We start from the raw sequence: 72,089 nt of genomic DNA, 5'->3' as shown, positions 1-72,089 counted from the left end.
GGAATCATTTAACCATTAAATAAACCCAATAGGACTGTTCTGTCCCCAATAAGGGGTAATTATATCTTAGTTGGGATCAAGTACAGGTACTGTTTTATTATTACAGAGAAAAGGGAATCATTTAACCATAAAATAAACCCAATAGGACTGTTCTGTCCCCAATAAGGGGTAATTATATCTTAGTTGGGATCAATTACAAGGTACTGTTTTATTATTACAGAGAATAAGGAAATCAGTTTTAAAATCCTGAATTATTTCATTAAAATGGAGTCTATGGGAGACATGTTTTCCGTAATTTGGAGCTTTCTGGATAACGGGTTTCCGGATAAGGGGTCCCATACCTGTAAAACTCTCATTACTGAAGGTATCAATATAAACATCATCAATTATATGAAATGATATAATAATAAAAACACAAACAAAAAAAAACATAAATAATGATGCGACATTCTATGAAGGGAATTGCGGCTATGCAGATATCCCCACCGTATTTAGCCTTAACAAAAACAAGAGAGCATTTGATCTTCTCCATCTTCTCCGACAATCATTTCTGCCGAGAATGGGATAAGGCATCACTTTCAGTCAACACTTGGCAGGCGTAACGACCAAACCTAATTAAAACCTTTAAAAGCCTTATAACAAAATTAGCCCACGTCCAAGTTTATTCTTTTTTTTAGGGCCATAAAATAATTACCTTTGAAAATGCAGTTTTAAGTCCACAAATTAATATTCCAACGGTGCCAAAGTAAACCTGTTAAAATGAGATAAGCAGATTCAATGATGTTTGCTTTCTTTTGATTTTGTCTCTTCGGGTCCGTTTGGCAGTTCTCCTGTCCAGTATTTGAGCCGTATTCTCACTGTATTGAATTCACTTACCCAAAATATGGCCACTTGCTAATAAACCCTACAACTTGGGGGGCAATTTTTCATTTTCAAGTAATTTTTGAGTCAAATTGGCCATCTCCATAGACTCCATTATAAAGAAATAACTCATTTTTTTTTAAATTATTTCCTTTTTCTCTGTAATAATAAAACAGTACCTGTACTTGATCCCAACTAAGATATAATTACCCCTTATTGGGGGCAGAACAGTCCTATTGGGTTTATTTAATGGTTAAATGATTCCCTTTTCTCTGTAATAATAAAACAGTACCTGTACTTGATCCCAACTAAGATATAATTACCCCTTATTGGGGGCAGAAAAGCCCTATTGGGTTTATTTAATGGTTAATTAATTCCCTTTTCTCTGTAATAATAAAACAGTACCTGTACTTGATCCCAACTAAGATATAATTACCCCTTATTGGGGGCAGAACAGCCCTATTGGGTTTATTTAATGGTTAAATGATTCCCTTTTCTCTGTAATAATAAAACAGTACCTGTACTTGATCCCAACTAAGATATAATTACCCCTTATTGGGGGCAGAACAGCCCTATTGGGTTTATTTAATGGTTAAATGATTCCCTTTTCTCTGTAATAATAAAACAGTACCTGTACTTGATCCCAACTAAGATATAATTACCCCTTATTGGGGCAGAACAGCCCTATTGGGTTTATTTAATGGTTAAATGATTCCCTTTTCTCTGTAATAATAAAACAGTACCTGTACTTGATCCCAACTAAGATATAATTACCCCTTATTGGGGGCAAAACAAGCCTATTGGATTTATTCAATATTTAAATGATTTTTAGCAGACTTGAGTTATGGAGATCCAAATTAGGGAAAGATCCCTTATCTGGAAAACCCCAGGTCCTGAGCATTCTGGATAAAAGGTCCCATACCTGTATATTGCAAAGTTGCTTGAAATCATGTTTACTTTTTGAACAGCTTAAGTTGTGTTTGGGTGGAGTTCCTCTTAAAATGTGGAATTGTGATTTTTGCTGCAAAAAAATTTCCTACTGCTTCTTGCTACCATTTGAGCCTTCTATTAATGAGATAATTGCCAGTGGCAATATAAAGGTTATATTATCCTTTCTGCAGAATTGCTGTGCCCCATTGTATTAGCCAGTTCAGTTTCTATACTTGAACCAGAACCAAATTCAGTTGAAACCGAGCCCTGGACTAGTTCCGTAGTGACGTAAAAGAACTAAACACACAATTCGATAACTCACACATTGTATTTCCAGTGTTTTATTGCCTTGGCTTCCATTATTTCTCCACAGTAAAAGCCCTGGGTTCAAGTGGTTGCTGAACACCCACAGCCTGGCTGGCCCTGCGTAAGAAAATAAAGCTAATGATGTGAGATTAGTGGTTACTCGGCGGTAGGCATTTTTTTTTGTTGTTTGCTTGTTTTTCTCAGCTAAAGAATTGTAAAAACAAATTAAGGTCAATTTCTATCCAAAATATAAGTAGTTAGGTTCCTTTCTAAGGATTTATCATCATGTCAGAAAAATTCCGTTTAATAGAAACGACAAAACGGCTGTAGGGCTGGGCCCCAAAGGGGGTGCGTTTATATTTGCAGCTTTGGAAATTCCCAGAAATTGTAGATATAATCTTGTTTTTATATATTCATAACCTTGTTGTGAGCTAAGAGAAGCGGAACAAATGTTGGACTGATAGAGAAGGCTCAAACACAAGTAGCCTGAAAACATCTATTATTTATTATTATATTAACATCTATGATTTATTGTGCCGGCTACAAATCTCTGTCTAGCAAACCTGTGTCTCCTCTATGAACATGGCTTGGTGTTCTCTATAAAACCTCAACTGGTACATAAAACTAGGGATGCACTGAACCCAGTTTTTTGGGGTTCGGCTGGACCCCTAAATCCGTGTTAAAGGAGAAGGAAAGGTAAAAACTGAGTAAGCTTTATCAGAAAGGTCTATGTAAATACAGCCATAAGCACTTACAGAAACACTGCACTTTTGACAGAGTCCTCTGTCAAAAGATTTGTTGTCTTTGTTTTCTTGTGCCAGAGACACACAGCTCTCTCCTCTCACCCCTCTCCTGCTCCCCCCTCCATCAAGAATACTAAGAACTCACCCCCCCCTTAGGAATGTGTATCTGAGCCAATCAGCAGGAAGCTTCCTCACAGTCTTACAAACTGAGCATGTACACTGGTCTCGGTGCAGGAGCGAGGCATTATGGGAACTTTCTTTACACAGCTCAGCGTTTTTTCTTCCTGTTTGGCATCTGATCATCTGAACGGGAGAAATATGGGGAGACTTAAGGTCACTATTGAGAGAACTGAAGGTATGCCTGCAGCTTGAGATTAACTCTTTATTAGCCTTTCCTTCTCTTTTAAGGGATTCGGCCGAATAAGGTCGGCTAAAACCGAAACCTGCCGAATAAGGTCGAATCCTGGCCAAATACCGAATTAAATCCTGGATTCGGTACATAAAACCTATAGGGGCGGATTTATTATGCTGTATAAAAACGGCAGTAAAATTGGCCACACATTGCTAGGCTTAGCAGCGTAAATCAGCGTAATTTTTTTACATATTTCTTCTGCCGTAACTTGCATAAAATTTTGGCATTTGGACAGCAAATTTTTCCATTTATTTTATACAGCTTTTTACATCTTCTCAGCAAATTTTATTTTACACTGCATAATTAATAGGCCCCTTAATGTATAGTCCTTTTGGTCTTGCCCAGTGATCCCCAACCAGTGGCTCAGGGGCAACATGTTGCTCGCCAACCCCTTGGGTGTTGCTCTCAGTGCCCCCAAACCAGGGAGTTATTTTTGAATTCCTGACTTGGGGGCAAGTTTTGGTTGAATAAAAACAAGATTTCCTACCAAATAAAACCCCTGTAAGCTGATAGGGTGCATAGAGGCTGCCTAATAGCCAATCACAGCCCTTATTTGGCTCCTCCATGAACTTTTATGGTGCTTGTGTTGCTCTCCAAGACTTTTTACATTTGACTGTGGCTCACAAGTAAGAAAGTTTGGGGATCCCTGCTCTAGCCTATAGATTGGGTATTGGAGCCTTAACAAAATACATTTTTTTTTTCAGTTTAATTAGCCACATCCCACCCAAGATGCACCCGGGCTTCTTGGAAACAAACCAATTACAAAGTAAAATTGAATGTGGAATATTAGCACATAATATAGGTATAGATATCCCCATAGGTGTTCAGATACCTGAAATGTGTTCAACTTAAACACCATAATGGACTTCCCCAACATCAGCTATCCTATGGCAAGCTTTTATGTCTGATAGTATAACCTAGAGTAGGAACGCTATGCAGGCAATTGTTTTGTTCAGTTCAAGGAAGTCATTGTTGACCAGTGAATTGGCCAGTGATGAGGTCTTTAAAGATTAACAAGAGGGCAATTCACTGGACCCCAGGCTGGCACCTTCCTTTGTTAAAAATGACACTGGCCCAGGGCACATTGTATATAACGACCGCCATGTTTAATCCATTTACCACGCATTCCTCGTGCAGCCCAGTAGGGTGGGTAACATAATTAGATCTGCCTATTTTATTAGTTTAATGCCTCCTAGAGCTATTCTTGGCCAGCTAAACATTCCTATATGATAATTCAATAATTTAAAGTAATGTGAGGTCTTTGTGTTTTAAGTGTCATTCTACATACAATATTCAACAGCCTTTAAATCGATATCACTCAAATCGAGGGTTTTAGTGAGTCACGTGACAGTACAACCAAACCTTTATTTTCCATGTTTATGCATGTAAAGTAAAACTAATATTGTATAAGGACGTAAGTGTGTGTATAAACACATGTAGCACATACACTAAAGCACGTATGCTCTGCATCAGCAGTTTCCAACGTGACATTGTGAAATAGGTTACGGCAGTGATCCCCAACCAGTGGCTCAGGGGCAACATGTTTCTCCCCAACCCCTTGGGTGTTGCTCTCAGTGCCCCCAAACCAGGGAGTTATTTTTGAATTCCTGACTTGGGGGCAAGTTTTGGTTGAATAAAAACAAGATTTCCTACCAAATAAAGCCCCTGTAAGCTGATAGGGTGCATAGAGGCCCCTAATAGCCAATCACAGCCCTTATTTGGCTCCTCCATGAACTTTTATGGTGCTTGTGTTGCTCCCCAAGTCTTTTTACATTTGACTGGACCCCTGGCTTGCGGCATACCCAGACATACCCACTAATAAATGGAACTGCCACTGAATCCTGTGACCGGTATAAAAGCCTGAACAATTTGGGAATCATTCTCTGTGGTTACTTTGGCTGCAGACTAGTGTGGCCACGGGGTCACCCCATGCACCTGACTACACTCACACTCTCCAACCTCTCAGCAGTTTGTTCTACAGACGTTGGACATTCCGTGGCTTTGCTTGCGTTTGCCTAGAACGGAGGGGGGAGCGTCGGTGTACAACATGCACAGATGTGAGACAGAGTTGTGTGGTTGGGTGATTTGGTTGAAATGTGTTATTCCTCTGAATGAAAATGAAAATTACAAAATGACAGATATGCATCGGACTTAAAATATATCTTGGAACACATTTTTAAACCAACAAGTCAGACATTCTAGTTTGTCAAAACCAATTTACGAGAAATAGGGCCCAAAGTGCATTTGTTATTTTTGGTTGTGTTCTGCTTATTGGAAACGTTCCATTGCTGACATTAGATGTTATTATAATTTCAGAGCACCCCATTAACCTGGTTTAAAATATCAGTTCCAAGCACAAGGTCCAAGTGAAACAATTGGTCACAGCGCAGCCAATCACACACCCACAGGCACAGATATACTTGACTTACGTTACATAGCAATTTGTTTTGTACTGTATTGAAAAGTACTAGTCATTTTAAACATCTCAATAATAGGTTTCCTTGGGGGGAAAAGGCAGATTTAATGAGATGAACATGTACATTACATGTCAGAGTTGAAAATTCAATTGTCTAGGAGCAAGAAACCTCTTACACATTAGGGGCCATTTACTAACCAAATCACAGTGTGCATAGCACAATTTTGGATGCAATCGCTATATTATTCTCCCACAATGCAGTGTTTACCCGTAATTTTAATAAAGTCATTATGGGTGCCACAATGGGGAGTTAAGGGGCCATACACAGGCAGATTTTAGCTCCCGATGCTTTAGACCAATTTGGCAGCTTATCTGCCCGTGTATGGGAATGAATGGCGGTCCTGCCCGAATGATGTCTGACCTGAAATTGGGCAGATATTGATCAGGCTGGTTTGATCTTTCCATCGGATCGCGGACCGCATTTGCTCGTTGATGCAGTCCCTGAACCGATGGCGCCTATACCCACCGTTTTAATTCGATCGTTTGCCCATAGGGCCAAACGTGTGAATTAGCCCAATATCGTCCACCCGTAGGTGGGCATAGAAGATCTATTCGCTTGGCGAGGTCGCCTTTACAGCTGAAATAGATCAGAGAAAATGAAAAAATTTGAAGTCTGCCATAATTTCTGTGGTGAGCAAGTCTTTATTTTAGGTCCAATGCCACCCTAGGCAGCAGCCCTAAATGAACCCCCTAGTTGGTGGAAGTTATGTCACATGCAGCGTAATGTCATCTCCGGCCACATGTGATGTCACGTTGTGGCCGCTTTCTATCGGTGGCTAGGGAAATTTTTAATTTTTTTTTTCTAAAAAAAACCCCATTTATTATATGGGCAAGTGAAGGCCGCTCCCCAAAAGCTGGTGCCCTAGGCACAGGTGCCGATATATATATACCCCTCCTGGTTGTGAGGTTTGGGTTTCTCCAGAACTGGGCTGATTTCTCAGTCGGCTACAGGCTCTTTGCCAGGGATGGGCTGCACCTCAATGATGATGGGGCAGCTGCTTTGGGGGAAAAGATGGCTAGAGGGTTGGAGGAGATTTTAAACTAGGAGTGGGGGGGGAGGGTGCAGAGGGAAATTCTGTGGTAGACAGGATAGATGAGGTAGTGGGCATAGTAAGGGAAAATGGGGGAGGAGACTTGCTTCGGGATACTGATAATGGCAGGGAGGCCCATAAGTTGTTTACACGTCATTCTCACGCCGGAACCAGTATTAAATGTATGTTTACCAATGCAAGGAGTCTGACTGGTAAAATGGGAGAGCTGGAGGTACTGGCGTTGGAGTGGAAATATGATGTGATTGGAGTTGCTGAAACTTGGTTGAATGAGTCTCATGACTGGGCAGTTAATATTGGGGGGTATACATTGTTTCGGAGGGACAGGGGCAATAGAAAAGGAGGAGGAGTGTGTCTGTTCATTAAGCAGGAATTAAAAGCAAATATTAGGGAGGAAGTGATGGGGTTAACAGAGGGAGCTGAATCCTTATGGGTTGAGCTTCTCACAGATAGTAAGGAATCTACCAAACTAATTGTAGGGGTATGCTATAGACCCCCTAATGTAAGTGAGGAGGAGGAGGCCCAGCTCCTGTTGCAAATAGAAAAGGCTGCTAGTTTGGGGCAAGTGATAATAATGGGGGATTTTAATTACCCTGATATTGACTGGGGCAATAGTACTGCCAGGACAGTAACTGGGAACAAGTTTATAAACTTGCTGTATGACAACTTTATGTCACAAGTTGTTGAGGAGCCAACCAGGAACCATGCTATACTAGATCTAGTGATCTCTAATGACCCAGAACGTATAGCAAATGTGCAAGTGGTTGAACCCCTGGGTAATAGTGACCATAATGTTATTTCATTTAATGTTTGGTGCAGGAAACAAATTTACACGGGGGCAACAAAGACACTGAATTTTAGGAAGGCAAATTTTAGCTCCTTAAGGGCAGCGCTTCAGGGCATAGATTGGGGCATTATGTTTTCTGATAAAAACACAGAGCAGAAATGGTTGTCATTTAAAATGATATTAAATCATTACTGTTCTCAATTTATTCCATTAATAAGAAAAAGTAGAAGTGTTAAGAATCACCCTATGTGGCTTAACTCTGAGGTAAAGAAGTTAATAGGGGAAAAAAAGGAAAGCTTTTAAGAAATGTCTATGAAGATTCTCATTCATCCAGGTCATGATATACAGTATCTAGTAGAATTAAGTCTTAGAAATTAAGAAATATAAGTCAGAGGGGACAGTAGCTGCGTTTAATGATTATAAACACTATAACAAGTGTTGTAAAACAGCAATCCGGAAGGCAAAGATAGAAAATGAGGAGCGCATCGCGGCCGAGGCCAAGACTAACCCCAAAAAGTTTTTTAAGTATATTAATAGTAAAAAGATGCAGGTTGAGGGTGTGGCCCCATTGAGTTATAATAACAATATGGTTACAGCGGATACAGAAAAGGCAGATGTGCTTAACCAGTTCTTTTCTTCTGTGTATACAGTAGAGGAGCCAGTGGGCCAAGTCCCACCCAATAGCTGCACTGTTGCCTCAGCTCCAACTACACAGTGGTTGGCACAGGATATGGTGCTTAAAGGGTTACACACAATAAATGTACACAAGGCACCTGGGCCAGATGGAATACACCCTCGGGTACTGAGAGAGCTAGGGGCAGAATTGCAGTGGCCCTTGTTTCTGATATTCTCAGACTCTCTTTCATCAGGTATGGTACCTAGGGATTGGAAGAAGGCGAATGTCATTCCCATATTTAAAAAGGGAGTAAGATCTCAGCCTGGCAATTATAGGCCTGTAAGTTTGACATCCGTGGTGGGCAAGTTATTTGAAGGCTTGTTAAGGGATCACATACAAAATTATGTAGTGGAGAATGCCATTATGAGCAGTAATCAGCATGGCTTTATGAAGGACAGGTCATGTCAGACCAATTTAATTGCTTTTTATGATGAGGTAAGTAAGAAGCTGGACAGTGGGGATGCAGTAGATATCATCTATTTGGATTTTGCGAAAGCATTTGATACCGTTCCCCACAAACGACTGCTTTCTAAGCTAAGGTCTATTGGTCTTAGTGAAGCCGTTTGCACATGGATAGAAAACTGGCTACAGGATCGGGTACAGAGGGTGGTTGTTAATGGTACATTCTCTACTTGGAATAAGGTTCTCAGTGGGGTCCCTCAGGGTTCTGTACTGGGTCCACTTTTGTTTAATTTGTTCATAAATGACTTAGGGGAGGGTATTATGAGTAATGTATCAGTGTTTGCAGATGACACAAAACTCTGCAGACCAGTCAATTCTATCCAGGATGTGACATCCCTGCAGCAGGATCTTGACCAACTGGCAATCTGGGCAGCTAAGTGGCAGATGAGATTTAATGTGGATAAATGTAAGGTCATGCACCTGGGATGTAAAAACATGCAAGCCCCGTATACCCTTAATGGGACTGCACTAGGCAAATCCATAATGGAGAAGGACCTTGGAGTCCTTGTAGATAATAAACTTGGCTGTAGCAAGCAATGCCAGGCAGCAGCTGCAAGGGCAAACAAGGTTTTGAGCTGTGTTAAAAGGGGTATAGATTCACGGGAGGAGGGGGTTATTCTTCCCCTTTACAGAGCGCTGGTAAGGCCCCATCTAGAATATGCTGTTCAGTTTTGGTCTCCAGTGCTCAAACGGGACATTACTGAGTTAGAGAGGGTCCAGAGAAGGGCAACTAAGCTGGTAAAGGGTATGGGAAGTTTCAGTTATGAAGAAAGACTGGCCAAGTTGGGTCTGTTTACACTGGAGAAGAGGCGCTTAAGAGGTGACATGATAACTATGTATAAATATATAAAGGGATCATATAATAACCTTTCTAATGTTTTATTTACCAGTAGGTCCTTCCAACGGACACGAGGGCACCCACTCCGTTTAGAAGAAGGGAGGTTCCATTTAAACATTCGGAAAGGATTTTTTACAGTGAGAGCTGTGAAGTTGTGGAATTCCCTCCCCGAATCAGTCGTGCTGGCTGATACATTATATAGCTTTAAGAAGGGGCTGGATGGATTCTTAGCAAGTGAGGGAATACAGGGTTATGGGAGATAGCTCTCAGTACAAGTGAGGGAATACAGGGGTATGGGAGATAGCTCTCAGTACAAGTGAGGGAATACAGGGGTAGGGGAGATAGCTCTCAGTACAAGTGAGGGAATACAGGGTATGGGAGATAGCTCTCAGTACAAGTGAGGGAATACAGGGGTATGGGAGATAGCTCTCAGTACAAGTGAGGGAATACAGGGGTAGGGGAGATAGCTCTCAGTACAAGTGAGGGAATACAGGGGTAGGGGAGATAGCTCTCAGTACAAGTGAGGGAATACAGGGGTAGGGGAGATAGCTCTCAGTACAAGTGAGGGAATACAGGGGTAGGGGAGATAGCTCTCAGTACAAGTGAGGGAATACAGGGGTATGGGAGATAGCTCTCAGTACAAGTGAGGGAATACAGGGGTAGGGGAGATAGCTCTCAGTACAAGTGAGGGAATACAGGGTTATGGGAGATAGCTCTCAGTACAAGTGAGGGAATACAGGGTTATGGGAGATAGCTCTTAGTACTAGTTGATCCAGGGACTGGTCCGATTGCCATCTTGGAGTCAGGAAGGAATTTTTTCCCCTCTGCGGCAAATTAGAGAGGCTTCAGATGGGGTTTTTTGCCTTCCTCTGGATCAACTAGTAGTTAGGCAGGTTATATATAGACATTATGGTTGAACTTGATGGACGTATGTCTTTTTTCAACCCAACTTACTATGTTACTATGTTACTATGTGCACACCTAATTCTTTTGGTGAAAGCATGCAGCAGCGACTGACACAGGCCACTATGGGAACCTAGGAGCTTCTGCCTGGTTTGGAGGCGGCGGCAGTTCCAGGAAAGGAGGAAGGCAGTGGAGCCGAGCGCCAGGAAAAGCAGCGAATGCGTGTTGACGCAAGTATCTTTTATAAATGGGATTTTTTGCACAACTGACTGTGGCCAAGCCAAGTCAGTTTCATTGCAGTATTTGAGACCATTGCCTCTACACCAAGTTGCAACTAAAATATTTGCACTTGCAAAAGAAATCTCTGGTTTTCTACTTTATGTACAATACATAACATGGGAGATCATTTTTCATGTTCTAGAGAGCAGTTGATGGGTTCGTATGCATAAAAAAAGTCCAAATACAGAGAAAGTCATCTATATACCATATAGAATTCAGATCATCTTGAGTCACTGTCTAACCAAAATCTAGTATTAAATGGTATATTGGTACTGGTATAATATGGGCGTTCCACTGAAATAGTCTTTGCTTCTTGAAGGCTCCTTGAAGGCCAATCCTTTGGTCAGGACCAATATATATATATATATATGTATGTATGTATATCTTTATTTATAAAGCGCTACTTATACAGTTGCAACAAGTTAAGAGTCAAAGACACAAGAGGATGGAGGTCCCTGCCCCGTAGAGCTTACAATCTATATGGGAGGGTAACTTACAGACACAAATAGGCAAATATAAGTGCTGTAGGTCACAGTGGGTGACACTACAATATAAGTGCCAGTTCCCAGATCAGGTGCTGGGTGAGTGCTCCAAAAGGGAGTCTTTTAGTTTGGTTTTAAAAAGACTGAGGGCGGATTCTCTCCGGAGGAAATCAGGGAGGGCATTCCCAATGTAGGGGGCAGCAAAGCAGAAAGGGTTAAGGGAGGAAACAGTACTAGTAGTGGGGGGCACAACCAAGCGGTTGCTCTGCGAGGAACGAAGAAGTCGGCCAGGAACGTACGGAGAAGAGATGTAGTGAGGAGCTGAGGAATGGAGAGTGTATATACTGTATGTGTATAAGCCAATCAGCCAGTCCCAAAACAATCTAGGATGGTATACATGTGTTTATCACAAATCTCACCCTAACTGAACTTCAAGCTGCGCCTTCTGATGCCCCAAGGATAAAAATAGAATATTTTCCAAATTCCCAAATTCTTCTTCTAAATTCCAATGGCATTTGATCTGAGTCCCTCCCTACCCTATTCATGTCCTCTGGATTTGCCATGAATAGAACTTTTTCTTTTCTGATGTTACTGGTGTTTCTGGTCAAAGAACCAAACCCGTTAATCTCCAACCAAACACTGGGTGTGGTTTTACTAATGAACCCTTTAAATCTAGGCGGATTAGTTCGGCTTTGCCTCTAAACGTATGGTCACCTAAGCAGGCTTGTCAAAATAATGACTGGAACCACCAACCTATCATAGGAAGAGTTGAACTGAATATCCTGGGAGGGAGTTATGAATGAGTTGATTCTTTAACAGGCTGAGTTCATCTTAGGATGTTGCCGACTGGGGATTTAAATCTGCAGCAGGGCAGGAAATCTTTTAGACTACCTCCCTATGCCCAGCATGAGGTTACATAAGGCAGAGCCAGTGCAATTAGCTTTAGTTGTGCCTTGGATGTAAATATGTAAAGGAATCAGGAAGAACATGGGCCGGGCACCTATTACGATGGATGTCAGAAGTTTATTTCACGAGCAGAACTGTTAATCCGAAATAGGAACAGGTGCGGTCTCATAGCAATGAAAAGTAGCCTTCCGGATACTTTGGGTGTTGAACTCTCAAATTCCTACTAAAAATAGTATTTTTTTTAAAGAACAGCGTGAAACTTTAGACCGAAGAAAAATAATCAAGTGTATTGCAATTAAAATAAAGGCAAGATATTGTTGGATAGATGTATTAAAACGTGAAAAGCCTTCTGCACATTACAGTCTCTCCATCGGAAAGGCCAGATGGGAATAATAAGATTTAGTACCAGCGAAACATCTGGTAGCAAATGGCGTGTCGCAATACCCTAGACTGAAACTTAAGTTGTAATAACGGTGCCCTGTTATATATTGGGATCCGCATACTTATTAGTGCATATAAAGTTCAGCGTAGGATTGGTAACCTCAGACAAACTAAACAGGTCTTTTTGGTATTCTTGGAACATACAAGTGTAAGTAACGAGAAGCTACTGTATGCGTGCCAAAAAAGTCAAGCTTAATTAGCTTTCTTTCCATTCCTCTACTGGCTAAACTACAGGTTACAGAATACAGTGCATAGTAAGGGAAGCTGCCATCATAAATACAGCCAATGCCAAATGAGAACTATATAGCGACATAAATAATTTTCACGAGCATGAAAAATATATGGGGAATGTCAAACTTAATATCCAAGGCATTGTAGATAAACATATTTAATTTGAAATACATTTCCATCATGCAAAATCTCTAGGTCCTGCATAGGATCAACTGTAGAAAATGGTACATAGAGAATGTGAGTGTATTGATTATCTGCAGAACATTGTTATGTCATAATAACCTATTGAAATGGACAAATCTCGGGCTTATAAACCAATAATGGTATCAAATGTGGCCTTACATGGACTCTCATGGAGCAGCTGTATCTCCCTTTCTGACCTCAAGATTACATGGACCACAGAGGATATTTATGGAACTATAGGAAGATACCTACAAAAATGACATTTTCATGTATTTGTGACCTTGTTATAAGCTATAGGGGCCCAACCAAATGTTATACAAGTGTAGCTAACATCACATATTCATGTACCCAGCCCATAAAGGAGAAGGAAAGGTGGGGGGTGCCAAAATGTTACCTGATACCTTGGGCTGGTGCCCCTGCCAGGAGAAAACTGCACTGGCTTGGGGTACCTGAATGCAAGCGATCCTTCCTTTCATCTTCTTTCTTCACAGTAATAAAGTCAGTCTTTTTGTTCAGCTTTTTACTCTACTGTGTATGCGCAAGCAATGTGAAGACAGAAGAAGGAAGAGAATCACAAACCCACAGCTACCCTGGGCCCAGGGTATCAGTTAAGTGATTACAATCACTGGGGGTGCCTAACATTTTGGCTCTCCCCCAGTAATCATACCGTTCCTTCTCCTTTAAAATAGTATGATAAGCCAACCTTTTTCCAAATGTAAGAAGAAAGATTTGCTTCTAATATTGAAGAAATATTGAGAACATTTCCCCAAAAAAACTCACTTTGCTAGCAAAATGTATATTATCTGCATTGTCAGACATTGGCTAATGCTATAGATGGGTCTAAAAGAATGATGGCCACCATGTACCAAAGCCTCAAAGACGTGTGTCCGTGATGTCAGCAGTAACATACAGAGGACAATTCTAGTTTTTCTCCTCACAGTGGTTTGGGTCTGGCGCTTTATTTCAATGACTTTTTCCCCTTGTTTGTGTTCCCTGCTAACCTGTTAAGATCCAGGTGCAGACAATAGCCCAATAAGGGGCTCTTTATGCCTCTTTCCTCCAATTCCCTGAGCTGGGTTATTAAGCCCATCTGCTTTGACCAAGCCTCGAGTTCCTGTGTTCTAGACAGGAATGTCTAGAACACAGGAATGTCTGATGTCCCATGTTCCTATAATTATTGTTTCTGCGAGGCTGTTCCTGCCCAATCCCATATTCTACCTTCCTGGGTTTGAACCTTGGCCTGATACTAGGACTTTGTTTGCCACCTGCCCTGACCTTGTGTCTGTTTTTGGACTGTTTTCTGTCTACCCCTTCTTCTTTTTTTGCTGGGCTTTGTTTTTTAGTTTTTTTGTATTAAATCTTTTGTTAGGACATGCAGTTGTCAAGTCTCTGTAATGTTACACAAAACATTGGCTCCTAGTGGCTGGTTCAGTTACCCTTTATGACAAACGGTTAGCCACGTTTGTTATGGCTACAATTAAGGATTAGTTGTCCTACACTGGCAACAAAGCCTTTGTATTGCTTTCAAGATAGCAGATTTATTATAGAAGTAACTCCTTAAAATGTAAAAAGAAAAACTACTGAATATAAAAAAGTATTTCACCTAAAATAAAGAAAATCCATAAGAGCATTTGTTAGAACATTGTGTATTACTGAATAAAGAGTCACTTTGATCTCAGAATAGTTTTCATCCTTCTTGGAATACTGTCCGTCTAAGGTGTGTGTGGTAGGATACTGACCATTCTTCAAGACAAAAAGCCTTTGGTTCTTTGAAGGATGAAGGAGGTAGAAATCTACTTTGTACTGTGCTCCAGACATTTTTCTATTGCTGCCACTGTGATTCTTTTTGCTGATACGGTCTAACTTTGGCTTAAGTGGCAAAGTCCTTAAAAATGATTTTAGAACACCAAGGTTCAACTAAGGTTGGAGGTGAAGGTACTTCTATAAGAGATATTGTCTATGCTACATGCTAAGTTATGGAGACAGCAGAAGCTTAGGGCTGATTTTTCCATTCTACAGGCTTTCTTCCAGGAACAGGCTACACCGCCATGATGATGGTACAGCTGTTTTGGGGTAGAAGATGGCTAAATAACTGGAGGAGATTTTGAATTTTGAAGGCATGGTAAGGTTGGCAGGAAAGATGAGAAATTCTGTTTAAGGAGCTCAACTGAGGTTCTGGGAATAGTAGGGGTGGCATTGAACCATGAAAGTATGAAGGACCACCCTATCCAGCTTATGTCAAAACCAGAAAACACTGTTTCACTTCACTTAAAAACTGAGATATTTTGGTTACAGGGGCTCTGAAAAAGCAAATGTGCTTAACCTATTCCTCGGTGTACATAACAGAGAAGTCAGAGTTACAGAATCAACTCTGTAAAGGTGCTTATGGCTCAGCATAAACAAGTTGCCAGAGGCCGACACAGTAAATGTTACAGCACAGTTAATATGAATGAAGGGCCTCATTACACCCTCAAGACCTACTTAGTTCAACTTTAGCCAGGTCACTTACATTTTTCAGATGCCATTTCATCTGGCATGGTACCGATGATTGCAGGAAAGCTGATCTAATTCCAGCATTTAAAATGGATTACAATCTTATCCTGGCAATTATAGGCCTGTAAATTTGACATCTGTTGAAGGTTTGTTAAAAGAGATCTAAAGTCAATTATAAATATGTAAGTATAGGTTCCTAGCACTAAATTAAAAAAACATAGTCATTTATGTCTGTTAATCATTCTGTACCTGCTTTGAGGTACATCTACAGCTTTCCCGGAGCTTCCTTGTTCTCTATCCCCCTTGAAGGTCAACAGCTGCCGACTGTTTTGCCCAGAGTGGCACCAAGTGCTGAACTCGTATATCTGTCTGGTTTAGACCCAACACGTTGAAGCCCAGGCTCTCTAGAGACCTGTAATCTGCTTTAGCTGAAAGCAGCATAGTTGGAACCAAGAGTGGAAATGTTAACATCTACCATCCTTGAAGATTGTGGTCCCACAGTCAAACGTCATAAGCGCCGACCGTCCTCTCTAACCCCTCACTCCAATGTGACTAGCAGCAGTGCACTTGGCTGAAATGAAGTGGGTGGGACCTGCCTTACCAGGACCCATGAATAACCTTGATGACCATTTTATTAATTTTTTTATATTAATTTGGTATGGAGATCCAAATTACAGAAAGACCCCTTATCCGGAATACCCTTGGTCCCAAGCATTCTGGATAACAGGTCCTATAACTGTATTAAGTAGCTACTTCAAACAGAACATCCTTTCATTTGGTGTCTCCATTATCTTGTCCATCTGAGTAGGTGTATGTGGAAATACTGAAGACAATATAGAGTTTTAATATTAGGTTAAAACATCAAAACAAATAATGGTCCCATAGTTCTTATTTAAAGAGTTTGTTCCTGAAACTCCTCAAAGGCGATTTATTACCTAAAATACTACAAAGAGTATATTACAAAGGAACCCGTTGTACTTTGGAACAGAGAACCCTATTTCCTATGGCACAACTGCAATGCCATTTATTTCTATAAGGCTTATTATAAAAATAAATAACTTGCAAGCTGGACTTTATTACTCTGTTAAAGTAACAACATCCAAACACGTTGGTGGAATGAAAAAGACCACAGTTTTATTGGTAAGTATTTATTTAAACAAAAGGATAAAGGGAAAAACCTAGCCAGCCTTTATTTCCCATGCCGCCTATATTAGTATTATACTTTTTATAACAAAACATACCCTCCTTTTTTTTTTCCTTTGGGTGGGCAGGTATGAAGAACACCTTAAGGGCTCTGGCACACGGGGGAGATAAGTCGCCCGCGATAAAACTCCCTGTTCGCGGGCGACTAATCTCCCCCGTGTGCCAGAGCCCTAAGCCTGTTCCTTTGGAGAAAAGGAGTCACGATTTCCCAGAGGAGACGTTGGAGTACAAGGAAGATGGGAGCCTTAAGGTGGGATAACTTGGGGTATAACCAGAAATGGCAGAACCAAGCTGAAGGGACATGATATCAATGTGCAAGGCTTTAATCAAGGCTATTAGCAAAAATGGAATAGGTGCGGAACCAAATATAAACAAAATATACAGGGCAGAAAGTGTAGAAACCAGCAGGCAGACTCGTAGACCAGAAGTCAAACTGGGAATCCAATGAACAGGAAAAGGAGGGGCCAGGAACGAAGGAACAAGGCTGGGGTCACGGAACAGAACCTCAGTAGGCAGGTAACAAGGACTGGAACAGGATACCAGAGGCCAGATCACACAATGACGCTCAATGACCAAGCACAGAGCATTGATCAGAAAAAGGCTTTGAAAGGGTCATGATTACAGGATGGAAAACACATGAGGATAATGAGGTGGGCGGAGGAAAGGGGGAGAAAGGCTCTTTGCCGAAACGTTGGGGTAATTCTCATCTTTGGGAAGTGTATCTGCTTACTTGTGTGTCTCCTTTTTGCCTATGCACATTTTGTGGTATGTATTACCCTATAATTTTATGTGTTATGTTCTGTAATTTTTGTAACTAAATTTGATTATTTTTTTAATACTACCACTGTGCTTGTGTTTTCTGTGTGCAAACCCTTGTCCTATTTAAAATTACACAGGAAAGGGAGAAGACAACATAAATGCAAGAAGAAAGTGACAGGGGCATAGCCCTAAGCACCTCCAGTGGCTCAGAAGGTAAATGCACCCCAGCAAAAACACACAAACCAGAGTTCAAGTCCTGGCTGATTAAAGGTAGGAACTCTGTTACCTGCTCCCTTTTATAATCACCTTTCAGTGTCACCTGACCTTACCTGTATGCCTTCAGCCTATCACCTAACTGGTCTACCTACACAAATCCCTAATAACCCCTAAGAATTATCCAGAACCTGCTGTATAGGAATCCCATTGATCCAATCATAATCTTCATATAATTATGGATTGAATTTAAATTAGAAACAGATACATAAATTGTCACACAACATCATAAACTATATAATAAAGGTAATCCTGCTGAAATAAATGCTTCCTCTAAAGCAGGGATCCCCAACCTTTTATACCCATAAGCCACATTCCAATGGAAAAAGTGTTGGGGAGCAACACAAGCATGGAAAAAGTTCCTGGGGGTGCCAATAAGAGCTATAATTGGCTATTTGGTAGCCCCTATGTGTACTGGCAGCCTACAGAAGGATCTGTTTGGCTTCACACTGGGTTTTTATGCAATCAACACTTACCCCCAAGCCATCAGGTTTAAGCTGCCGAGAACCAATGAGTCCTATGGAGACTTAGAATAGTAGAGAAATAGTGACAGCCTGTCCTTGACACATTTTCAAGGGGAAGCTAAACGCATTATTGTTTTCTATTTCACACAGTTTCAAGTGAAACTTTAACACATTATTGTTTTCCAAGAATGAAGGCCAATGCTCCTAAAATGGTCGCTGGAGCACTTCCTGTTTACGAAAAATAAAGAGGATTCATGGAAATGAACATCCGTTTACATTTCTTCATTTCATAAAAATAAATCAAAATCCAAAACTTTCGTATAAACTAAAAATATTTCGACTTATAAATTATCATGACTATTAATAAATACATCACTAATTGAATTTTAAAAACAAAAAAATCAGATTTTTAGAAAATCTGCCCCCTATGGTACAACTATATAAACTGAAGTACAAATTGTATACAGATCACATCTAGGGATGCACCAGATCCACTTTTTTAGGATTCAGCCGAACCCTGAATCCTCTGTAAAAGATTTAGGTTACATAAGGGTTAAACGTTCGTTTTCTAACTTCTTTCTAACTTCTCTTACTTCCGTGTTTACATGAGAAAAGTCAAATGATTTTTAGGATTCGGATCGACCAGGAGCGTGGATTTGCCCGAATCCAAATCCTGCTGAAAAAGGCAGAATCTTGGATTTTGTGCATTCCTAATCACATTAGAATACAGATGGAGCATGAAGCTTTAACAGGGATCCAAAGTTAGTAGAAAATGCTGAATAAACCCATGCAAAATCCAAATTTTAACATTTTATTTTAAAAGCTCCAATGTGCGGACAAGAAGTCACAGAGCAGCAAACAGCAGAGAGATGTGTCCAGATATTTCAGCACAACTCCCTCCCAAGGCGGATTCCCATTATACCATACGGCACGCTGTGTATTAACACCATCTGCTGAAACATTTGGGATCTTGAAACACATATTTTTTTTCCAGGGGTGCAAAGGTATATTTAATAGGCATCAAAGGGAAAATAACCCATGGTATTTCTTATCCACTTTAATACAATTTACTGCCATCCTAGAATTTCCACTCCAGTCACTTTGTATCAAGAGGAATATTAAACGTACCTCACACTTTCATTGAAACCGTGGAAAGGGCAGACACATATTGAAATCCGATATGCGGCCTGGAGACCCAGACGATGTTTTATAATAATATCTTTATAAAGGGAGCACTTAGGAAACAACACATTGGAGTCTAACAAAATGTAGATATTCCTGAACAGCCGTAGCGTGGGTTCAGCTGAGCTCAACCTCGGGAAAGCTAGGGATGTTATTTAGGCACCATGGTACAGCAAAGTGAAACAGTTGGTTTAACCCTAGCTCCATGTGTTCAGTTTTGTTTAGTTAAAGGGGAACTGTTACCCCTGTTCTCCTGCTGATCTGGCTGAATACTTTGTTAAAAAAAAAAACCAGTAGTCAACTGCCCTCAGCCTGCATCCTCCAAAACCCACAGTTCCCTGCACATAAGATGTCAATAAGAAACATCACAGTGCATGCTGCCTGTTAACTGTGGAGAAGTTGTTATAATTTGTAACATCAATGTTTTAGTCCCTTCTCCCTGCCAGGATTTCTAATGATATAAAAAGAGAAGAACTGTTTTGTAGTTTCAGCATATAAAAATGGTATTTATTCCTACTTTTGAAGGAACAGATTACAGTGCTAGTTATATTTGGGGTTTCTGTGTTGTGTGGGGCTCTTTAACATATTTTGGTTTGGAGGAGTTCCCCTTTAGAATGTCACAGTACTGATAAGTTAAGGATTTTGGGGAAAAAGTAACTATTGAACCTACAACTCTAATTACTGTGGAAATATGACACTCAAAATATCCTTACAGCTTTTAAGTGCCGAAGTTCTTTGTTACAAAAGCTTGCTTGGGGAAAAATGACAGAAATTGGCAAGCTTTTTCTGCCCATAACCCAGTGTGAGTTAGCTAACTTACAGTGTTTCCTTTATGGTGGCTTCAGCAATCATAAATCAGGTCCTTAATTTATATGCTATTCAGCAGGAGCAGAATAATTGTGTGGGTCCAGAACAGTAATACCCTAAAAATCCAGATGAATGCTCCACTTTGCACCTTATTCCAAAATGGCGCAGTAGGTGCAACATGATGCTGAGCGTTATTATTTGCATGGAACATATATTTCAGTTTCCATTTAATATTTTCCATAATAAATGTAATCTTGCCATTGACTATAAGGGGGGTTCTGAACACTTTACTGTTTTAACATTAAAAGCAATGGAAAGGGGATGATCTTTGCCACCGCAGCTTGGCAGGTAAGGTTAAAATACTTGCCATGGACCTGAATGGCAATCACCAGTGCACCCATGGGTAGGGTCATTATCACTCATGGAAATGTTCACGGACGGATTTCCGAGCTGTAATTGCCTAAAATGTGAGCACGCAGGTAAGGTCCAGGCATTTAAAGATTAGGTCAAGGGTAATTGTGAACATTTGCAAGCTGACCACCTTAGGGCAGTTGGCAAAAGGTAGTAGAAGCTGCCACCATGGCCCTCTGGATGCTGATGCCTTTGCCATCATTTTCTATTGCCATGGAGTTAGTGCAGTGGATCCATGTTCAGTGCAGGTCTTTGGTCATTCTCTTGTAGCACCTTTATAAATGATCCCTTTCATTCAAAACAGGGTGGCACCTGGAAATCCAAAATGGCAGCATACAAAAATGAAACCATATGGTTTAACCGCAAAAACAATATGCATACATATACAAAATGATGTAAATTAATAGAGTTTATTTTAGTTTTGCAGACATTAAACAGGACAGAAACGCTTTATGTATAATATAATAAATATGTTCCATACACAGTGTGACAAATACAGTATTGCTCCGGGAATGGCCTGTGTTTTGGGCAAAGTCATTTACTGTGTTAATAGGGGAAGAGTCTCATCTTAGTTTTTTTCTTCCTTCAAACATATGCCTAGAGAACTGTTCCACGCCTGCAGCTGGACCCTGCCAGGTACATGTGCATTCCATTTCCTTTGTATAAACCATATTTCATCTAGTGCTTATAAAGCTCTGAAGGGTTCTGTTAGACTGGTGTTTCATCTGGCATTTTAACAAGAGATGCAGTTTTGATCGGAGCCTGGCACAATGGCTTCTCCCCCTGTTGTTACACGGGTGGGTGATGTAGTGCGGAGTTGAGACCAGAGCAGACAAGCCAAATGCATGCAAACACAGCTTAGCTGCATCTGGTACAGGTTGAACATTGTCATCTGCCTAGACCAGTGGTTAAACGGTTGGGTTGGCCCTCCTGGGAGGGGTATAAAGCAGTATCAGAGGAGGGCTTAGACTGAAGGCCAGTTAGAGTGAGATTTGGTGAGAATGTCCATTTGCTGTCCTTGATACACCTAAAGCTACAGTGTCCAGATCAATTGGCTAATCTAGATAGTTCTTGAGCTATGTCAGTATGACTGATACACCAATGTATTATCTCTATAACATTGTTATTAGTAAAAGGGATTCTGTCTTGGAAAACTTTTTTTTTTTTTTTTTAGAGAATGCATCGGTTTATAGCACTTTTCAAAACAAGGAAACAGATTTTTTTTCATATTAAATTTTGAAATTTGATTTGGGGCTAGAAGTTTTTAGTTTACCAGGGGCCCTCAGCCATGTGACTTGTTCTCTGATAAATTCAGTCTCTCTTTGTTGCTGAGCTGCAAGTTTCAGTGTTTGCAACACCTCCTTTACCCCCCCCCATCCAGCAGCCGATCAAGAGAGCAATGGGAAGGGAGCAGCATAACGGCTCCCTGCCACCCTGTATTACTAAAAATGCTTCCACACCTAGTGGTAGATAAAAGAATAACACTCAATAGTAGAAATCCAAGTCATCCCGCCATGACTCCTCAAGTTACATTAGGAGAAGGAGTAGGAGAAACAATAGCTTATCTGAAAATTGTGTAGTGCTGGCTTCATCTGAAAGCTCAGAATCGGTCACAATGGCACCTACACACCAATATAAGAGCTAAACATTTGAAATGGTAGAAGGAATTAGTTGCAATGCACACAGTGTAATTCAGTAATAAAAACTATGCCATATCAATGATGACAGAATCCCTTTAAGGAGGGCTTTTACCAAAGTTGGACCTCCAAGTGTGGCTTGAGTAGAATAGCCTGACTACCACCTCAGGAGGAGAGGTATTATACTCCAGACCAACGCCAACATCCAAGTTATTAGCACTTTATGGATTTCTTGACTAACAATATAACTCTATTTAAACAACGATAGAGGCAGGGCACATAGTCCAGCTTTTTTAATAAATACCTCAGGCTTGTGCACGCTACCAGACTATAAATGGACTTTAACTTAAATAAAAATAACCAAAAACAATCTGCATTTTTCCTTTAAGACATTAAAACAGTTTGACTTTAGTTTTTTAAGGTAGGCAGAGATAACCCTTTCCATACCCGTGTAGGTGCAGCTACTGAAGCGGTCTTTTATTCATTGTGCATAGTGATAGGAAGCCACACACACAAGTACTTTCTGAGGGTTAATCTGGTTGGCAACAGGGCCAAAGCAGTGCACAAACTATTCACATCTTAAAAAATTGATCATCAAGGGAATTAATGAGACTTGCTGATGGTGTAGTAATCCATTGTGTTATTAGGACTGTGTGATCTGCAAGGTTTCCAACATATCTTCAACTGCCTTTAAAGATGTCTGTGTATCAGTCATGGTGCGACCTGCAAGCTAAGGGGGAAACAAGTGTGTGTTATTGCCAAGATACATAGTTATTAGATACCAAACAGTCAAAGGCTTTATCTCTTCACAAAAAGCCTATGCAAGGAAGTTTCAACATTAGCACAGCAAGAGCTACATTACTCCATAACTCCCTTCTAAGTGCCCATACACGGGCCAATTCTAGCTGCTGTTATCAGTCCCTTAGACAGATTCAGCAGCTAATCGGCCATGTATGGGCACTAACTACGGGCCTGCCCGACCGACATCTGGCCTGAAATCAGCCAGATATCGATCGGGCAGGTTTCATTTTTAGTCGTAACTGACGGACGCCTATACCCGTCATTCTAATTCGATCGTTTGGCCCCAGGGCCAAAAGACTGAAATAGCCCGATATTGCCCACCCAGAGGTGAGGATATCGGGAGAAGATCGACCTCGCCAAGCGAGCGGATCTTAGCATGTATGGCCACCTTAAGCCAAGTGGCCATGAACTATTTATTACTGAGGTTTAGCACTGGCTTTATATGTTTGAAAAACAAAAAAAATATTAAAATACAAAACATATACACTTCTAAAATTTTCTGATGACCATTAAGCATACAGGAAGCCCATCCAATATAATGTGTCAAAGTTATCCTTCCTAACAGAGAACTGTAAAATGTATCATTTTTTTCATTGAAAAATGCTTTACACCAATAAGGGTATTGTAAGTTTCCAGTTGGGGGGGGGGGGTGAAGAATATTCTGTACAAAAACAAACAAAAGGAAAAATAGGTTGAGCATGAAACGTGTCAGGTAAATAGTTTTTAATAGTCAAAGCTATAAATAGTAAAATACAGTAAATAATTTTCTGATGTAAAATGTGAATTCAAGGTTTTCAAATTTTAATTTTTTTTTTAAAAGACATGAGTAGAATGCAAATGAGTTTTTTTTTTTACATGGCTTTAGTTGATCAAGTTTTTGAGATTCAAACTCTTCTTCTTTGTTCAAATTAAAAAATAAAAAAAAACCCTCAAATTTTGATGTGTCTAGACATGAGGGTTGATTCACTAAAGGTTGATAAGTGCTATTGCATGCTTTTTTGCGCTAAAATTTACGCTGGAAAAAAAACATGCGATTTGCTAAAGTATTATCACCTGTGTTAAGTCGCATATCGCGTGCGTTAAATAGTGCGCAACCGAATGCGTTAATTTTACCGCTATTGCGTTAATTAGCGAGCAGAAATAATACTAACGCATGATTCACAAACACTTAGACGCGCTAAATATCGCATTTGTCTGTGCGAAAATTAACCCCTACTTGGGGCAGGCGGTAATTATAGAAAAGTACAGTTCATGAGCTTTTGGCAACACAATATGGACTTTGCAGTGGGATTTATTCAAGTCTGTGTTGGCCCCAGAGTGATGCAGCCGCCAGTAGTAGTTTTACGAATGGAATGGTGTGTATGGCTAATATGGCGTGCATTGCGTCGATTACCCCATGAAAATAGTCTTTGCGACTTAAATAACGCAAACAGCATCGCGTCTAAATTAACGCAAGTATCCTTTTAGTGAATCGTGAGTTAAGACACGAAAAATTAGACTCGAAAAGATTTTTAGCGCATGCTATAAATAGCGCTCATTTTAACGCACCTTAGTGAATCTGCCCTATGAAAGAAGAAAATAAGGGCAATGGCGCACAGTAAGAATTGTGGCCCATGGTAATCTATGTTGCTGCGGGTGACAAATCGCCCAAAAATGCCTTGCCACTGAGCAACATTTTGTTTTTATTTTATTTAAATATTCTTCTCTCCCACTTTTCTTGTGCAAAGAGATTTCAAACTATTCCCTTTTCAACACAAATCTTTTATTTTGATAAAACTTAAACGTTTTCATTCAATTATAGGAAATCTGTAGTTGAATGAAAATATCTTATAATCTGTTTTCAATAAGCCCCTTTGAATTTTTGTTTATTTTTCAAACAGTTTTGCTCTTTAGTGCCAAGTAATAAAAATAAAGCGCAGGTTATAGCCGAAGTCAGCAGAAATAAAAGAAAATGTAAAGTTCCGGCTTGTGACAGTGTGTAAAAGACAACTTTTCCCACTTAAAGTCTGAGACTGTTACACACGGCTTTAGTTTGGATAGCACAAGGAAAGATTAACAATCATGTACCCCATTAAACTAAGATTTCATTTCCACTCTCAAGTAGTTAGCCAGGAAGAAATTAAGCCCAGCCAATTATATATTCCTATAATTATACCTTAAGCCACTTCTATTAGTGGACCTCGAGCCTTTGAATAGAAAGCTGCTGACTGCTCCATGCTGATTTCAAAATTAATTTTCTAACAGCACTGACAGCCTCCATCACTCATCGGCCCGATTATAGCAAATATATTAAGTAGTTAAATTGCCGTTTTTGTCAGTGAAAGGCGCATTCTCAATATACTAGCAGTTAACGGTGTTTTTCTCAAGAGAGTACTGTCGTAATTTGCTCCGAGTCAGGGAAACTATTTCTTAACTAAATGTGAGCATTTAAACACTTAATAAATTTCCTATATAATGGGATATTCTCTGCTATCTGAATATTAGGTCTTTGATTTATGGCTGTTCTCCGAAGCTGGGTTCATTTAGCAAGCTCCGTATGATGTGTGGGGAAGGATTATGTGATCAAGAACAGTTCCACCCAGGCAGGGACAAGCTTCTCTCATGCTCTTAACCTGCAACTGACCCTATGCTAACTATATGGATCAATCAGCTGCAGGCAACTATTTCTGAAGTCCAAACTCGCATTATTCTTATGACGAGTACTATAAACGTATAAAGAGTGATTTTTATAGCTGAGCAAAAAAACAGACTAACAAAGTACTTGTGTGTTAGGGATTGGTCAAGAAAATATCAAAACTCTCTTGGTGAAAACAAGGATTTTAGCCATGAAGCAGTGTTGGAGCCTTAGCTTAGGTGATACTAGTGCTCCTACGTTAAATAGGTGCTCATCGAAGGAAAGGTTAGATGGGGCAGCATGGTTTAGATCCCCCCTGAAACTAGGCCCAGGTTACATATCAACTTCAAATAATGATAAGTGTTCAAGGTACATCTTTAATATGCCCCCCCCAATAAAAGCACTCCCTTCACATTGCTTTGCTTGGAGGCTCCATAAATTATAAATGAACGCGCCATAAGGTACAGCTCGTATAGTCGACGTATATTGTAATAAAAAGAACTACATGAAATGCATTAACTGTTGGCTTTAAGAGTCTGTGTTTGTTTGGCCTCAACTGTGTAACAATTTATAGGATCACATGATTGCCACAAGTATTCCAATATGTAAAACACACAACTTGTGCTAATAACCCAGAGTGAGCCTATAAACAAGAAAAAAAAAAAAGGAGGAAAAAAACCCATGAAATGTTCCCAAGAAATATCTGTGACCCCAAAACTACAGATTGCAGAGAAAAAGGAAATCGGTTTTAACAATGAGAATTATTTGAATTAAATGGAATCTATGGGAGATGGCCTTCCCCTAATTCTGGATAACGGGTTTCAGGATAATGTATGCCATATCTGTACAGGTATGGGATCCCTTATCCAGAAACCCATTATCCAGAAAGCTCCGAATTACAAAAAGCCTGTCTCCCATAGTTTCCATTTTAAAATAATACAGAATTTTAGAACTGATTTCCTTTTTCTCTGTAATAATAAAACAGTACCTGTACTTGATCCCAACTAAGATATAATTACCCCTTATTGGGGGCAGAACAGCCCTATTGGGTTTATTTAATGGTTAAATGATTCCCTTTTCTCTGTAATAATAAAACAGTACCTGTACTTGATCCCAACTAAGATATAATTACCCCTTATTGGGGGCAGAACAGCCCTATTGGGTTTATTTAATGGTTAAATGATTCCCTTTTCTCTGTAATAATAAAACAGTACTTGTACTTGATCCCAACTAAGATATAATTACCCCTTATTGGGGGCAGAACAGTCCTATTGGGTTTATTTAATGGTTAAATGATTCCCTTTTCTCTGTAATAATAAAACAGTACCTGTACTTGATCCCAACTAAGATATAATTACCCCTTATTGGGGGCAGAACAATCCTATTGGGTTTATTTAATGGTTAAATGATTCCTTTTCTCTGTAATAATAAAATAGTACCTGTACTTGATCCCAACTAAGATATAATTACAGAAAGACTTGGTGGCTTACCAATCTTATGATCATAATTTTGTAACTAAAAACCCCTGTTTCTTGTCAATATACTGTATGCACTAGCATGAAACCAATAGACAATTTACTTATGAAACAGGGGACCAGGGAATGTGCATTGATCAATCCCTTTTGTCTTTCTGTATGTTTGTAGTTAATTTGGTCAGATCAGTTGCACTTCCATTGTTTTTGTATACTTTATTTAGCCTTGGAGTGCTCCCACAACCTCTTTTTGTGTATTTAAGATATAATTACCCCTTATTGGGGACAGAACAATCCTATTGGGTTTATTTCATGTGTTATTGATTTTTTTAGTAGACTTAACATATGGAGATCCAAATTATGGAAAGACCCCATATCGGAATACCCTTGGTCCCAAGCATTCTGGATAACAGGTCCTATACCTGTACTACATATGCACTACAGTTTGGGTTCATTTCATTGGCAATGTAGTATCTTGTTTAACCCTCTAATTGCCACCAACATATAATTACTTTGCCTGCTAAAAATTTAGAGTAGCAGTGATGTACATTTATGCATTTCATTCAAATGAAAGGGTCAAATTGGTTGCTAGGTAATGAGCAGGACTAGAGTGGTGCAGGTCACTTGCAGTTAAAGGGTTAAATAACAATAACTATATGGTTTAGCTGTGCATTTCCTGCCAATCTCCGGCCCTATTAAACCAGTACAGCCCTCATTGGGTGCCTACAGTTAGTTCCCATTAGCCATGCAGGATGTAAATGAAATGCATGTAGTATTTTAGGCACTGACGCACTTAATACGCTCCACCCCCTAGAAAAAAAAAAGAAATAGGCATCACCTGTAACAAATTTAGTTGAACATATTTTTCTCCACTGACTACTTTAAAAGTAATCCACCCTATGAAAATTCCCATAACTACCCGCCATGATAAAACCCTTTGTACAGTGGCACGGATTACTCGTTATTTCCACGTTCCTAGCTGATAAAATGAAGCTACGCCTGGCCTGAGGGAGAACAGAATGCCTTTTCTTCTGCCTCTCCCCTTCCATTCCCAGGCAAACAGGAATAGTCCTAATCTGATGCTTTGGGAGTTCCAATTCCTCCAAGAGAAAAGCTTTGATGCAAAAATGCAAGGTTTAATGCTTGGGAATCTCACGATAAAATCACTGAAGCTTTTGGAGAAACAAGGTCACATTTCTGCGCTCTGAATAAACAATATAAAGATAACGCACAAATATTAAAGTTGGAAGCGTCCCACCGATGTAATGCTCAGTGTAATATTCACATGGAGGGGGCTAGCAACCGGATTAGCCAAACTGCTCTTTCCAATAACAGGCAGAGCCCAGGCCTTTAGGACTGGTGCCACCAATGGAGCCTAAAAGCAAATAAACTTGACTAAGAGTATATTTTTAATCCAGTACAGGTATGGGACCTGTTATCCAGAATGCTCGGGACCTGGGGTTTTTCTGGATAAGGGATCTTTCCGTAAATTGGATCTCCATACTTAAAGGAGAAGGAAAGGCTAAGTCACTTGGGGGTGCCAAAATGTTAGGCACCCCCAAGTGACTTAGATCGCCTACCTTGTACCCTGGGCTGGTGCCCCTGTTAGGAGAAAAAAGCACCAGCCTGGGGTACCTGCAGGAAGCGCTTCCTCCTTCCTTTCTCTTCTCCCGGCGTAATCCGTCGGCCGGCGCATGCGCAGTAGAGTGAAAAGCCGACTTTAACATTTAAGTTCGGCTTTTCACTCTACTGTGCACGCAAGCGAAAAGGAAGGAGGAAACGATCGCTGCTACCCCGGGCTGGTGCTGTTCTCTCCGTACAGGGGCACCAGCCTGGGGTAAGAGGTAAGCAATCTAAGTCACTTGGGGGTGCCTAACATTTTGGCACCCCCAAGTGACTTAGCCTTTCCTTCTCCTTTAAGTATGGAGATCCAATTTACGGAAAGATCCCTTACCCAGAAAACCCTTGGTCCCGAGCATTCTGGATAACAGGTCCTATACCTGTACTACATATGCACTACGGTTTGGGCTTATTTCATTGGCAATGCTGTATCTTGTTTAACCCTCCAATTGCCACCAACATATAATTACTTTGCCAGCTAAAAAGTTAGAGTAGCAGTGATGTACATTTATGCATTTCATTCAAATGCATAAGGGGGACTAGTGGGACTAGAGTGGTACAGGTCACTTGCAGTTAAAGGGTTAAATAACAATAACTATATGGTTTAGCTGTGCATTTCCTGCCAAAATGCAAATTACTCCTTAATATCACTGTGGCCCCTATACATCAAGAGAATATGAAACAAATGATAAATATTGATAAATTGACAGAAAAAATATCACAAAACATTCCACAACACTCCTCGCGTAAAGGATTCACAGAGGAAAATCTAGAAGAATTGACCATTTCCAACAAAGGTTCAATAAGACGATGGGCACAGATTCTTTCACACAGAAAGCCTTATTTACCTACGCATTTGTATTTCTCATTATAAAAGGCTGCACTCAGTGATACTCTGTAAAAGAATAACCTCTCTATAGAATCTCATTGACACAGTGACCTTTACTGGTCAATTCACCTTGAAAAGTTCTAGAATTTCTTGCATGTTCTCACAATGCGTACTTACGTGTACATATATGGCGCAGAAATAGGTATATTCCAGTAAATAACATCAGTGTAAAGTAGGAAAATATGTAAGTGGTTTGGAGCCATGAGTAGTCCCTTTGTACAGGTACAGATGTGGAATGGTTCATGGTTTCACCTAGCGCAAACAAAGTCTACAAGGCTTCAATTATAAACATGGATCAGTTATATTAAAACTCATCCCAAAGATATTTTAACTGGAAAAAGAACTTAGCTAAGTATCACATTAATACACTCTCTGAGCATTACTCAAATGGCCTTGGCAGTGCCAAAATTCTTCTGCCTGTGGATACGCCAAAACAAATACTTCGCTAAAATAATGTTGGGTAATGCTTACTTCTTAAAAGGTCTTCATCAAATAACAAGGGAAAATACATCACAAATAATTCCAAAGTGCCCAAATTAATTAAGAAAATATGATAATGAGTATATATATATATATATATATATATATATATATATATATATTTATATATATATATATATTAATGGAACAATTAGATAATACTGCATGGAACACAAATATACTATATAAGTAAAGCTTTTGTATTTCGCAATGGATGTTGCAATTTTAACTACCGTCAGGGAAACAGCAGCATAACAACTACTGCTTCTCCGAAAGATAACGAGACACATGGCAAGATAAAGGCAAACAACGACAAGCAAATGTTCTCTAACATTGGGTTAATCAGCGAGTTACTTCTCCACCATAATCAGAAAAGGACCAAAATACCAGACAAAACCTTAAAATGTTACTGCAAACAACAACCGGATGCCAAAAACCTTTGTGCTCATATAGTAGTTGAGGAGGAACAAAAGATATGTCCATCGTGTCCATCAGCTGCAATCTCCCAAAAAGCCCATGTACAGTACACACATCTAGATCTTCTATCTAGATCAGGGGTCCCCAACCTTTCTTACTTGTGAGCCACAGTCAAATGTAAAAAGACTTGGAGAGCAACACAAGCACCATAAAAGTTCATGGAGGTGCCAAATAAGGGCTAATATTGGCAATTTGGGGCCTCTATGCACACTATCAACTAACAGGGGCTTTATTTGGTAGTAAATCTTGTTTTTATTCAACCAAAACTTGCCCCCAAGTCAGGAATTCCCCTGACTTGCCCCCAAGTCAGAGGGGCACTGAGAGCAACATCCAAGGGGTTGATGAGCAACATGTTGCCCCCGAGCCACTGGTTGGGGATCACTGATCTAGATGCTTCTGAGGAAGTGGTGAGAGGCCATGAAACACGTTAAGCGTAGGGTCCACTGTTGTACATGCATTTCTACTTTTTTTTTTAAATGATTGGATAAATAAGTGTATCAATGTGTCATCAATAAAACACTTCTTTTTCTTTTCTTGTAGCAGTTTGGCAAATAGACTCGCATTAGAAGACTTTATCGGGTGTATTAGGTTGTTTTGACAAAAAGACATGTTTCCTATGGCAAACCCTCATTCAGCCTACCAGCCAATAAATGGGTGGCACAGTGGTGCACTGGTAAGCATTGCTGCCTTGCCGTGCTGGAGTTCAGGGTCGGATACCGATTAGGTCACTATATATATGGGCTTCCCCACACTTGCTCACTTACTCCTGATGATATTGACCCTAGTGTTTATGAATTTAAGAGACACTTCAGACTGTAAGCAGCGACTGATGTACAATCTCTTTAAAGCCCTCTGTAATAAATACTCATAGGACACCATGCTCTTTGGATAAAAATATTATGTCATGTAAGTGAATCAGTACAACACATGAGCTTCATTTTAACCCTTGACAAGCACAGAATGACCTACTTGTACAGTTCTCACAGAATACAGTTGCCCTTTATTTGCTATATCTTCTTCTAAAAACAAAATCAACAATATAAAAACAGGTTTTTGTCAACTTGTAGCATTTCTGCATCTAAATATGTTGTTAGACAGCCACACCAAAAATGCAAGTATGGAAGGTGTATCAGGGCCTAATAAACTTCCAGCAGTACAAAGTGCACACACAGCGGTTACTATTCATATCTATACATACCTGATAAGCTTTTTTTATTTGGCTAGTGGCCCATGTTGCATATTTTACATTATCCTTCTTCATTTTTGCACTTGCTTTGGGATTGGAAGCAATATGGACGGATGACTAGAAAGGAACAAACATAGATATGGTAAGCAAATAATGAAAAGCATATGCATAAAAGAGTTACAAGTATTAATGGCAGAGGTGATTAGCACAGATGGGAAGCAAACCCACCATTTAATCAGCCATTACAGATTTCAGCACGTTACAGAAATTGGCTCTTTCCGAGTTCTTAACTCAAGAATCCCCCAAGTTTAGCATTTACATGGCTAACATTTTGTGCTGCAGGCACACTTAGTACAAGAATTGTAATTATTAATGTCCAGCCGGAGAATGCCAGGAACTTCTAATAACATGAGGCAGAAATGAAAACTATGGAGCACAAACCCAAAAATGATAGAATTGTAAGTAAACTGGAACATCAGGATCTAATCAGAAAGCCACAAGAAAGTCTGATTTAAGAAGCTTTAGCAGGTTTTACTAACAACATTGACTTTGAAATCTATTAATCGTTGTGTGAATTTTTTCAGGCCTTGTTCTCCAGAGTCCTCTAAGCCAAAGCTAAATAAAGCTATGATAGCCACCATATGCCTCATTAACTTGTTATAAGTGCCATGAAATTGCTTATAAAGGAGAACAGAACCATAAAAAAGTATTTTTTTTTTATCTCACATGAAGAATGCTGCAGAACCTTATTGTTTCATATGCTACAGAAATGCACCGGTTTCAAATACTAAATGTGAAAGGGGTTGTTCAACTTTAAATTAACTTGATTTAGACGGTTTTGTTTTTTTTATGGTTTTTCACTTTGGCTTAGCAGCTCTACTTTTGTTATTTCAGCAGCTATCTGGTTGCTAGGGTCTTGTTTTTCCTAGCAACCAGGCAGTGGTTTGAACAAGAGACTGAAATATTAGTATGAATAGACATGAATACGTAGATAAATAAGGCTATTGTTACCATTATCATGTCTTATTTATCAACCTATTCACTTACTAATATTCCAGTCTCTCATTCAAACCACTGCCTTAAGGTTATTGTTGCTGTTACCATGTCTTAAGGGTAACCCACTGTTTAAAGACAAGGCTCCTTCATATACTTAAAAAGCTCATAAACCATTCTCCTGTGTCTTTGCATTAAGAATGGAGTCTCCTTTCAGTGTACAGCTTCCAAAATGTGCATGTGTGAATGGCCCTAGCACAGCTACCCAGCATGGCCCTGTGTGATATCACTGGAGGGCAAAGCTGAACTGGTGTTTCCCGGGACAGTTTTCCTGGCAGATGGTGGCATTCCTGTGGGTAAGCCCTGAAACCTCACTGCAGTGACAGGCTAGCAATACACACAGGGAGCTCAGTATTCTGGGATTTGAAATCCCTCTGCTGTCCACAGAATCTGTGCACCACCCACCAAGGAAAGCAGAGGGTAAGGGGGGGGGGGGGGGGGGGGGGGGGGTGGTGGAAAATGACTGTCATACTAAAAATAAGATTTATCTATACACTATTCTGTACATTAAACCTTGTTTCAGTAGAATGTGTGCTACAATAATAACCCCCTTTCTTGTAAAACTTAAAAAACTGTATTTTTAATTCTTAAAAAGGGGAAAATATACCACTAGCAAGTAATATGTTCCATCTTTTTTGCTTTTATGCTGCGGCACGTTTATATACTGCCCTATTAGTCTCACTGATAAAGTATTTTAAGATTAAGAACTAACAAAGAAATGTGATCTGTATGAGCTAAAAAGGTGCTTAAGGTCAATGGCAATAAAACCTAGCATTCAGCAGCAGAAGCTTTCATCCTGTCTATTATCCTTGACTATTTTTGCCTTATTAGTTGAGCCAACAAGATCATAAATTAAGCTTTTTTTTTTTTTTTTTTTTTTAACTATGTCCAATAATTACGAACATGAAACGATTTCTTAAGAAACAGCACCAAAGTCTTGCTGCAACCCTTTTTCGCTCCCTTTTCATCGAACTGGACAGCCCAACTTGATGGGTCCACTGTTATTTCATGTTACATTTAATGATCACACTCCTTGTGGTTTCTCAACGGTTGGAGTATTGGAGCAAGGGGTCTCTACCTCAGTCATTTGAGCCATGAATGTAACCAATAAATGCAGCATGTAATCATGTTACTGGGGGGTCATCTAGTAACACTGGGCAAATTTGCACCTGGGCAACCAATGCGATTTTAGCAGTCACTGTTTGACGTGCAGTTGGCTGAAAAAAAATCGCAGACTGGCTGCTATGGGTTACTGCCCAGGTACAAATTAGCCCAGTATAGGTATGGGATCACTTATCCGGAAACCCGAAAGCTCTGAATTACGGAATGCCCGTCTCCCATGGGCTCCATTTTAATCAAATTATTCAGAATTTTAAAACTTATTTCCTTTTTCTCTGTAGTAATAAACAAGTATATTATAATTGATCCCAACTAAGATATAAATAATCCTTATTGGATGCAAAACCAGTCTATTGGGTTTAATTAATGTTTTATTGATTTTTTAGTAGACTTAAGGTATGGAGATCCAAATTATGGAAAGACCCCTTATCCGGAATACCCTTGGTCCCGAGCATTCTGGGTAATAGGTCCTATACTTGTACTTATAAATGACCCTCACTGTGTAATACAAAATGAGCCTTCCCTTCTTTAGAAAGGGTTTACACATCTCATGTTACAAAGATATATCTTAATAAAGATAATACATTTGACACCAAACCAGTGGTGTAAAAGCCAATTCCTGAAAGTTATCTTCCATCCATTTCTGTAGCTATTGTAAAATAAAGAAACATACTATGTAAAGTCCAAACAATGCTCTCATGTTGTGGTTGTTGAGTTTCAGAGCCTGGGAAAAATACTTTCTAGAAAGTTCCAGATTTTCAAGCCCTCCTTGGGTATATTTGACCTAGAAGAAGAAACAAAGATGTATGGGGGAATTAGCATATAGAAAATCAAATAACTAAATGAAAACAAGATAATGGGGCATATTGCTTTACATTACTGTTAATGGGGAGTGCAATGAGCAATAACTGACCTAAAAGGTCACATCTGTAATCTGTGGCAATAATCATTCCAATGTGCCATAAACCAAGCAATGCCCATTCACCGTAATAGGAAGTGATCGGATGCAATTCTGGGCAATTTGCGCAAAGAAAAAATACTGAACGTACCATGTCTGCACTACTCAAAGTGAGATGTCTACAGGGGAGTGAAAATGATGGCACTGATCCCCAATCAGTAACAAGCAATTTATTGCTCACTGGCCCCCTGTAAGGCTGCTTACAAAACCCTAATGACATCTGCTCCTATTTCAAATTGTTGGCTGTCATTAATTCTCTGCAGGAACATAAAAGTGTCAAATACATGAAGACACTATATTTTGACCTTTAAAATAAAGAAGGAAAACAGGCATCAAAATACACAATTGCAACTATTTAGCCAAGCACTAAAGTTATTTTGCACCACCTTTAAAGAGTTGGGTTTTAACCAGTGTATATAAGACCAAAAGACTCATTAACGACTGCAAGTGCAGTAAATAAGGGCAATTTTGAGCGCAATCGCCATTTTTTTCCTCACAATGCAGGTTTATTTCCCCAAAATTCCAGCACTGTTGCAGTCACCAGGGGAAGGTGCATCTGGTGCAGTTGTGCCTGCTTTGTTAGGATTAGCTCATCCGGTCGGTGTCATTTTGGGCATTTGAGATGTGGTTGACAACTTCTTTTGGCATAACTGAGCTGTGGCGATTGTAGGAAACCTGGAGCTACTGACTGGTAAAAGTTGCGTCAATAGGCGCAATTTGGCCCTGGGGCCAAACAATCAAATTATAATGGCGGCAATGGGGCAGTCGGTTCGGGGACCGCATCAACGAGCCAATGCAGTCCCCGATCCGACTGAATCTTTTAACCTGGTCGACCGATATCTGGCCAATTTCAGGCCAGATATTGGTCGGGCAGGCCCCTCGTTTCTGCCCCTACACAGGCCGATAAGCTGCCGAATCGGCCTAAGGGACCGATATCGGCAGCTATAATCGGCCCTTGCCTTTCACTCTGCCATAGGAATTTACTCAAAGAAATGGCCATTGAAGAAAAGCCCATTTTACCTGCAGCTCTGTTAATAGCTAATGGTGCAGCTCAGTGAAAATTTGCCCTGTAGATACAGTAGAATGCAGGTCGACATTTATAAGGCCTGTGCTGTAAATGTATTCAATTATATTACCAGAGCATACACAGCCAGGGCATTTAAGAAGAGAAAATCTTAGAACCTGTATATTCAGCCTACTATGAATTTTCACTGTACTCTGGAAATATCAAGGTCTGGAATAATAAATATGAAGTATTCAAAATAATTTAGGTCACCCTATTAAAGCATTTAATTTAAATTAGCATCTCTTTTGCCGTTTACTGAACATCTGGCAAGGTATTATGAATGACTTGGAATCAGCCTAGACACACAGAGGCTTCATGGATTAAAAGGACATTTCGTACTAGTGTTCGGCAGATAGGTTAAACCACATTCCCTGAACAGTCCGTGTACTCACTTCAGCAAACTGCTGGTAATAGAAGTGGTTGTGTGGATTAGTCAGTATGAGTTCTTCCAAACAAAAAGCAGCTTTGGCATAGCTAAAGGGAAAGAAAGCAGAAGTGTTAAATGCTTGTTCCTAGAACTGTAAGAACAACGCTACACTGAATTTAAACGCATCAATTCAATCCATAAACAAAGACCAAGTAATAACATATAACAAAAGAAAACATATATTCAATTTACGATACTTACATATAATCCACTTATTTTGAGCTTTTCTAATTACTGCACTTAGCACAGGGGATTGACAATTACTATTTGCTACATCTGGGTGCTGCCTATAAGCAAATTACAGGAATTGTTTCAGTTGCCCCTTTAACATTTCTCAGCCCTACTTATTAAGGGCTGGGGTCTAAGTTTGAAAAATAGGGTGTTGGGGGGGGGGGGGGATCACCAAACCTAGTGCATTGGGGCACAGAATTCTTAAAACTACAATCCCAGGGCTGCACGTTGGACATGCCAGTTTACCATACATTCTCAATGAACAGGGAGGAAGGAAACAATGATATAATTTAGGAAGGGCAGTATAAGGAAAGGATGATAAAACGGCGCGCCTCTGCTTTTAGAAGGACGATGGAATTAATGCAGTGATCTTACTAAAAGTGCCCCAAAGCTTGTGCTTAATCCTTTCACACTGGGATTTCCTCCTGTCACTAAAGCAATAAAACAACTAACAAAAACATTAAATATACAATAAGCATGTTCCTATTCCATTCAGAATTCCTGATTGCCCCTGGCTTTGCACCCTGGCAACAAAGAGTCCTGTCTGGATTAAACAAAACCCCCCAACCTTTGTCTGCTTGGGGATAGAAATCCTTTTTTAGGATAATTGAAGTTTCGTTTCGAATATGTAATCCTCTGTGATCAATTTGTTTAGAAAGCAAAACAAAAATCCTCCCAAACAAGCCCAACCCTTATGGTAATAAGTGAATAAATACATTTATAGAAAAATTCATAATGGAATCATTGATGGAAATATATTTTGCCAACTCAACTGACCCACGGGCAATGGGCTTGGAGCGTAGATAGCACAAGAAGCGCCATTGTGGAACAGCGCTTTAATAACTTACTCAAGTTCATTGATGTAAAGCTCTGCAAGTTCGTGCCAAGCTTCTTGGTCACCAACAAATCTGAAAGAATAAGGGGAAAGTACTTGAGGAGAAGAACAAGGTGGGGTGGGAAAGAATATGGGAAAGTGAACAGCTTGGAGGCAAAGGGCTAAATCAAATGCAAATTCCATTTTAATTAAAAATATATATATCAGAATGGGGAACACAAAATCCCCTTGTAAAAACACTCACTGCTCCAAATACTCATTCAGCTCTCGGATGGCCTCCGCGTTTCTACCCTGAGCTTTCCGAATGGCAATCTTTCGCTTTCTCGCTGCCTGTAGGGTGACATTAATAGAGGATTAGTTTCTCTTAATTCCCCATGGCTTTTTTTCTAAAGAAGGTAATTTGACTGTGCAAATTATTATCTCAATGCCAGAGGAATTCCATTGCGTGGCCACTGTTTGAATTGAGAATACAAACACACCCTATGGTGTCCCATGGAAGCCATGCAAAATACCCTGTACAATGACACTACGTAGGCCTTTCTTTCTCTGTATGCATCACTTCATCCAAAGAGGCTGAGTGTTGTAATTACACACCAGCAGGGGATGCTAATCCCCAAACCCCATTCAAAGTTGCATCTCTGCTTCCTGTCATTCCATAATCTCTGGATGTGTGTCAGGGAAAGCCGCAAGTGGTGATTTCGGGACTCAAGAGCTAAAGGCCTCATCACAATTACCATGCTTGGCTAAACTTGCTATGTAAACCAATGTTGATTTCTACAATGGAAACTTGTCTTTCTCCATTTAAAATAGGATATTTTTACCCAGATTTCCTATTTTAGTGATTTCATACATAGAATATGATGCTGTTTGCTGTTTTGGTTTCTCTGACTAAAAGAAAGCAGATACTCTACTCAGTTCCAGAACCCCTCCAGTTGCTATACGTAAGCATAGTCACCCACCTAACATGACCCCTTTCTATATGGGAATACATTTATGTGTAATTTATCATTCCCGCACAGTGCATACAGGATAGGGTTGAATTATAACTGTGCTGAATCTGTTCCATGATAACATATTAATACCAGTCATTGACCAGCAAACTTTCCATCCCTGGGCATTACATACACTCAGTGAGCTTTGCTTTCCTTCATGACCACAGCATACTTCGGAAAGGACAGGTATCTTAAATATTTGAAAAGGGCAGGTATCTTAAATATGATCTCCAGCTTAGCCTGTGCTATCACGGCCTTTGTTGCTTTGCAGGGTAAAAGAGGATGGTATAAACTTGACTGGTATAAACAAACCTGTGACTGCCCAGAAAGCCATGACCCATTAGTAACATATACCATTACATAAATGTAACTTTATTATATTATTTTTTAGAATATAATCATACCTGGTGTATCCCTGCCAATGTATTTCAAAGAGACTCTTAGTCAAACAAAAAAGGTAAAGTACCTATTTAATAACATGACAAGCTCTAAAATTGGCTTTATTATTAATAGTTCTTAAATTATTTGCCTTCCTCTTGTGACCAGCTTTCAAATAGGGGTCACTGACCCAAGCAACCAAAAAACTATTGCTATGTGAGGCTACAATTTTATTGTTACTTTTTATCAGGGTCAGACTGGGGGGTGCAGGGCCCACCGGGACTCAGTGGCCCCTGCACCCCTAATGGCTGCCTTCACACATGCCCCCCCGCAGGAGCCCCCAACACCCTTCAACCCCCACCCCTGAGCACGCATAGTTGAAGCGCCCCGGGGTGAGAGGTTCGGGTCTGGGCTGCCGGGGCCCATTTTTTCCCTGGTGCCCCGGCGGCCCAGTCCGACTCTGCTTTTTATTACTTATCTTTCTATTCAGGCCCAGTCCTTTTCATATTCCCATCTCTCCCTACAACAACTGCCTGGTTGCTAAGGAAAACAAGACCCTAGCACCAGAACTGCTGAACAAAAATCTATAATTATAAAACCGCAAATAATAAAAAATCTAAATCAACTGCAAATTGTCTCAGAATATCACTCATATTTGCATTATAATAAAAGTAAATTTTAGGGTGAACAGCCCCTTTAAGTGTCTTGAATTAAAAGCCTTGAACATCTGACAAATTTTTTTCCACAGTATTGCTGATTTTTCACAAATTTAAATATGAAAACTAAATATGGTGTTTTTCTGAGGAATTTAATATTCACCTAAATGCAAAAATAACAGATTTAGCACATCCATAAAAATTGGGCACAATCACTAGGCTTGTTGAGATGGAGTGAAAAGAGCCAACATGTTCCTAGAGCCAAGCACACTGCAGCTCAGATTACTCCCGGCTCATCCTCAGCACTGTAAGGGTTAACCACCTGTATACAAACGAGGAAGTGTTAGAAGAATTGAGCCAAAGCGAGGCTATTTGGCTGCCTTTCGGTCCCCTCGTTTTCACTCTATACTGTCATCTAAGCAAGTCCATGTGTCAGCACACGTATAAGAAAAAGTGATAGTCTGTAATATCTGCCAAAGTAAACTCAGCGAAAGTCCTGCTTAAGATCCAGAGCCTATTTTCTCCTCACAGCAGCCACATGTGCATATGGAAATAATTAGCAGGTAGATGATATATAAACAATTTCAATACCTGACAATTTATCAAACGTTTCTGTTTAGATTTCTCCTAGAAAACATTAAACCTTGCCAAGCCCGGCTCTGATTATCCTTGGGTGAAAACTGGGATAGAAAGCCAAGAGCTTCCTCCAGGGCGATTTTTTTTTTAATGTTTTTAAATCAACATTTGTCAAGAAGGGAAAACACACTTGTCAGAAAAATAAAGACATTATAAAAAAAAAAAAAATAGAAAAGAAAAGTGTTTTAAAGGGCAGCTAAAACATGAATTCCTGTATGTGTGAGCTTGCTATATACACCAAACCTATACTGCAGTGATTGTCACTGTTCCAGGTGCTTCTGGATGCCCCACCTGTGTTGCCACCAAGGGCAATGAGAGGCAGAAGGTAAGGGGGCACTGATGCGATATGCATGTAGAGAGAGGTCAAGGTATAAGTGATACAAAGCCACCCTTTGTCCAATAAATGCTAACAACCTCCTACTAAGTCTAGAAAACATATAGTAAAGCTTCCCTCCATGTCTCACTAATAGCACAACTAATCTTTATATTGTCTTTTAAGACTTCACCACAGTTCCCCAATGCTATCACATGCCGATACACCTCTGTTACCCCTAGACTATACCTACACAGTAGGTGGAGTAAGAACCATCCGTAAAATTCAACCTAAAGAATTTAATATTACATTAAAGCCAATCCAGTATACCAGTGATATGAGTGCATATTGTTATCTGAATGCAATACTTTCTATGTATGCTGTCCCTGAGCTAATATTGCCTTCCATTCTGTTTCACACAAGGTTGCTTACTATATACCTTGTCCCTGTATACAACAACTAGTTTCTCAGTTTCTCATAGGATAGAATGCTTATAGCTGGAGCAGTGATCCCAACCAGTGGGTCAGGGGCAACATGTTTCTCACCAACCCCTTGGATGTTGCTCTCAGTGCCCCCAAACCAGGGAGTTATTTTTGAATTCCTGACTTTGTGGCAAGTCTTAGTTGAATACAAACAAAATTTCCTACCAAATAAAGCCCCCTGTAAGCTGATAGTGTGCATAATAGCCAATCTTAGCGCTTATTTGGGCTAGAGAGTAAAGAGTACTAAACTAATCAGGTGCTTATATCTATTAAGTATCATTTACAGAAGAAACTTAAGTGACATGTCTAAATTAAGTTGTGGACTAATAATTATTACTATAATATTTCACATGCAGGCAAAACTGTGAGTCCAAGATAATAAAATAATTAAAAGAAGCACATTTCCCAGAGGGAGCGCTAGCATGGACTGAACCAATATTTTGCTGGCCAAGAATATGCTCAGACTGCTTCGCTCAAATTACCTACTACAGGCACAATCTTCTACTTACTGTGTTAGTTGGATCATCTTGTAATATTCTGTCATATATCTGGAGCGCATCATCGTACCTGTTCCAAAAAAGGAAAGAGAAAACCACTTTTGGAAAATGAGTTCCAGAAAAATCACATTTGCTGAAACAATCCTTGCATTTCAGCACGAAGAGAGTTCTTTTCTGCTTAGCAAAGAAACTTTCTATGAGCTATACAGGGTTACCATGTGGGCAAACAGTTGACATCATTTGGTTCTATCTATATCCCGTACCTCTGAATAAGAAAAGGGCAGCAAGTCGATAGAGTGTGTGCTGGGTGCAGCCTTTCACTGAGTTGAACCATTAGGAGTCAAAAATACACACATTTTTAAATTTGTTATGTTGGGAGGTGTGGGAGACTTGAGGTATGCTTTGGTAACCCAAAAGTCCTGCAAGGGGCTCACAAAGCTTTCTAATTGTACTGTGCATTTAGCAAGGAAAGCTTGGACGTTATGCATGTCCCTTCAGTAGTTTCTGTACTGCAGCTAAATATAAATGAATACATAATAATAGTAAAGACTGTAGCTATAGTTGCATGGCCCTATGTATTTAATGCTATGACAAAGTAATCTCAGTCAAATTACAGTACAGTGTAGGGCAATTTCCTAAAGCTGGCCATACATGTACCGATAAAATCTTTTTGGACCATGTGTGGTCTCACAATTATTTCCCCCGATAATTCTCGCACCATTGTGATTGGTCGCTTAAGGTGGCCATACATGCCAAGATCCGCTCTTCTCTTGATATCCCCACCTACAGGTGGTCTATATCGAGCTAATTCCATTGAACAGCGGGTATAGGCGTTCGCCGGTTTGGGGACCGCATCAACGAGCCGATGCGGTCCCCGATCCAAATGATTTTTAAACCTGAAGGTCGATATCTAGCCGATATCTTGGCCAGATGACTGACAGATGACAAAAGAATATAAATATATGACTGCTGCTGGCTTTCTTTTAATGGCACTACTTAGTGGTATGGAAAATGCTGCAATCCTGTTTTGTTGCTGCTTATAGGAGCAAGCATTACACAGGAATCAGCAGCATCATGTATAATCCAAACAGGCATATGGAACCGGCCAAACAGAACTTTCAGCTCAAATAACTAAAGGTGTAACTCACAACAGATGCAGCCTCGAGAGTATGACATGTCTGGTTTACAAGATGCACCATATAATTATTATATTCACACATAATTTATCTCACAGACAATAAATTTTAGAAGACATACACATATACATAGTAATCCCTTCTAACACTTCTAGAACAGTTGCCTAGGAGTCTAATATGATTACCTCTCCATAGCTTCAAATCTCAGGCCAGTTAGCCTTTTCACCCTGTGGCTCCCAGGAAACTGCCTTCTTAGTTCCTGAAGACAAGACTTAAAGTAAAAAACAAACAGAAAGAATTATCTGAGAGAAAATTTCATTTTCATCATCATCATAAACAGAGTAAATGTCAATATCAGAAGGGATTCTCTAGCCAAAAAGAATATTATAGAATTTTTTAATCCCAGGTTTAGTATTGCTCAATTGCTATCTCCGCTGTCCTAGGTTCAATCCCCGCAAGGAATGTGTCGATTCTTCCCATATCTGCATAGGTTTCCTCCCACACTCCAAAAACACATGGGCAGGTTAACTGGCTTCTGATAAAATTGACCATAGTGTGTGTGTATGTAATATGGACCTTAGATGAGTGCTTGGGGCTTGAACAAATGGCCGGGTGGGGTCTCAGTTTAAAGCCCAGTTAGGCTGATTGCCCACGGGTATATGAGTCGCCCGCAGTTAAATCTTGTATACTGTGGGTGACTGTGATCACCAGTAAAATGGCATCCGTGCCGCTTCGTTTTCCGAAGTCACAAAGTTTTTTTCTGCAGGAAACTTTGTACGACTCTGGAAACAAATCATATGCCTTTCCACTGGCAATTCCCTTTGTAGCTGGTGGAAAGGTTTTTAGGGAAGATTAGTCGCCCACGGTAGCCATGATTAACCGTGGGTGACTAATCTCCTAGTGGGCCATTGCCCCTAGGGTGAGATTTTAAGAGAATGTCTATTTGCTCCTTAGATACACTTGACAGCCCAAGTGTAAAGCTCAGTTATAGTATGATACGGAGTACAAATCACTAATACACCAATGCTAAGGGGAATCCTGAAAAAAAGCGGCTTGAACCAAAAAAGCCCAGCAACTACTGCTTTAGGCTGTAAGCTCTGCATGGCAGGGACTGATGTGAATGATGTATAGTCTCTACAGTGCTGTTGAAAATAGATGTACTGTATAAAAAAAACGATGACAATAATAAACTTACTGATCCCAGCTCTCTTATAAATAATGGGATCTACTCCCAGTGAAGTGTACCTGTCTGCTTTGCCCTACAACCGACAACATAGGGAGAGGAAACGCACTACACTAGTTCCAAACATCATCACTTCAGTGAATACACAGATAAAGCTGATCCAGACATATGCTCCAATAATCCACTCCTTATGGATTCACAAACCCACAAGATAACCAAACATACATGTTTCATTAGGAATCGCAACATGCCTAATGTGATTTAAAAAATGACGCCAAGTTTGTATGGCAAATTTGGAGGGGTTAAAATAAGAGGGATTTAGTTCCCATTTAATGAGCATCTGCTAACATGTAACTGCTGCCAGAGTTTTTATTTCTCAGAAAACCTGATTATTCAGTAGGGGTTTCACACCCTTCCATTTCATGATGCGTTCTTGATTTTTCAGAAACAGAAGTTTGGATTAACTTTCACTAAAGCTGATCTATAATAGCCTTGGACGCAGAACAGAAAAATACTGGTATGTGTGATTCTGAATCAAGAGTAAAACTCTAATAAATGTGCATGACCCAGCTATACACAGTTGAACAAATACTCCTGCACATGCCGTATGAGCAGGAATGTTGTTAAGAACACTGGCAATGCTTTAATTTATATCAGAGTAAATCACATAATAGATCACAGCCTCGCTATTCCTTAGGCTTAAGCCACACAGGAATGATTCTTGGCCTGAGGATAAATGTAGGTCCGAAATCAGTCCTTATGTGACTACACAGAGGCTGGGTGCAGGCGCACACACAGCAGATTTCAGCACCAAAATGCTTAAGTATGAATTTCAGTGCCGAAATATGCTGTGAACTTTTTATTGCGTATACAGTTTATATCATGCTCCTCTCCCTAACCTCAGGTAACTGACTGTAGCCCCTCATCACATGTTCTGAATCAGAAAAATCAAGAGGGGGACCCAAAATTGGCATCTACAAAGGCACAGATATTCACTGTTGGGGGGGGGGAATGTGGTGGCCTTGGGCTAGCATATAAACCCAAAACACAAGGTTCAGTATTCTAGACTAATTCTTTGTTGATATTTCTTTCTCCTAAAAAGCACGTTGTGCACAGTAGGGGGGGTAACAAAGCTGAAAACATACCATTGCTATGTCATCTCTTCCACAGTCCAGGGCTGCAATCATCACTTGTTCATAAATTATCCAAACTGCTCAGAGAAACAACAAAAAAGTGTAATTGAACAAAAAATAAAAAGTAATCATGCAGCTTTATGTTTCCTATTAACTTACAGCAGGATAATATATTCAAATTCTTATACAAGATTCACTGTTATATATATTTGTTAGCTTTCTTTTGACAGCCTCTAATAGATAAATATTCAGTTTATCAGATCCATAAAAGAGTGCTCTAAGGGCAAGGGCACATTAAGTGGATTCACTGCTTTCCTCCATAGGAAGAAAGCAGACACTATCTTAGGTGCACACCCCGTGGCCCAATTATTTATCAATTTTCAAGTTTGTGAATTCGAGTTTGTTTTTCTAAATAAATGTTAAAATTAATAATAATAAAAAATTGAATAAACTTGCATACTGAATTCTAGCTTATTTATTAATAAGGAAAACTTGTCTGAATAAGAAAACTTGAATACCTAGAATTTTCAGTTTGCAAACTCGGAAAAACTCGAATATCTTGGATTGAAAATATGGCTTGACTTTGGCTAGGACAACTGCCATTGACTTCTATAGAAACTGGCAAGCTTTTAGACAGCAAATTATGAAAAACTGTGTAAACTATGAAAAAAAAAAAATATAACTGGAACGTTGATAAATCTCAGGGCGTGCACACTTTTTACAAGACAGAAAAGTACCTACTTTCACCATTACAGCCACTTTTCCCTACCTGCACCCAAGATATACAGTAGACAATTACATTTGGCTTCAGCATCAGGGGACACCTTAAAGAGATACTGACACCAGAAATTATACACTTTCTACATCTATCATAACATTGTCTTTGTAAGCCACTTATAATTTTGCCTTTAAAATATTTGCCCAACGCTTTTACATTATTTATCTGATTCCCCAAGTTCCTCTATGAGGGGGCGGCCATATTTGTGCAGCAGGAGGCCGTTAGCATTAGAAGATATAACTGACAGGCTGAGAAGGGACAGTCAGGGTGGCAAAACAGTCAGGTTTAGGGACTTAAAGCAACAATTACTTACAAAAGCAGACATCAGTGAGAAATGATCAACATGACCTATAGGTAACTTTTTATGTACATTCATATTTTGAAAAGTAGTTTTGTAGTGTCAGTATCACTTTAACAGATAAGGGTCAGAACTGTTTTCTGCCTAGGATATAAAAACCCAACAAACCCACTATTTAAGTCCATTTGTTACCAGGAACAGTTTCATTGCCTGAATTCACTGCCAGGAATCCCGAGAAACCTGATGATATACACTGGGTGGGTAATTTCCTGCACTGGAAGAACTATTTCTGGTTTTCATCTATATCGGCTTAGCTACTGTTTTATAACCATCCATCACTGAAGCATCACTCTAAGGAATGGTGAAGACAATTTTTGCGGCTACCAAGTATGAAAATAATTTGGCTCCAGGAGGCAGCAGATGATTCTTCCGGTTTTCCTTTTTACGAAGACCCTGCTTTTCCTGCAAAGGCAGTATGTTGCATACCTCACTGCTTTATATCAACCATCAAACCTTAAACTAAGGAAGGGGAAGGAAAAAGGCTAGACAAGTATCCTAACTGCCTTATACAGGTATCGAACACCTTATCCGGAAACCCATTATCTAGAAAGTTCCGAAATACGGAAAGCCCATCTCCCATAGACTCCATTTTAATCAAATAATTCACATTTTGAAAAAAGGTTTCCTTTTCTCTGTAATAATAAAACAGTACCATGTACTTGATCCCAACTAAGATATAATTACCCCTTATTGGGGGCAGAACAGTCCTATTGGGTTTATTTCATGGTTAAATGATTCCCTTTTCTCTGTAATAATAAAACAGTACCTGTACTTGATCCCAACTAAGATATAATTACCCCTTATTGGGGGCAGAACATCCCTATTGGGTTTATTTAATGGTTAAATGATTCCCTTTTCTCTGTAATAATAAAACAGTACCTGTACTTGATCCCAACTAAGATATAATTACCCCTTATTGGGGGCAGAACAGCCCTATTGGGTTTATTTCATGGTTAAATGATTCCCTTTTCTCTGTAATAATAAAACAGTACCTGTACTTGATCCCAACTAAAATATAATTACCCCTTATTGGGGGCAGAACAGCCCTATTGAGTTTATTTCATGGTTAAATGATTCCCTTTTCTCTGTAATAATAAAACAGTACCTGTACTTGATCCCAACTAAGATACAATTAATCCTTATTGGAGCCAAAACAATCCTTTCGGGTTTAATTACTTTTTAAATCATTTTATTAGCAGACTTAAGGTAGGAGATCTGAATTATGGAAATACCCCTTATCCGAAAAACCCCAGGTCCCGAGCATTCTAGGATAAGGGGTCCCATACCTGTATTAGGCTGCCATACACCACAAAGAACTCCCCAGCTATAAAATGTCAAAAATAAATAATAGGAGACATTCATGGCCACAAAAAAAAACTTAGTCAACATTAGGAAACATTAATTCAAGCAAATCCTCATCTGCATATGCTAATAGCACTCTGGGGGATGGATGTCACATTTTGTTTTAAAGCCTTTACCTTTCCATAGAATTCCTATAATCCCAAAGGGTATTAAACACAAGCAAGGTGGGTTCTGATTAAAATCCAGATGTAAAAAAAAAAAATGAATATGATCAAATCTCTGTTGGAATAGCACCAAGTTCAGCTCCTCATTACTGTGAGTTTTCTCAGGGACACAAAATTGTTTCTAGGTAATTTCCTATATAAATATACAAAATATCATCTTATTTATGTTATGTATTAAAAGAGAAGGAAAGGTACAATCACTGGGGGGTGTCAAATGTTAGGCATCCCCAGTGATTTTAATCAATTACCTAGTAATTGGGCCAGTGCAAAGGAAGAAGAAAGAGGATTGCTCCCTCGCAGGTACCCCAGGCAGGTGCAGTTTTTTGCTAACAGGAGCACCAGCCTGGGGTATCAGCTAAGTGACTGCAACCCCTAACACCCCCAGTGATTATACCTTTCCTACTCCTTTAACAATGCTCATTGTTCATCAATGTTACCAGGCCCGGATTTGTGGAGAGGCCACAAAGGCCCGGGCCTAGGGCGGCAGAAGTTTAGGGGCGGCATGCCGCCCCGCCGCAAGAACATTTTTTAATTTTGCTCCCATACGGAGCAGTCGGGACCTCTCCCCACTGCTCCGTATGGGAGTTAAAAAGAGCGTTCGCGCATGCGCAGTGGGGGCGCGTTCGCGCATGCGCATGGGGGACTCCCACAGGGGGTGGCCTCGGGGCGCACCGGAGAGAAATCCGGCCCTGAATGTTACGGTTCATGATGTACAGGTATGGGATCCCCAATAAGGGGGAGCCTGTCTCCCATAGACTCCATTTTAATCAAATAATTTAGAATTTTAAAACTGATTTCCTTTTTCCCTGTAACAATAAAACAATACCTTGTAATTGATCCCAACTAAGATATAAATAATCCTTATTGGATGCAAAACAATCCTATTGGGTTTAATTAATGTTTTATTGATTTTTTAGTTGACTTAAGGTATGGAGATCCAAATTAGGGAAAGACCCCTTATCTGGAATTCCCTTGGTCCCGAGCATTCTGGGTCCTATACCTGTATAAGAAATTTCCGAATAAATGGAAGGTCATCTCCTATAGATTCTATATTAAGCAAATAATTAAGATTTGTTGTATTTTGTAAGATTGTACAGCGCTGTGTAACCTTGTAGCTATTTATAAATAAAGTTATACATACATACTGTATTATTCTGCTTTTGTACAATGTCTCGTATCTCCAGCCTTTTTTACTCATGAGCCACACAAACATGGAAAAAAGTTCTTTGGGGATGTCAGATGAGGACTGTGATTGGCTATTTGGTAGCCCAATTTTGACTGCTAGCCTGCAGGAGGCTCTGCTTGGAGTAAAACAGCCTCTCTGTGCTTCCAAAACTTGCCTCCAAGCCAGAAATGTAAAAACGGGCACCTACTTTGAGGCTACTGGGAGCAACATCAAAGTGGGGTGGTGAGCAACATGTTGCCTTTGAGCCACTGGTTGGCGATCCCTGTACTAAGCAATACAGAATTTGATGGCATTGGGCTATTCCTAGTCTACATGTGTGTACTAGTGGGTTTACGTATGTTATTATGATTGTGTGAATCTTACCATATGCCCAAGCAAGAGAGGATGGACACAAATGCAGTTCTAATACAACTGCTGACCTCATACAAAGAATATTAGCTTTATGCCAGGGGTGGGCAAACTACAGCCCGCGGGCCACATCCGGCCCCTTGGCCTTTTTAATCCGGCCCGCCGACGACGCCAAGTCTCATCATGCGAGACTTGGTGTCATTGGCGGGCCGGAATTAAAGAGACGAAGGGGGCGTAACGCTGGCCTGGCCCTGCCCGCCTTGGCCCGGTCCGGCCCGGGGGTAAGTAAATGTGGCCCGTGAGCCAAAAAGTTTGCCCACCCCTGCTTTATGCTATGGTTTCAACCCTTGACAGATTAACTGTTGTGATTTCCCCACAGTTTGATTGACCACACTGCTTATTAAGAGGGGCCCATACATCCAATTTTCACACAGAATGGCTGGAAATGGACTGAGCCGCATTAGTCAGTGTATGTGAGAACGGGTAAATGTTTATAGCTGGGATTGAAAGGTGCTTATTTATAGGCGTTGTGTAAGGTCGGGGTCAAGCACTATATAGGAAAAGCTCCTGAGCACAGTTTCTAAATAAAGATACAGGATATGTATTTCATATGCTAAATTATGATAGGTGTGGCGCTTCAATGGTGTAACACCTAATGCTTCACAGATAGTCATGCAAGCACCATGTCAGCTTTTTTTCCATATACATATCTAGTGAGATTGAACACAGGTGGGTCAGCGAGTATGGTTTTTCATAACCACTTCTAACTCCCTTGTCTGTATTATAAATGTACTGCACAAATGTTCACATCTGCATTCCCTAGCATCGCTATATAAATACAAACACACACATAAATACTTCTGTGCTTAAGCTTAGAATAAGACAAGAAAGTAAATGAATGAATGCCTTAGAGATTTATTTAATAAAGTGGCAATAATACATCTTTACATTGCAGAATATCAATGTATCAATGTCAGCCTTGGCAAAACATGTGAGAAAGGGCCAAAGACCATGTAAGGACGCTCAGCCAGGAGTGGGAAAATACAACTATGGCAATGGCCAAAGAGTGATATCAAATATGTTTCTTCATCTTAACCGATGTTATAGCTGACCTGCCATGTCCAAAGTTTTGGACCAAAGGGTTGTTTTCAGTTGGACAATTATCAACCTGCCTTGCGTAGTGTCATCCACAAAAATATGGACATGCCTAAGGTGAGACGTTTTAGCCACAATCATACTCACTTACAGGAAGCAAGTGCTGGGAGGGACGTCTGGAAAATGAATCTACAATAATGAAGACTGCTTTGAGGCTTAAAATCTAAAGGAAATTAGGAACGAGAGCTAAGTGAATCATTTCATCAGCTATAAGCATGATGAATAAAATTACATACAGGTATGGGATCAGTTATCCAGAATGCTTGGGACATGGGGTTTTCCAGATAAGGAATCTTTCCACTATTCGGATCTCCATACCTTAAGGGGCACATTTACTAATCCACGAACGTCCGAATGCGTTTTTTTCGTAATGATCGGTATTTTGCGATTTTTCGTAAATTGTCGCGACTTTTTCGTAGCTGTTACGACTTTTTCGTAAATTGTCGAAACTTTTTCGTAGTGTTACAACTTGCGCGAATTGTCGCGAATTTTTCGTAGCCGTTGGATTTTTCGAAGTCGCGGGTTGGAGCTGCAGAGTGCCATTGAGCCCTATGGGAGGCTTCCAAAATCATGCAAAGTCTGAAAGGTTTGCCCGCCGTTTACGAGCGCTCAATACGAAAAAGTCGCGACAATATACGAGCAAATCGTAACGGCTATGAAAAAGTCGCGACAATTTGCGCAAGTCGTAACAGCTACGAAAAAGTCGTAATGGCGACGAAAAAAATAGGAAAAAGTCGCAAAATGTTAATTTCCAATCCAAATTTTTCCCATTCGAATTCGGATTTGTGGATTAGTAAATGTGCCCCTAAGTCTACTAAAAAACCCCACAAACATTAAATAAACCCAATATTTTGCTACCAATATGGGTTATTGCAGCTCACTTAGGGTCAAATACAAGAGTCTGTTTTATTATCACAGAGAAAAAGGAAATCTTTTTAAAAAATCTGAATTATTTGGTTAAAATGGTGTCTATGGGAGACGGCCTTCCCATAATTTAGAGCCTTTCAGATAACAGGTTTCCAGATAACTGATTCCATACCTGTACTCCTTAATTATATGGTCAGCGCTTTAGCTCTATATTTATACTTAGACATCATTATAAAACTAAACTCTGAAGAAGTCTATATCAGGCAGAGGTCATTTAAGGCATTTATGTTGGCGTTTCCATTGTGTTTACCCATGACATAACAGTGATAGCATCTTCTAATCACAGCCCCTGTTCAAATTATTATAATCGGGGAGCGTTGGCTTTCTTTGGGTAGGAAATGTATTAAAATGGTACAATATAATGACTACATCTGCAATGTGCCCATTGCCTTGTTCCAATGGACACTATGTAAGAAGGATTGTTCCAGCAATGTAGCCCATGTCCCTGAAGATTATTACAAAAAAGGGTCCCCAAAGGAGCAGGTGAATAATAAACGATTACCCCTTTTATTATGACTGGGCAGGTCTGTGCATTGAATAAAGTCACTGTGCGGCAGGGTTAATTATGCTTAGTAAAACCTTTCTCCCTGCTATGTTGCTGTATTTGTAAAACTGCTCTGCCCATGGTGAGCTACAGCTCCTGGGCACTATAAAAGGTCAGTTTTGAAACACCCATGGGTCCCTTAATAAATCACCCCTCTGTATATTCCATGAAAAAAGAGACATTCACAGGAAGGGGCATGACACAGGGACACAGTGAAAAGGCAGCCAAGCAGGTTTCCAGTCAGGGAAAATGCTGACATCTCTGACTTGTTTATCCTACATCTACATGCCATACTAATTGGAGCACAAAAAAACGACAGAAACAACCCAAATTGGTATTCAACAACAATTCTAACACAGATATGAAAGCGGAAGAATTTTAGCTGTATCCCAAAGGGAAAAAAAAAAAAGTAGGAACGAAAGAAACTGGATTATGAAGACAAGCATTGGAGCTGCCAAAGTTCACAGCTCTGCAAGATAAATGAGCTTTTACTATTGGAGTTCTGTTAAATATTACTTAAAGGTACCAAACGATAGAGCTGTGCCAAACGAGGTCAAATTTCCTGCACATTAGGTGACCATTTCCTGGAATATGTTTGTGTTGGAGCGACCGCTGCACACCCGAGACCTAATTATCAGCAGAATGCAATCCTGTTGAGACCAGGCAAGGGGTACCAGAGCAAGAGGAGAGGTGATGTTATATATGAGCCTCCTTAGATGGCCCACGGAGTGATGACAGTGTACTAAGCCAACGCAAAACACTTGCCTGCCAGAGAGATATTCTGCAGCGCTCTCAGCAAACAGATTACTTTTAATCCCACCAAGCATGTTCTGTGTCTCACAGTAACAGCATCTGATTTCAGTTCTAACATACATATGACTGGAGTCAGTATCTACCTTTGAATTTACTACAAAAGACTCTGTATAAAAGACTCTACGTTGTTACGTTTTATTCTGATTTAAAGGAAAAGTAACACAACATTTTTTTAAGTAAAAAAATCTATTCTACCCTGCCCCAAAAATTGCCCTATCCTGCAAACCATTTATTATTTTGTATGCTTTAGTACAAAATACCTGTTAAAACTTGGTGTCCGGTCATTTGAAGAAAGGTGATACGGTGATGCAGGGGAAGTATCGGGGGAAGCAGCCACTATGCGGCGATCGATTGATCGAGTCTAGCCTGACTCCTTCCTATACAGAAGCAAGGCTAGACTCGATCAATCGATCGCCGCATAGTGGCTGCTTCCCCTGCATCGCCGTATCACCTTTCTTCAAATGACCGGACACCAAGTTTTAACAGGTATTTTGTACTAAAGCATACAAAATAATAAATGGTTTGCAGGATAGGGCAATTATTGGGGCAGGGTAGAATAGATTTTTTTTACTTAAAAAATTTTAGTGTTACTTTTCCTTTACAGTGTTGCTTGGTATACAGTTAGTCTTAGCTGAGACTATTTTATATAGAGAGCAGCAGCTTTCCCCCATTACATAGATGGTGATCTTCTGTTGAAGGCTACAGATAGAAATGCAGTCAACTAAAGAAATCTGGGTTTGGTTTAAGTTAGGAATCAAAATAAAACTCACTGTCATCTCCAAGTTTGGAAGCGTGTTCATTTATCAGCTCTTCTCCGACTTCAATTACATGCTCACTGTTCCGATAGTTTTCTTCCCGCCAAGTTTTCATCTTATCCCGCATGTCTGAAAAGTGAGAGGGCATCACTATGTTGACAGAGATCTACATGGATTTATTCTTATGACAGTTGAGAAAGGTTAGTAATAGTAATTCAAAGAGAAATTTAGTGGCATGTTGGGACATCCATAAACTGGAGCAAATTGGCCAGACCTGATCATTGGCCCCGTTCATTGGGCCTACAGGGACCAGTCAGATAAAGGGGGATAACAATTATGGCTGAATAACTGACACGTCAATGTCTTTATATATTTCATTAAAATTCATTTTAAGGGTGTCCTGGCTACTTGCTGGACCTCAAAGGAGCTTGAACTGAAAATGTCCAAAACAACTGCTTGAAACAGCGAGTATTATGAAAAGTGATTTTCCCGAGTCTGAGAGGGGGAAGGTGATTTTACATGGGTCAAAGAGATGAATATAACTAAATCACCCATGTAACCTTCTTGGCTGCTGCTGGTAACTTTCACTTGATGATAACCAACTGGTGTCCACTGGGTCATCTGATCTTTTGAATATTATTTAGATCTTGTTTCCAAATGTATTAATTTTTATGACTTTGGAATGCTCTTTGGAATAATGGCACACAGGACAGTCTGTCTACCTATTAAGTTTAGCTGCCAAAATCCTTCCTTATTTCTCTTGAGTGCAAAATGCCCGACAGTGCCAATAATTGCCCTTTTCAGCCCAAACAGGGGTTTTAAATACATGCAGATAAGCAACTAGGTATTTATCCTGACCCTTTTTTAGTCTTAAAACCTGACAATGACCTTATCTAGTCTTAACTGGGTACTAAAAGGCACTGCCTGAGAGTAAATAATGATTTATTAAAGGAAATAAAGGAAGTTATTAAAATGATTCTAACAGTTCCCTGTTTTTACAAGAATAAGTGTGAATAATTAAAAAACTTACTGGCAATTTTCTTGCATAGTAAAGCCCCATAAAAAGCATTTTAATGGCAAGATCCTTTCCTCCATTTGGTCCAAAACACAGTGTTCCTCCTAAAATTTATTTTTTCATGGCTGCTTCAACCATAAACATGAGGGCATATTAAGAATAATACAAGTTGGAGACACCAGTTACATTGATGCTTCAGCCTATTGGAACTTTCCCTGACCCCCCAAAACCCACATCTCTACTGCTGCAGCGGCTTTGGTAGAAGGAATGATTAGCACAAACTGGTCAGCTGTATCAGGGGCCAGTTTACCTGCTGGTATGTTATTGAAGTGTGGGGGGAAATAGCTAGCAAGTATATTACAGGTATGGGACCCGTTATCCAGAATGCTGGGGACCTGGGCTTTTCCAGATAAGGGGTCTTTCCATAATTCCGATCTCCTACCATAAGTGTACTAAAAAATAATTTATACAGCAATTAAACCTAATAGGATTGTTTTGGCTCTAATGAGGATTAATTAGTTGGTATCAAGTACAGGTACTGTTTTATTATTACAGAGAAAAGGGAATCATTTAAACATGAAATAAACCCAATAGGGCTGTTCTGCCCCCAATAAGGGGTAATTATATCTTAGTTGGGATCAAGTACAGGTACTGTTTTATTATTACAGAGAAAAAGGGAATCATTTAAACATGAAATAAACCCAATAGGGCTGTTCTGCCCCCAATAAGGGGTAATTATATCTTAGTTGGGATCAAGTACAGGTACTGTTTTATTATTACAGAGAAAAGGGAATCATTTAACCATTAAATAAACCCAATAGGACTGTTCTGCCCCCAATAAGGGGTAATTATATCTTAGTTGGGTTCAAGTACAGGTACTGTTTTATTATTACAGAGAAAAAGGAAACCATTTTTAAAAATTTGAATTATTTGATTAAAATGGAGTCTATGGGAGCCTTTCCGTAATTGGAACATTCTCGATAATGGGTTTCCGGATAAGGAGTCCGATACCTGTATCATAATATTTTATTAATAAGTAATATAATATTATATAAATAAGATTTTTAAGGTTAACACAAACTACATTACATCCAGCTGAAAAAAAACTCATTTTGTGAGATTTTTTTTTTCACTATACAGAAAGTAAAACAAAATGTTATTTCTGTATGGTACACCAGTCAGATTGGTATCACTTTCATGTACCATGTTTATAAATCTTTAAGGCCAATACGGCTGGAAGACTAATTCTCACTGCATCAATGTATACATTGAAAAAGGAATAATTATATCTGCAAAAAAATACGACTGAGTCAAGAAACAAAATTATTTTCCAGACTAACCTTCCGGAACAAGTCTCCAACCAAATCCAAAAACTTTCATAAATCTGTCAGTGTTTCCACATTTTGATTTCTGTTAAAATATGGCCAAAACCACCTTTTGGGTAATATTTCCTATAAATGACTAAATACAAACGCTTTTTGACATGAAGATCCATGGAAATTCTAATTGGATCGTCTGAATATTAAGCTAGCAGGAAAGCATCAGAAAACTGGCAAGGGCTGCCATATATTGAAATATAATAAGCAGCCAAGGTTTCCTGTCTACTGATAACTTGGCACAGGCGAATATCCATCACACCAGTGTAAGCTAGCGAAGGTATTTACTACTTGTCACCCAAGTGCGGAATTAGTAATTTTGGTAATTCAAAGGGGAAAAGCAAGCCATTTTTTTTCATAAAGAATTATATCTAGGAGAAACAACTAGAAAAACACATTCTATCTAAAAGAATTCTGACGCCTTGTATGAGGCAGTTTATTTTACTTTTGGGTGCTAGTTTTGTGAACCATCTGTGCTGGACGGCAACTATTGTAAACTGCTGGGCTGAATAAGGAGTTTAACCCCCAGAGTACCAAAAAGCAGATTTTTTTTTTTAATAAAAAAGCATTTTTTTTTCATAGCCACCATGATCCTAAGAGAAGTTAATTAAGGAGGATATTAACAGATACATACAAGCACACAGGAAAAATATTTCATGGCTTGACAGAAGTCTGTAATTCCTATATCTTCCATAGCAAAAATTTCTTTTAATTTCATTTACTTAAACAGCAATTGGTGATTTTCACTTAACTGTGTCCCTTTATAGAGAAACTATGAGTCCTATATATTTGTTTTCTCTTTATGTAATACTGGACAAGCAAATGCAAATCAAAGTTCTTCATATTATTGGATATATTCCCTGAAAATGTATATTCCATTAATTGAGAAATGAAGGTGATAGTAACAGCAGCATCTTTGGGCCAGGATGATTTTTTTTTTTTAAATAGTCAATGGCAGTGCTGTCCAACTTCTGTGGTGCAGAGGGCTGGAATTTCGCTAGCATACATAGTGGAAGGCCGCTAATGGTAGCCAGTTTTGACCACTCCCCTTTTTAAACCACACCCATTTTATCACAATGGTAGTAGTGCAGTAAAAACCCAAATGCTTGGTCCTCACTGCAGGGATTTATATTATGTCATATTAAGACACACCCTTATGTATCCATATGCCTCCTCCCCTGTGGATAGCACAGCAACTCCCAGCACATAATTACACACTTTAGGGACCATTTAATGGCTATTTCCAACTGCTAACAAACTCCCAGAACAAGTTCACCTCCCACATGCAGCAAAGGGCAGGCAGAGTATGGCACACTGCCTGCCCTATGCTGCCTGTGTGTGCCATGCTCTGTCTTCTCTATGATGCCTGTGTGTGCCATACACACAGGCAGCATAGGACAGGCAGAACATACAGTGTTCAATGCTGGCACTGCTCCTACAGTCTGAGGTGTGAAGAGGTGAACAATGTGGGTGCTTACAGTCTGAGCCTGAGATGTGAACACTGCAGGGGGTGAACGATACAGAGAATAAAAGATGTGAACGGTATAAGGGATTATATGTTTAAACAATACAGGGGGATTACAGCCTGAATCTGAGGTGTGAACCATGCAGAGGGCCAGTTAATCTCAGTACTGATACCATTTAGATTTCAGTTGGCCAGCACTGGTCTATGGAGTAAAACAACCGTTCACATGCAGTGCTGAGACTATTTTATAAAACTCCACTGGGTGCAGATATTTAAAGAAGCAATATACAATGTGTTTAACTGTAAATTAAAATTACCTTATGCTGGTTATAGGTAGAGTGGTCTGTTCTCCACTCTGTTTTAAATAAAATATACCAAATTATTTATTTCATTTGATGCACTAAACAGCAGAGAAGAGTAAAAAAGTATCTTCAAAGCAATTGTTGGCGGAGGAGAAAGTTAATCAAATGACCTTTCTCAGTTGAGGGCAATGACATATGGGGAGATTTGTCGCTACCATGGCCGAAAATTCTCTAAACTCTAAAGCCGGACATACACACACCAATATTATCCTACGAAACCTTGTTTCGTACAATATTCGGTGCGTGTATGGTGGCTTGAAGAGGCGACCGATATCGTCAAAAGGCTGCGGATATACTCTTGCCTAGTATGGTTTTAAATCAAAGACAAGTTAAACCTACTTGGTTACCACATCAAAAACATTTTCAATGCAGTGAAAAGCGCTGTGTGGTCTTGTCCATATATGAATGTGGGAGATTCATTTATGGCATCAGTCGATAACAAATCCTATAAGGCTAGACACTATATAAATTGTAATAAAAAAAAGTACGATATTTGGTCACGTGCCAAAAGGGGGGTATGTGAATATTTTATCTGATATAAATATATATAAGGATACTAATCTCTCTAGGCATTTTCATTAACATTAACATTTTGGCACCCCCAAGTGACTTTGCCTTTCCTTCTCTTTTAAAGGAATTCTGTCATGACTGAAGTTCATCAGAGCACAGGCCACATGGTTGTGGCACCCTGGGAAATGAAGAAAATGGCTAGCCCCATGTGAAATTTTAAAATTAAATATAAAAAAAAACTTTTTGAAAAACAGATTAAAATGCAAGATTCTGCTGGAGAAGCTGTTTTGAAAAAAACATTTTCCCATGACAGTATTCCTTTAAGGTACAGGGTACTGAGAGAGTGAGGCATGGGAACAGAGGGAGTCTAGGTCCCTTCTTAAAAGAGTAGTTTTTTTGATCTTTAAATACTAGGTTACCTTTGGCCATGAATTCAGAATTTGATGTCTCATGCTATTATTAAGAATGGCTAAGTGTATAATAATATGATTGAATTTTTTATATCAGTGGCTCTATTTGATTTTCATATTTAGCATATACTTCAAAGAATGGGTACTGTCTCTTTAAGACAATTCCTGTTGTGAATGTAGCCCATGATAAAGTCCCTTTGGGCACGAAACACATAGGGCCATTGGAGATGTTCATTTTTTAATACCATAACCCTGGCTAATCTAATAAATCTCCCCCAGGGACTCCCCTCCTGGTGCGGGAAGCCCAGCACTAGCTTTTTTTTTTAAACTATTGTTTCCCCTATCTGGAGCGCGGCCTCTATTAGGCTGCACCTCTGGAGGCGGAAACAATATAAGGGTGATAGGTGCCCTTTAAATGCTCCGATAGCGATTACAAGTGTAGTATTTCTGTTGCAGCTCTCTCATTTACATGTTTATTGTTTTCATGTATCATGCCAATGTACAGACTGCACATTGCGCAGAAAAATCTATACAGGTATGGGAACTGTTATCCAGAATGCTCAGGACTGGGGGCTTTTCGGATAAAGGATCTTTCCGTAATTTGGATCTCCATACCTTAGGTCTGCTCAAAATCATTTATTGAATAAACCCAATAGGCTTGTTTTGTCTCCAATAAGGATTAATCATATCTTAGTTGGGATCAAGTACAGGTACTGTTTTATTATTACAGAGAAAAGGGAATCATTTAACCATTAAATAAACCCAATAGGGCTGTTCTGCCCCCAATAAGGGGTAATTATATCTTAGTTGGGATCAAGTACAGGTACTGTTTTATTATTACAGAGAAAAGGGAATCATTTAACCATTAAATAAACCCAATAGGGCTATTCTGCCCCCAATAAGGGGTAATTATATTTTAGTTGGGATCAAGTACAGGTACTGTTTTATTATTACAGAGAAAAGGGAATCATTTAACCATTAAATAAACCCAATAGGACTGTTCTGCCCCCAATAAGGGGTAATTATATCTTAGTTGGGATCAAGTACAGGTACTGTTTTATTATTACAGAGAAAAGGGAATCATTTAAAGGGGAAGGAAAGGCTAAGTCACTTGGGGGTGCTAAAAGGTTAAGCACCCCCAAGTGACTTGAATCGCTTACCTCGTACCCCGGGCTGGTGCCCCTGTTAACAGAAAACCGCACCAGCCTGGGGCAACGGGGGCGATGCGCTTCCTTCTTCCGCCTTCGTTTCGCTGCGACTCCGAGTCCGGCGCATGCGCAGTAGAGTGAAAAAGCCGACTTCTCTGTTAAAGTTCGGCTTTTCACTCTACTGTGCATGCGCGCACAGCGAAGAAGGAAGCGATCGCTGCTACCCCGGGCTGGTGCTGTTCTCTGCATACAGGGGCACCAGCCCGGGCTAGAAGGTAAGTGATTCAAGTCACTTGGGCGTGCCCCCAAGTGACTTAGCTTTTCCTTCTCCTTTAAACATGAAATAAACCCAATAGGACTGTTCTGCCCCCAATAAGGGGTAATTGTATCTTAGTTGGGATCAAGTACAGGTACTGTTTTATTATTACAGAGAAAAGGGAATTATTTAACCATGAAATAAACCCAATAGGGCTGTTCTGCCCCCAATAAGGGGTAATTATATCTTAGTTGGGATCAAGTACAGGTACTGTTTTATTATTACAGAGAAAAGGGAATTATTTAACCATAAAATAAACCCAATAGGGCTGTTCTGCCCCAATAAGGGGTAATTATATCTTAGTTGGGATCAAGTACAGGTACTGTTTTATTATTACAGAGAAAAGGGAATTATTTAACCATAAAATAAACCCAATAGGGCTGTTCTGCCCCAATAAGGGGTAATTATATCTTAGTTGGGATCAAGTACAGGTACTGTTTTATTATTACAGAGAAAAGGGAATTATTTAACCATAAAATAAACCCAATAGGGCTGTTCTGCCCCCAATAAGGGGTAATTATATCTTAGTTGGGATCAAGTACAAGGTACTGTTTTATTATTACAGAGAAAAGGGAATCATTTAACCATTAAATAAACTCAATAGGGCTGTTCTGCCCCAATAAGGGGTAATTATATCTTAGTTGGGATCAAGTACAGGTACTGTTTTATTATTACAGAGAAAAGGGAATCATTTAACCATGAAATAAACCCAATAGGGCTGTTCTGCCCCCAATAAGGGGTAATTATATCTTAGTTGGGATCAAGTTCAGGTACTGTTTTATTATTACAGAGAAAAGGGAATCATTTAACCATGAAATAAACCCAATAGGGCTGTTCTGCCCCCCAATAAGGGGTAATTATATCTTAGTTGGGATCAAGTTCAGGTACTGTTTTATTATTACAGAGAAAAGGGAATCATTTAACCATGAAATAAACCCAATAGGGCTGTTCTGCCCCCCAATAAGGGGTAATTATATCTTAGTTGGGATCAAGTACAGGTACTGTTTTATTATTACAGAGAAAAGTGAATTATTTGCTTATAATGGAGATGGCCTTCCCATGATTCGGAACTTTCTGGATAACGGGTTTCCGGATAAGGGATCCCATACCTGCATCTATATCAGTGCCCCATATACACGTGCCAGCTCTTACCTTCCCAGGTCACATCATACAGGTCGGACACCTTGGACATTTTCGTACCTGTAAGAACAGAAGACACAGTCATTTCCAGTTTCCCCAGCAATTTGTGTAAATCATACAGGCTTTCCCTTAGGTGTTTGTGCTGGTTGATTTGGCAGAAACACAGGATATTTTGCAACCAATCTTTTTCAAAAAACCCAAGGCACTAGATTGCACTCCCCTACAGCCTATACACAGAAATGAAAGGCTGAGGATTTTAGGATGTGCCTGCACATTCCACAAAGGAAATGGCATCTGCACTGAGTGAATGGGAATGGTCCCACTGGATTTAGTGAATGAAAGCTGCCTGGGCATACACTGGCACTGCTGAATGAACTCTCACTAGGGGAAAGTGACGTGCATTATACTGCCATACAAGTAGTATCGTACCGCCTAACAGTTCGGCTTCTTCCGGGACAGTGCCGATTATGTTTAACACAAATCCGGGACCCACACACTCGTTGACGTCTAACTCCCCGACCCCTTCCGCACCGCTAAGCCACTCGTAAGTCTCTTCTCGCGAGAATGTGACGTCACATGACACCTACAAATAAGCGCGGTGACGCAGCACGTAGCTTCCTTGTGGGAGGGGCGAGTGGGGACGCAATGTTACACAGGGACAGTGCTGGGGGCGGCTGCCCACTCACAACTGTTATCTTGTTTGCACCTATTATTTTGAGAGAGTTTTTGGTGCAATATCTCTTGCATTACTTTTGCAAAGATGAGGTTCATCTTTTAATATTTGGACCAAGTCCTTCATTTTTGGTTTCTTGAAGGGTGCAGGCAAAAGCTGTCACTGGAGTCTGTGTGCTTGCAATAATTCAGTCATTTTTCCAGTTCTACTTTGCAAGGTTAAGAAAGAGACCATTTTCCTGGTGGTCACCTGCAATATGTACCATTGCTTCTGCTCCAAATATTTAACCTAAAAAAAAAAAAAAACAATTAAAGGAGAACTATAACACTCCCAAACAATATAGGTCTCTATAAAAATATATTGCATAAACAAGCTCACATGTAAAACCCTGCTTCATCTAAATAAACCATTTTCATAAAATATACTTTTTTTTAGTAGTATGTGTTTTTGGGTAATCCTAAATAGAAAACTGCCATTTTAAGAATTAAGTGCCGCCCCCTGGGATCATAGGATTCACAGTGCACAGTGCACATCTGTTGGTTAAGTATTCATTCTGGGGGTATAGTTTTCTTTAACTTGTGCCAGCAAAAGACATTTTTTCCTACAACCATTAGGGTTACCACCCAGCTGGGAAATCGTGGGCAAGAATTACTCATTTCTAACACCCTACGAGTCCTTAACGTCATTAATCTTCTCCATTGATGGATTACCCCTTATAAGGTCACACCTGCCTATACTCTGCCTATTTTTCCTCCCCATGCAATGCCCCTGCCTGCTCCCCCGACCCCAAAGCTGGTATAATAGTAAAAAAAAAAAGTTGGCTACCCTAGCCACCATCAGAGCCTTTTCTCCCAATTTGACCAAAAGTTAAAGTGTTTTTGTGCACACAAGCGCCTGGTGAAGTTACATTATTATTGTTTTTCGTGCAAAGGCCAGGATTTCCACAACACGGAGACAAGACAAGGGCTAATTTAGGACAATTAGTCTATGGGTGAAAATAAGAAAAATCAGACAGTGGATGAAATTAACCAAAAGTAATTTTTGATTTTCAGGTTTTTTTTGTGTGTGGTGGCATAACAGGGTCTCGGTGTTTTAAATATACAGTCATTGGAGGGTCACAGTGTGTTTGAGCAAATAAAGGACAGATTTTTTCACAATTTTGGGACAAAATATCTAATTCAGGAGAAGATAATGGATTCAATTGATCAATCTAGAGTTTTTAGGAATTCTTTTATCGCCATGGGAAATCTCTCCCACTGCGTAATGGCCCACAAAGCACATTAAAATACCCACCTGTAGCTATTGGATTCACCACATATAAAACACTTTACATATGGCCATCCCGGGTAAGTAGACATTTTCATGCACAAACAGAACAGTTGGAGGGGGCCTGTAGTCACACATGTAAAGACAGGCTTCAGTTCCCTATAAGGACAGGCAAGCTGTGAGCATGGTCTCCTCTTCCTTCTTCGCGCACTTGCGCAGTAGAGTGAATGGTGGAACTTTAACAAAAAAGTTGACTTTTCACTCTACTGCGGTGCGCCAGCCCAGGGATTTTGACGACAGAAGGAAGAGAAAACGTTTGCTGCAGGAACTCCCTGGGCTGGTGCGGTTTTCTTTTAACGGACACCAGCCCAGAGTAAAAGTTAAGCGATTAAAGCCACTTGGGGGTGCCTAACATTTGGGCACCCCCCAAGTGACTTAGCCTTTCCTTCTCCTTTAATAAATCAGCACGAAAACACAACTTTTAAAAGCACATTCCTTCTATATTTAAAAGAGTGTAATGCACTGACACATTACACTCTAAAGCTTACCCAAGAAGTAGGCTAGAAATGCTGTACATTATGTTTTGAGATTTCCCAACCCTGTTATACAGGTATGGGATCCCTTATCTGGAAACCTGTTATCCAGAAAGCTCAGAATTACGGAAAGCCCGTCTCCCATAGACTCCATTTCAATCAAATAGTTCAGAATTTTCAAAATGATTTCCCTTTTCTCTGTAGTAATAAAACAGAGCCTTGTAATTGATCCCAACTAAGATATAAATAATCCTTATTGGATGCAAAACAATCATTCTGGATAACAGGTCCTATACCTGTAGTTCATTAGGACTGGCCTTTTGCCTAGTTCCCAAACTAATAGGCATATTAGGGAATCATGTTCCCCAGTTATACCCCAATGTTCCATACCAATCTGGCCTGTTTTTAGATTTCCTTTATTATTTTCTGTTATTTATATACTACTGACACATTTACACAGATAAGTCACTAACATCAGTCCCTGCCCTAGTGGAGCATACAGTCTAAAGTCCCTATCCTATTTACACACACTTTGGTAAATTTAATCAAAAGCCAGTTAACCTGTCTTTATGTTTTTGGAGCGTGGGAGGAAACCAAAGTGGGCATGTATTGGGTTACTTTTATTCAAAGCCTCATTAAAATTAAGAATCAGAACAGTTACTTTTTGAGTCAGGAGATATATTTTGTTTGGATCACCAGCTAGAATAAGTTTTCCAAATACTCCTATAGTGAAAGGAAGTCAGTTCTGGAAACCAGGATCTCCTGGGCAATGGTGGAATAATCACAATAATAGTTGCCCAACCTTACTTATCACCATCTGTATTAGAGGAAATAAAGGCTGGAAATTAGTTGAATATTCCAATGGATTGAAAATTTATCCAGAAACGTGGGGTTGTCCTTTTGGGAGATGGACCACAACCTCTTGTATTTTGAGTTCTTCTTGGTAGTTATCTGAGGATTCCCCACTTCTGTGTAATCTGTGTGAGAGATGCAATGGGAAAGAGCGTTATTTGGTGTATTTCCACCAGTGTTAAGGTGGGATACAAATGGCCCATGGTAAAATACCTGGTTTTACAGCAAGTAATGCTGTTTTGGAGTAAATCTCATTTAAGGTTTGATTTGGCCAGCTGTAGGGAGCTGCCTGATTAGGCTGCAGGTGAGCAGCCAATAAAAGGGGTTGTGTGATTTACAGAGTTGGAGTTGGAATTGAACGCTGACGTGTGAAGGTCACTCTCAGAGCAGGGCACAGAGCAGGAGGGCTGCCTGTGTGAGGAACTCCCAGAGGAGCTGGGGGTGCCACCTGCCACTGCCAGGAAGCAGAGGGAGTGCTGACCGAACGGATGAGTGCTGGGAGGGCTCGGCAAGGCTTAGTGTGAAGAGTGTGGAAATAACCCTGGAAGGTGATAACCCTGAAGAAGGGACATCTCAAAACCCTGAACTGTTTACTGAACTGTCTTTATGTCTCTGTTGGGAAGAATGGGCCCTTAATAAACCTGAGATTTGCCTGAAGACTTGGTGTCCCTGTCTCTATGCTCCAGATCCTCTGCATGCCTGCCTGCCTACCATTGCTAATTCCCCCAAAATTGCGTGTACAGGCATTCAGCATGTCACATCTGATTGAACACTAATGAGTTTGGAGACCATTCTCCTGGCATAATTATGCTCCTTCCCAGCTGATCCACCAGGATATTGTCTGAGCTCTTGATGTAATTTTCTGAAATTTGACATAAATTCAACTGGGACCAAACCATGCTCTCGTCAAGATGATAGAACCATGTCCTACCTTGATAATTTATTTAAGACACTACTGTGAGGTTGTCTGTCGGAATCAGCATATTTTTTTTATTGTTGAATGAAGTCCTGAAAGCTCTGTGTGCCTTCAAAACTCCTTTCAGATCTCTGTAGTTTGATGACCTGCTTTTGTCTTTTTGTAACCACAATCCTTGGTGTTGTATTGTGAGGTCAGGTTGGACAACATCTGATTGAGAAAGTAATGGAGCAAGCCAACAGGCATCTGTAAATTGCAAACACTCTCATTTACCATAAATATTTATATAATTTTGCTGTATGTCATTTATTAGTTGCCGCAATATTGTGTTGCAGCAGTTCTCACTTCCAAAACACTTTTATGTCTATGATTTTTTTTCTGGAAACAGTTCCTAGAGATCCTATCTTGTGTTCTTTATTCCAAACACATGTTGTGAGAGGTAAATATTAGTTCTTCTTATTTGAGGTTTGCCATAATTGCTTTACACAAACCAATGCATAAAGCCACAGACAAACTTTAATAGTTGAAGGTTTTGTTAAATATTTTACTCTTTGCACTGCCTGAGAGAATACAATATCAGCACACTCTAGGGAACTGAATTCTAATTTAACATTTTTTTTTACCCTGGTTCTGGGAAAACAAAAAACCTTTAGAGTTCCAAACATGGAATATTTAGCTGGCATCCTTTGGATACTTCATTTTATATTGTAGATGGTTTGATGATTGCTGATTAAAGTTTGTGGATACTAGACAAAAGTCATTTAATACAGCCAATGCAAAAATATTATCATGACAAACGAAAAGTAAAACAATTTTGGCAGCCTACAGTCATGTTCAAATGTTTGGGCCTCTTGGTCTAATTAAATGTTTTGTTCGTTTTCTGTTTGAAAAATAGTAACCTCTGTAAAGAGCAAACAGATTTCAAGTTTTAATGCACAATTAATATTTTGTTTCCGAAAGACAAAATATAACATGTAGCATGTGCAAAAGTTTGCACACTTTTTTTTTAATAAGGTCTAAGTACCGAATTGACTTTTAAGCCTTGATGAATATAAGTCAAATTAAGTCCTGCAACCTCTTTGGGTGTTGTGCTTGCACTCAAAAGCCACCTCTAAACATCGGAATGAGGATCTGAAAATAAAGATAATTAACAGTGAAAGAATGAAACAAGATATCAAAAAGCTTCCTGCTTGCATTTTCAAATTTCAGAAATTGTATCAATAATGTTATCTGTTGTATATATTATGCTGCGTGGGTGAGGCAGCCGGTAGCTTTACTGGTAACAAGAAGTGTGGAGTCTGCTAGGTATCTCCAAATCTTGGAAGCAGCGAGGAAACTGAAGCTGAGTAAAAAGTTGGATATTACAACAAGACAATGATCCAAAACATGCATCAAAATGAACAATAAACTGTTTCAAGAAACACAAGATTAAGGTTTTGGAATGACCTTCACAGTCCCTAGACTTTTATATTATTGAAAATCTGTGGGTAGATCTCAGACATGAAAGATTACCTAGGGAAATGTCTAAACTAGAAGCAATCTGCAAGGAAGAGTGGGAAAAAATTCCTAAAGCAAGAACAGAACGACTGTTGGCTACAAGAAACGTTTGTAGACTGTGATTTCTGCCAAAGTTGGTGTTACTATGTACTGAAAGGATGCCCAAACTTTTGCACATGCCACATTTTATGTTCAATTTTTTTTCCAGTCTGTTAAATCTGGCAAATTCATAGTACGTAGTGCACAGAAATTTGCAGAAATATATAATGTTTGAGTCTCTTGCAGAGGCTGTGTTAACTTCTTTTCACTCAAAAAAGCACAATTAACTTGGGTGAACAAACTCTTGAACACATATATATGCCAAAATATTCCCGTCATGTGGAGGTGTATAATTTGGCCCATATCTTAAAGATTAGAGAATGGATTTCAGGAGCAAAAGGAGAATTAGCTTTTATCCTTTAGCTTGTATGTTCAACCCATACATAACATTACTGTTGTAGAGCTTTCTTTATTATTGCAGGCAGATGCAATTACCCAAGTAGCCTTACACAACATTTGCTTACCATGACACAAGTACTTACTATTCTAATAGGAGATAGGCCCAAGGTTTACTGGAGAGAAATGATATAACAGCCCCTGACCTTGCTTTGTTCTTTGGCTTCCGAGTAAATATTAATCTACAGTTGTTAATAAAAGCTTAAAATGTTGCTCTCTCTTCTGCAAACCCCTCAGGTAAGGGATCTAAGGTTGATGGACCTGTGAAGAAGCATGTTCACTGACCCATTGAGGGAAAACTCATGGACCCCAGGAGCAAGAGTGAAGGGTGGATTCTCAAGAACATGCTGGTTATGTAGATACAATCTGAACAGCCTTCATCAGATTCTGAACAGCTTAAATTAAAGGAGAATGCAAGTCAAAATTTAGAAAGCATACTGCCCAATAGTCCTCCTATTGTTTAGTAAAAACGCCACACTTTTGGCTCACCTAATCAAATATTTATCAAATATTTACTCAATCACATTTTCTATCTGTTTTCTTAAACAGGCAGCCATCTTTAAAAAGGTATTCTCCCTTCCTTTCCCTCCTTGCTTCATACTGCACATGTATTTCATTCCCCCCCGCCCCCCCCGGCAGATCCGCTTCTGATTTGCTGGTGGGCTTGTGTAGCTCAAAACAGGAGACAGGATCAAGTTACACACATGTGCATTGCTACTGAAGGCTACAGGAAGGGGAGAGAGATTTCAGTGGTAGACAGCAAAGAGCCCAGAACGAATACATGTAAGTGGCCAAACCAAGAATACAATGCAGATCCAACAAACAGGCCAAGTTCACAACAGGTGCAGTCAAGAAGGACTAAGTATAATTCTGGTTAGCTACAATTACTCTGCCAGGAAAATTAAGTTTGTCTAAGTGTATTGTGCATGCACATCAAAGCACACAAGCAACACACAACACAAACATCATGACATATGCATGCACAAGTTCTAGTAAGTATGCAAATGCATGCAATGCAAACCAGTGTTGCAGCAACCTAGATCGCACTTGATCCACTATTCTTTTCACCTGGGCCTCTAGTTTGAATAATTCTATTGCTGCCTGGTTATGCCCTGATCTACCCAGTCCTGACCCGTATCTGCCCAAACCACACTTTTTTAGTGGAATGCCATGACCCTTTCGAGGCAGTCTGACCCCCTGACTTGAACTGGCCCGATGACAGGACTCATGCCTTTCCATCATTTGTAGTTGTTTCCCTTTTACGCTTTAGCAAATGTGTCAGCTGCTTATACTGGATGTTGTTTTTGACCCTTACAAACCAGAATAGTGAAATGAAATAAATAAACTCCTTACTTCTGTGTAAATGAATGCCTTTATTCTGTATTAATGTAGTTTTTAACAGTTTAATAGCTTTTTAAAATAAAACACAGATGTTGTTGTGCACAATCTAAGCCTCTATCCTTCGCCTATCTTTTACAGAGATGCCACCGAGCTTCTCCTTGGAAACAGATAAACTCATTGTAAAGAGGGAATTAGCCCTAGCATCTAATTTATGCTTCCAAACAAAGTGGCTTATGTAAGGTCTCTTTTAATGTACGCTTCAGTGATCAGCAGGCTTTAAATCCAAAAAGCTGCAAAGTTTTTGTAAATATATGATCAGATTTTCCTAGTAACCAAAACACTGTTTAACCACAAAAAATAATCAAACTCCATGCTTCTTACAAAAAATATTCCCTGAGGGCTCCAAACACAGTGAGGGTTCTAACATGGAGCTGAACAACTGGCTGGACTGTTCACAGTTTTGACGTCAGTTAAGTTTCCTTGTATCTTACTTAGTTATCTCTTTTATAGAGAAAACAACTCAAGCATTTTAGAATAAGTAAACTTTTTTTTTAATCTCTAAAATGACCCAGTACAGCCCCCAGAATAACAGACCTTCCTCTCTGCATCCAGATATATTTTGTTTCTCTATTACAACCAGTTCAACTACAGCTCCTTTACTGACTTCCTTGTCTAGCGTGATGCTCCTCCCCCTTTTGCTTTATGAGCCCTAAATTCTCTGTCTATGATGACCTTAAATAGTTGCCTACTGCACATGCCTGATTGATTTTATTTGGAACGGAGACAGTCGGCATGTCCAGCAGGCACCTCTTTGAGGTTTTCATAGTCAAAGAGAGAAGGAGTGCTCAGACAGCAAAAGGGGGTGGTGTTTATCGCTAGACAAGGAAAGGAGCTGTAGGTGAACTGGTTGTAATAGAAAAACAAAATAAATATAATATAAATAAAATCAGGTAAGCATTTAGTAGTGTTCTTAAAATGATCTATTCAATCTATTCAATTCTTATTAAAGAATAAAAACATAAAAAGTCAACAGAAAATACCCAGCAATTAATGCTGGTGATGTTCTATAGAATCAATGGGAATAGTTTTAAGCAATTTTATTTAAGAAAGTTTATAAGAAAAGGTTGTATGTAACTATTTATGCATATGTTTGACCTCCCCCCATGTCGTTCTCCCACCTGTCACCCTATCCCAGACAGCTTCTATTGCAGGTACATTGGAAACTCAAAACCCTATCACTAACACATTGTATAATCCAGTCCATATGCAGTTCATATGTTAAAGTATATCTAAAATATGCTGTTAATCTGAGGCAGGAATATCGAATTCTAGCACAGGTACCATGATTAAGTAATATGCTTAGTTGTGCTTGATTCCAGGGGCTTTTGATCAACCCCAGATTATGCAAACAAATCATGAAAGAAATGTACCCTGATTGCTGGTAAAAGATATATTAGAAATACACTGACTTGGAAATAAAAGAATATGTATTTCACAAAACCATCCATTAGTGCTATTTCCCTGTTTGCTTATAATGTACAAAAGAGCCACAGACTGCTGTGAAAGTACATACAGTGCCTGAACATCTTGTAAGAGACATTCATTAACTGTCTCATAGCAAAGCCAAGTGAACCATCTTGTTTGTTAACCATCTAAGATATGGCATATCATTTGAGAGGAGATTTAAAAAGGAGATTTATATGTTTTGAAAGAAATGAACTAAAAATACTAAATTATTGTATGTAATCCTTTAAAGACTCTTATCACACTGGCAGATATTAACTTTTGCCTTAAGCTATGATTTCAACATGGTGTGGGTGCCACTCACTGATCACTCTGTCTATTCATTAACTGCTATAAACTGGCTGTATTTGATTATATTTATATAGAACCACAATGTTAGGGGTATAGTTGCCTTTACATTAACATTTAGTATTTACATATCAGTGATCCCCAACCAGTGGCTCGGGGGCAATATGTTGCTCCCCAATCCCTTGGATGTTGCTCTCAGTGCCCCCAAACCAGGTAGTTATTTTTGAATTCCTGACTTGTTTGAATAAAAACAAGATTTCCTACCAAATAAAGCCCCTGTAAGCTGATAGTGTGCATAGAGGCTGCCTAATAGCCATTCACAGCCCTTATTTGGCACCTCCATGAACTTTTATGGTGCTTTCCAAGTCTTTTCACATTTGACTGTGGCTCACGAGTAAGAAAGGTTGGGGACCCCTGTTATATATGGACCCATTGTAAGCTCATCTTCATTTTTTTAAATATAGACCTTCCTGCTTCCTATTCTGCCTCATTCCAGCTGCAAAATCTTTCAGAATATACTGGTTGTCAGCACTACTGACCTTGGCAGCTGAAAACCAATCATGAAACTTATTGCCTTATTTTAACTATTTTTATTGAGTTTCCAAGGCCCCAGGAGGCCAGAGAAAGAAAAAACAGAATAAACATTAGGAAAACAGGTTACAGGTTATCAGATAAAGTATTTGTTATTTTGTACTGAGTTTTTTATATGTTCATACTTCTCTATTAATGACCTATTCATATTCTATTCTGACTTCCAACTGCTTTCTAGCTGCTAGGTTAATAAAGTCCTGTCCACCAGAATTTCTACTGGACTGAGGCACAGTAGCTGGGAAGACTCTAAAGGGAAGGCATATCTTCCACAGAATGCATTATGATACAGAGTTAATGTGCAGAATAACAGGGGCTGTTTTCCCTGGGGCTGCAAACACCAATACAGGTGATGGGGTTGATGAATCATGATCTATAGTGGGGCTGTGAGTGAGTTTCTGTCTAGTAGGAACTAGAAAGTTGGTGATGAGCTTGTGCAGTTTTGGAAGAGCAAAGAAGAAAAGTCCTAAAGTGATGACTAAGGAACTGCCAAAAACAGGTTTCTGAGGTATTCAAGCAGCCAGTTTACTAGTTTATTTTCCTTTAGTATATTGTGTAAACTAAAAATAGCTGTTTGTAGAAAACCCTACTGTGAATAAAGCAGGCAAATACCTGATTGAAGTTACGCTGGGTGTCGCCATCTTTTCCTTTGAAAACACTATTGTCACTTCTTCAGTTTCAGCAGTGTCAATACATACAAACCTTACCCAATACAACTTATCTCCATTGTACCCAATTGTAAGACACTGGGGTATACCAGTCCACCACCATAGCAAATCAATATTGACTTAGTTACCCCCTGATCTAAAGTAATAAATATCACCCCTCGATATAAAAATATGGCATTTATAATAGTTAGATTTAAAAAATGAATTTTCTCAACCCTATACCCAAATATGGTGTAAAGGGGGAGTGGCCCCTCCACTATATAGGGGCACATTTACTAAAATCCGTTTATTTCTGGGCTTAAAACACGATATGGTATAAATTCGTAGTAACCACGATAATTTCTGATGTTCTAAAATCTCTCGACAATGCTTTAATCATTCGTAAGAAAATATCGCAATTGCATTCCGAAAAGTTTGTTAACGCCACAAAAACCTTTCTGGGTTTGAAGCCTTCCATGCCTGGCTTTGGAAGCCTTCCATAGGACTCA

At 39.6% G+C, this 72,089-nt stretch overlaps 1 protein-coding gene across 1 annotated transcript; it reads right to left on the bottom strand.

The window, feature by feature from the left end:
* Positions 1-21,712: 21,712 nt before the first annotated feature.
* emc2 (ER membrane protein complex subunit 2) lies at positions 21,713-61,475 on the bottom strand. Its single transcript, NM_001011398.1, has 12 exons — positions 61,390-61,475; positions 60,973-61,020; positions 53,234-53,347; positions 44,841-44,905; positions 42,698-42,783; positions 41,389-41,446; positions 37,667-37,752; positions 37,436-37,495; positions 36,322-36,403; positions 34,579-34,689; positions 31,746-31,850; positions 21,713-22,924 (listed from the first exon to the last, which is right to left on the bottom strand). The coding sequence occupies exons 2-12, from the start codon at positions 61,010-61,012 to the stop codon at positions 22,838-22,840; spliced, it is 894 nt and encodes a 297-aa protein (NP_001011398.1). The 5' UTR covers positions 61,013-61,020; positions 61,390-61,475; the 3' UTR covers positions 21,713-22,837.
* Positions 61,476-72,089: the final 10,614 nt, after the last annotated feature.

Source organism: Xenopus tropicalis, chromosome 6 (assembly GCF_000004195.4).
Source record: "Xenopus tropicalis strain Nigerian chromosome 6, UCB_Xtro_10.0, whole genome shotgun sequence".
In the NCBI taxonomy this organism is placed as follows: Eukaryota; Metazoa; Chordata; class Amphibia; order Anura; family Pipidae; genus Xenopus; species Xenopus tropicalis.
Note: the sequence above shows the minus strand (reverse complement) of the source record. Positions and strands in the feature narration are given on the sequence as shown.

What these genes read in the sequence shown, in the direction of transcription:
- emc2 (NM_001011398.1), bottom strand. Translation starts at nt 61,012, where the DNA reads ATGTCCAAGGTGTCCGACCTGTATGATGTGACCTGGGAAG. An exon ending in TTCCAAACTTGGAGATGACA is followed by an intron (nt 44,906 to 53,233) that starts GTGAGTTTTATT and finishes TTCTCTGAGCAG; the next exon opens with TTTGGATAATTTATGAACAA. An exon ending in ATTACCAGCAGTTTGCTGAA is followed by an intron (nt 34,690 to 36,321) that starts GTGAGTACACGG and finishes TTCTTCTTCTAG; the next exon opens with GTCAAATATACCCAAGGAGG.